The 63461-nt window shown below is 32.7% G+C and overlaps 6 protein-coding genes across 11 annotated transcripts; 3 read left to right on the top strand and 3 right to left on the bottom strand.

Moving 5' to 3' along the window:
* The first annotated feature begins 9896 nt into the window (after window positions 1-9896).
* On the top strand, window positions 9897-20971 carry LOC102589655 (uncharacterized). 6 transcript variants are annotated; one of them, XM_006347543.2, is made up of 12 exons: window positions 9897-9965; window positions 10841-10918; window positions 12081-12249; window positions 12427-12953; window positions 14023-14108; window positions 14195-14667; window positions 14798-15292; window positions 15424-16219; window positions 16352-16582; window positions 16686-16810; window positions 17444-17811; window positions 18980-20971. In XM_006347543.2, the coding sequence occupies exons 2-12, from the start codon at window positions 10871-10873 to the stop codon at window positions 20747-20749; spliced, it is 5088 nt and encodes a 1695-aa protein (XP_006347605.1). In that variant the 5' UTR covers window positions 9897-9965; window positions 10841-10870; the 3' UTR covers window positions 20750-20971. The 6 variants fall into 6 exon arrangements, with proteins under 6 accessions (XP_006347605.1, XP_006347600.1, XP_006347601.1 ...); XM_006347538.2 differs by lacking the exon at window positions 9897-9965 and adding an exon at window positions 10157-10399; XM_006347539.2 differs by lacking the exon at window positions 9897-9965 and adding an exon at window positions 10158-10399 and having other exon boundaries at window positions 12436-12953.
* A 1131-nt stretch (window positions 20972-22102) lies between these two features.
* LOC102589329 (uncharacterized) lies at window positions 22103-27620 on the top strand. The gene is made up of 5 exons (XM_006347537.2): window positions 22103-22208; window positions 23393-23531; window positions 26341-26440; window positions 27010-27093; window positions 27180-27620. The coding sequence occupies exons 1-5, from the start codon at window positions 22175-22177 to the stop codon at window positions 27312-27314; spliced, it is 492 nt and encodes a 163-aa protein (XP_006347599.1). The 5' UTR covers window positions 22103-22174; the 3' UTR covers window positions 27315-27620.
* Window positions 27621-28451: 831 nt separating this feature from the next.
* LOC102589009 (chaperone protein DnaJ) lies at window positions 28452-32402 on the top strand. The gene is made up of 6 exons (XM_006347536.2): window positions 28452-28895; window positions 30122-30199; window positions 30358-30433; window positions 30933-31006; window positions 31099-31169; window positions 31976-32402. The coding sequence occupies exons 1-6, from the start codon at window positions 28860-28862 to the stop codon at window positions 32016-32018; spliced, it is 378 nt and encodes a 125-aa protein (XP_006347598.1). The 5' UTR covers window positions 28452-28859; the 3' UTR covers window positions 32019-32402.
* A 4142-nt stretch (window positions 32403-36544) lies between these two features.
* On the bottom strand, window positions 36545-37487 carry LOC102588681 (putative gamma-glutamylcyclotransferase At3g02910). Its single transcript, XM_006347535.2, has one exon. It carries the CDS (start codon window positions 37382-37384, stop codon window positions 36785-36787), a length of 600 nt encoding a protein of 199 aa, XP_006347597.1. The 5' UTR covers window positions 37385-37487; the 3' UTR covers window positions 36545-36784.
* Window positions 37488-46649: 9162 nt separating this feature from the next.
* LOC102588348 (zinc finger CCCH domain-containing protein 56-like) lies at window positions 46650-50347 on the bottom strand. Its single transcript, XM_006347534.2, has 2 exons — window positions 48982-50347; window positions 46650-47223 (listed from the first exon to the last, which is right to left on the bottom strand). The coding sequence occupies exons 1-2, from the start codon at window positions 49745-49747 to the stop codon at window positions 46940-46942; spliced, it is 1050 nt and encodes a 349-aa protein (XP_006347596.1). The 5' UTR covers window positions 49748-50347; the 3' UTR covers window positions 46650-46939.
* Window positions 50348-51197: 850 nt separating this feature from the next.
* On the bottom strand, window positions 51198-55768 carry LOC102588019 (uncharacterized sugar kinase slr0537). Its single transcript, XM_006347533.2, has 5 exons — window positions 55056-55768; window positions 54055-54317; window positions 53415-53532; window positions 52275-52483; window positions 51198-51924 (listed from the first exon to the last, which is right to left on the bottom strand). Exons 1-5 carry the CDS (start codon window positions 55497-55499, stop codon window positions 51471-51473), a joined length of 1488 nt encoding a protein of 495 aa, XP_006347595.1. The 5' UTR covers window positions 55500-55768; the 3' UTR covers window positions 51198-51470.
* Window positions 55769-63461: the final 7693 nt, after the last annotated feature.

Here is a 63461-nt window from a genome sequence, read left to right as displayed (position 1 = left end):
TGTTAGTGAAAACTTACAAGATAACAAAAATACAAGATTACAATTGAAAATAAATATGAAGAAAATAAATCTCTTCAGGCTGAGGCGCGGATATCTCGCTCTCTTTAAGGAGATTCAAGCCCACTGCAGCAAATGTTTTCACCGGTCCAGCAGTAGTCCTTCTTGACTTGTCCCCTCCAGGATACAACAGCCTATTCACAATATATAACTCAACAACCCTGGACAAGAGTTGAGTTCAAAGCTCCACAAAAAGAACACCTTCCTTCAACTAATAAGAACTCTCTTTTTTGACTAACTCTTTCACTCTATATTTTTCTTGTGTGTAGTCCCCCCCAAACCAAATGAAGACTATCACTATTTATAGTTGAGGAAGTCTTCCTACCAATTGATAGGAAGATAATGGGTAGTAAATAGTGAAGATAAATGGCCTTAGGAGTTACATAGGTTACAAGGTATAATGGAGGAATAAAAGAATGAAATAAAGGAGAGGATAACAAATGCACCAAGTGTTACACTTTGACTATTCTAACGTTCACTGCAACGTTCATCAGAAAGCAGCAAAGTCCATAATACATATGGTCATTAATTGACCACTAAGTAATGAGGAACAAATGCATGTAACTCCCACGTCCTCTATTCCATCTTCATGGCAGAATGGCTATACTAAGTTTTAACAAATTAATATATAAAATATTAATATTAAAATGCTAATAAACCAACACACTTTAATTTCATGGGGATCCTATCACCCCTTGAACTTTTTAAAATTGAAATTTCTATCTTCCTAAACGCCTACTTGGCAAAGTGATTGTATTTCACTCTCTTTGAGAGAGTGAAGACCAAAAACAAATATTAAAATATTATTTCTAATATATTTTTCATAAATATATGTATTTTTATTTATTATTCCTTTTTTCCTTAATTGTTTTTATTCTCTTTTAATTTGTTTTCTTCTTGATACAACATATATGGCAAGCATCAAATTTCATCACCATTTTGAAATCATCGCCAACACTATGTCAATCATACACCACAAATCGTATTAGCAGTTTCACCCACCAGTTTCCACAATCAAGAATTATGTACCAAAATTATTTCAAATCAAAGCAAAATTAAGATTGAATAAGGATACCCAATTGTTTTTCTTCGATAAACTTTGAATATTAAGAATTTTTTTCATCCTATATTCAATACTCAACAGACCATAGAAATTTTCCTCAACTGATTTTAATATCTTGTCATTTTTCTACAAATCTAAAAAAATGTAACACCCGTTCTTTATCTTCTTCGGCCCATTGCTCTGAAAAATTGATGTAAAATCACCTAAATTCTTCTCAAAATCGTCCATAAATTCTGAATATAAGCCTTTCTCGACATTACGATTCCTTTGATATATTACCCACTCAAAATGGAGCTCGTTTGTGGCAAATCGAATTTCGAACTCAAGCTTTGAACTATCTTTAATGGAGGTTTCAAGTTTATGCTTCACATTTTAAACCATGAGCTTCAGTTTTCAGCCATACTGAACTCTTCCAACCATCAACGAAAGCAGCTCCCAAATCAAGAATATAAATTCAATAATTTCATATGGAAGCTCATCGATTTCCATGGAATTTCGGCTATTCTTCAAATCTAAAAATCTTAGCCATAAACTCACTCAAACTAATCATGTTTAGCTTCAAATTATTACCAACCATCTATGTTATCAACAAGTTTCAAATTTGAAGATCCAAAATACATCCATAAATTTTGGCATTGTGACTTTTAACTAGACAATAAAGCAGAAAGGAAAAAGAATAAAAAAAAAGTTTTTAATAAAATTTCCACCTGTCAGCACGTGGGTTTCACCGGCTAGCATAAATGTGGCTGTGACGTTTTAAGGGTGTAATAATATCAAACTTAAATAGTTCAAGGGGGTGATAGAATCCCCGTAAAGTTAAAGTGTAGTTGGAAATCCGAATATAGGTTAGGGGGGTATTTGACCATTTTCTCTATTTTCATTAATCAAGTATAAAATAGCATGAATTTTTTTTAACATACTTTAAATAAAAATTACATATCAAAAAATATTCATAAGTTTTTGTTCTTTCATATGATCTTATGAACTTTCAATCAACAGAATCATAAATTAAAATTGAAATACATAACTAAAGACAAATAATAAATTTATCATCCCATGACCAACAAAAACATTTATCGTATTTCTCTCTAGACAATCCACCTATTTTACAATAAATCTCCTTCAATAATGGAGGAGTAACATATCTTACTTTGATGTAAAAAATAAAAAGGCCATAAAACATACTTTAAAGGGATAAAAAACACAACTATTTTTATTTATTTATAATTATATATAACACAAATAGGAAAAATAAGGTCAAACACGATTTTTTTAAAAAAATAAACAAATATGTATTCCTAAATTTTAGACCTATAAATATTGTAAAAAGAAAAAGATAAATATGAATTGAAGAAGAATTCATCGTGCATAGAGGGAGCAGTTATTTCAGCCACATATTTATAATTAGTTAGTTAATTTATTTATTTTTGTTCCTTTTCTGATTTTATCTTCTTCCTTTTTTAAAAAAATAAAATTGAATAGTACTCTTCTCCTTTTAAAAAAAAAATAGATTTAAAATACTTTGAGTTTTTAATTCCAGATTAAAAAAAAAAAAAACTCCATATGTGGAGTAGTTATTTTAGCCATGTATTAATAAATAGTTAGTTAACATTTTATGTAATTTTTATGATTTTACTTATTCTTTTTTTTTTGTTTAAAATTTTGAATTTTTAATATTTTAAAGGTAATATTTAAGAAAAAAGAGAAAGTTAAATGCTCTTTTTTCATCTGAGATTACCATAAATATTTAAATATATTGAATTAAAAATATTAATTTAAATTCTGAAATTAAAAATTAAAGATATTTTAAAATTTGAAGATCTATTTAAAGGATAAGAATATTTTTTAATTCTATAAAAAAAAAAAAAGAAGATAAAACTAGAAAAGGAACAATGAAATATTATATGTGAACAAAATAACTACTCCTTGCATGATAGACTCTTTTGAAACATAGTTTATATTTAATTAACAAAATGAATTTTAAATATGAAATTAAAAATTAAAAATATTTTAAAAGATAGGGATACTTTTTAATTATATTTTTAATACTTTAATTTTAAAAAAATACTTGTGTGTTGTTTACGGCAATTTATATATAGTTATCTTTTTTAAAATAATATAAAATAATAATTTTAATTTTAATTTAATTTTTTAAAGTTTCCAAGTGGTAAAAGTTAGATTTTGTCCATAATACATATTTATTTTTTAGAAAACGTAGGAAGTTATACTTTTTTTTTAAAATAAAAATTTGAACCGACAAACCGTGTTTTCATTTTTTTTTTATCCATTTGTGTTTGTAATTTACTATTTTTTATCTTTATTTCCGGAATTTAAATTAATTTGGTTAATTTAATAATAAATAATAATAATTATTTTATGCATTTATTTTGCTATAAATAAGGAGGTTTTGAAAAGAAAGTTTAAAATATTTTTCCACAAAAAAAGGAATCACACACGTTTAAATTAAAAAACTATTTTAAAAATAAAATAGTTATTTATTATTTAACCTTATTACATGTAATTAATAATTTTTAATTATTTTAAAATCTTATTTTTTGTGGTATTGACGTATATTAGAGATATAACATACTTTCAATTTTTAAAAAACATTTAATCACAAATCTAAATTAAATCACATCAACATGCTTCAAATTTTCATATAAGACAATATCATATGATCTTATAAAAAAGATTCACATGTTTTTTATTTATAGTATGATAATCTCAAAACAATCTTGAGTAGTAACACAGAATTGTCAAATTTTAAAATTATTATATATGTTTATGTAATAAATACTCACCGTTTTAAAATAAAATAATTAAGACATAACAATTACAAATTAAAGTAAAAATACAAATAACGTAACATTGTTAAAAGGAGTGATAAACTTTTAAAAAGACATATGTATCAAGCATATATTTACTTTGTTCCTATTTACACGCCGTCCTTATTAAAAATAAATGTTCTTTACTTGTCATTTCACAAAATCAATACATAAATAACATCATTTCTTCCTATTTTACTTTTGAGAGTTATCAGCATTGAAAGAATGAATTTAACCAACACAAGAAAACTAAATGGTTAACTCATGTTCATTGGTCAATTTAATTAATCAAAATAAATTGATTTATATTCATTTATTGAAAACCCGATTTCAAGTGATCACTAAATAAGAGTACATTGGTAAAATCATCTAATTTATTAAAGGACGTGAAATCTAAAATGGTGACATATCAGTAGAAACGGAGGGAGTATTTATTTATTTTGTGCAAATTGAGCGCACACGAATTTTGTTGTTGAGGTTTATGTGATGAACCTACATGTATTCTCTTATTTTCTATTTTTAAATCCCAATTGTTGTGGTATTTTTTATTCTTCGAATTCAAATTAGAAATATGATTCTTTTCTGTTCTCCTCATTCAAATTACGTTATTTATCTAAAATAAAAAATCGTTAACAAGTTAATAGTAAACATATATCTTAAAAATAGCACATTTTGAATTTTATAAAGAACATTTAATCACAATTCAAAAGTAATCACATTAATAATGACTCAAAGATATATAAGATAACATTATATATCTTTTAATCGAGATGCACATGTTTTTTTCTTCATAACATGATAATCTCAAAACAATCTCGAATAGTATAACATAAATCATACGATAAAAAAATGATATTACCCCATTTCATATTAATTGTCATTATATATGTTTATGTAATAAATACTCTTCATTTTCAAATATAAGAATCATAAATTAAAGTAAGAATACATATCACATAACATTGATAGTGGAGTGATAAAACTTTAAAAAGAAACATGTGTCGTACATATATTTATTTATTTTGTGTAAATCGAGCAAATCTATCTCTATAATCTTATTTTCTATTTTTTTAACCTCAATTAATATGATGTGTATTTATTCTTCAAATTCAAATTATGTATATGATACTTTAGGTTCTCCACATTCAAATTACGTTAGGTTTATCCAAAAATTTTAGTTAAAAGTTAGTAGTAGAATATATATATATTTAAAAATAATGCACTTTGAATTTTATGAAGAATATTTAATTATATACTTAAATTAAATCACATCATCAACGCTTCAAATCTTCATTTAAGACAACATCATATGATCTTATAAGCAAGGTTCACATGTTCTCTCTTTTCACAATATGATAGCCTCAAAACAATCATGACCAGCATTACATAAATTTTACAATAAGAAAATGCGATATCACTTCATTCCACATATGGTCAATTTTATGATCGACAAATATATTTCTGCAATATATACTTATTGTTTTATAAAAAATAATTAAGATATAACATTTATAAATTAAAGTAAAAATTACATATTGCATAACATTGTTAGGGAGATAAATATTTAAAAAGACACATGTATTGTTCAAGTCAAGCACGTGTGAATTTTGTTCTCAAGGTTCGTGTGATGAACCTACCTACATTCTCTTATTTTATATTTTTTCAGTTTCAATTGATGTGATTTTTTTTATTCTCTATATTCAAATTAGTTTGTGGTCACATTCAAATTACGTAAATTTTATTCACTGCCGACTCAACAAGATTGGGGGCCTAAAGTGAAACTTAAGAGAGGGATCCTAATATTTTATTTTCTTCATCATATATACTTTAATTTAAAATCTACTTTTATAGCTTTTTTAGATGTGAAATCATTAGTTACTATTTTATAATCGATTTGTTTTAATAATTCTTTTTCAATGGATAATATAGCTAATACATTCAATCTCTCTTGAGACATTGTTGATCTTAAATAAGATTCAATCAACATTAGTTTCGAAAAACTTCTTTTGGCTAAGGCAAGTTACATGAACTATTAACACTATACTATAAGCAATGTGTGTATTTTGAAAAGAATCAAGTCTTTTTATTGGGATAAGGGTCTGAAAAATACTTCAACTTTTGGTCGGATTTGCTGTTGCGATACTAAACTTTCATAAGGACCTATTACCTCCCTAGACTATTTAATACCGTATTTTAAATATATATATTTGCCCACGTGGACATAAAAAATAATGCAAAATTATAAATAGTAATGTGTCCACGTGGGCACATATATACCTTTAAATACACTATTAAATAATTCAGGGGGTAAAAATACGGTATTAAATAGTCTAGGGAGGTAATAGGTCCTTATGAAAGTTTAGTATCGCAACAACAAATTCGACCAAAGTTGAGGTATTTTTCAGACCCTTATCCCCTTTTTATTTGATTGAATACTTTCATTAGATCAATATCTTCTACTTGTATTATTTCTATTAACACTTTTAATTCAAAAAATAAATCTAAACCATCAATATCAGGATAACTATTATGGGTCAGAGAAAGTTCAGGGTTAAGACAATATTTTTTTGAATTCTCATCATCTAGTGATCTCAAGTTACCACTAAATAAGAAATCATAAAAAATAAATCATATGCTTCAATTGGTTCAAATTTATTTTGAAGTGAAAAAATAGCTTGATCTACACTATATATTCAACTCATATGCAATTTCCTTAGTAGAAAACATAACACCCATAGTACATATAATTTTTTTCTAAAAAATAGGGACCCACAAAAATATAGGACCCCAAGCGATGACTTTAGTGGGTTAAGACGACCCTGATTTTACCCAATATTTTAATTAACAAGTTAGCCGTAAAACATATATATATATATTAGAAAATAATGCATAGAACATCTATTTATATACTAAAATCAAATCCCACTAACAACACTTCAAATCTTCATAAACAGTAAAATCTTATTAAATTAATATTTGATAAATTAATAATCTCTCTAAGATGATATTTTGCTCTGGTCCCAATTTGGATTAATGAAAATAACCATCTATTTCGATAAGATAATAATATATTTTCAGAAGACCCCTATATAAATATATGGTTAATGGTCCTATTAATATTATAAATTAATAATTCTATAAAAGTACAAATATATCTAAGACAATTTAGTGAAATATAATTCTATTGTGTTTTATTTATTGTTAAATTTTAAATCTAGTTGAATCCTATTTCTAACTTTTCTTATTGCATCCAAAAGTTTTGATGTTGCCACAACTGAAGATCTTTTTTAATGCATGTGGAATGATGTCTTTTGTACTCACATAATGCTTTACGTATTCGATTTGTCATTGTTGATTTTGTGACACCTTTGAAATGAGAAATAATTTATGGATATGGCTTAAAGAGATTTCGCTGTACTTTATGTATAATAAATTTATTTTTATGTGAATTTAATAAATATGATACATAAATTAGTAAGATACAATTACATCAAAATTAACCTTCATTAAATCTCAAAAAAATATTTTAAATTAATTAATATTAATTTATCGATAAAATAATATATTTACGAAATAATAATATTGCATGATCCCACATATATTAATTCAGTGAAATTTTACAGTAAACAATATCATATGATTTTATAAGCAAGATTCGCGTGCTTCTCCTTTTTTCTCAAAATAATATTGAGTTATAAATTATATAAATTTCACAATTAGAAAATAATTGATATCACCTCATTCCCAATTATTTGTCATTTTAAAGATTTTAATTTTAATATAAGTTATGATTTTAATTATTAGACCATCTCCAACCCACCTTTATTTTACTCTTCATTCTCTATATTTGGAGAGTAAAATAGAGAATGAGCACTCCAACCCAACTCTATATCACCCTCTATTCTTCATATTTAGAGAGGTGAATAGTAGTTCTCCAAATTTGGAGAACTACTATTCACCTCTCTAAATATGAAGAATAGAGGGTGATATAGAGTTGGGTTGGAGTGCTCATTCTCTATTTTACTCTCCAAATATAGAGAATGAAGAGTAAAATAAAGGTGGGTTGGAGATGGTCTAATAATTAAAATCATAACTTATATTAAAATTAAAATCTTTAAAATGACAAATAATTGGGAATGAGGTGATATCAATTATTTTCTAATTGTGAAATTTATATAATTTATAACTCAATATTATTTTGAGAAAAAAGGAGAAGCACGCGAATCTTGCTTTATTATTAATTTTCACTATAAAGAATATACAAAATTAAAATGATAAGATGAAAATTTTAATTTAAAAATACAACACATAATATGATAATTAAAATACAAGATAACAATACAATACATAACATAGTAATTTAAATGCAGGATAAAATACAGTACATAACATAATAATTAATTCGCGATGAAACAAGAATCATGCCGAAAAGATGCTGAACATGCATTCGGAGTTTTACAATCACGTTTTGCAATTTTTGCAGGACCGTCACATTTTTGGAGAAAGAAAGTGCTACATGATATAATGACTACATGCATTATACTGCACAACATGATAATTGAGGATCAACGTGATCTTAATGCACCAATTCAAGATGTCGTAGAGGCTCCAACTCCAACGACATAAATGGTGGTAGATGAAAATCTCCGATTTAAACAACTTCTAGCTAGACATAAAAAATTAAGGACAAAAATGCTCATTTTGAACTCCGTAATGCATTAATAGAGAATTTATGGGAGCAATGTAATAATTTTGAAAATTGAGTGTTTATGTAATTGTATTTCACTTTTATTTGAATTTGTCCATTAATTTGTATATTATATAATATTTTCTTGCAATTTATGTTATTTAAAATTTAGAATAAATATAATTTATATTAAATAAAAAAATAAAATTTTATATCACATGTAAAATTATATAAAGTAATTATTGGGAAAAAGAAATAAAGGATTTATACTATGAAATAAGAAAACAAGAATGAAATAGAAATAATAATAAAATATTGAGGAGAGAGAAAAATATTCATTTTTAGAAAGTAAAATAGAGAATTGGGTTGGAGTTGATTGTCTGGAAAAATAGAGAACTCTATATTTAGAGATTAAAATAGAGTGTAGGGTTGGAGATGCCCTTGATAAACAGTTTAAAGTCAAAATTCTAATTATTGTTATTTATTTATTATGAAAAAGTAGACAATGAAGTAACTTTGCATTTTTAAGTTGCTTATATTATCCAAATTTAATAGACTATTGACTCAAATATCAAAAGTTTTTACTTTTTACTCATGCTTACACATAAAAACATGATAACTTTTCCCACTTATAAAAAAAGAAGAAAGTCCAAGTATATATATATATAGAAAAATGGAATAATGATAATAATTTTCCAATAATATACATTCTCCATTTCAATTTTCTTAATTTACTATTTAATCCCTTTTTAAAATTAAAAAAACTGACCATTTTCCTTTTTTACAATTCATTAATTTTAACTTTCCAATGACATATTATGGTCACAAAATCTAGAAATTCATTTTATTTTTTAAGTTTCGCGCTGAATCAAACCAGACAAATAAATTGAAACAAAAAGAAGTTCCATTTTAACGATTCTTTAATTCTAACTTACCGACGACGCGTAACGGTTACAAAATTCAAAAATCCATTTTATTTTTTTAAATTTCGCGCTAAATCAAACCAGACAAATAAATTAAAACAAAAAGAGTACAAAAAGGGAACACGTGGTACCAATAATATTTTATCACATTCTCCATGGCAATAAAAATCTAATCTAATCTAATCTAATCTACCAAACTCAAATAAAAGAAAATGTACTAAAAATCTACAAAAAATACATTTTTTCCCCTATATATATAATATTAGCGTGGTCCATGGTGTGCTCCGCGCTTTTAAAGGAGAAAAATAAACGAGACTCGACAAATCCACTGTGTGTGTTTTTTTTTTCTTTTTTCTGTACGGAGCAAACAAGCGAGATGCCAGTGCGTGTTGTAACTGCTCACTGAACAAGTAACACGTTAAATTTGTTCACTTCCCCTAATCTCCGCCATTGATTTACAGTAAATTTCGGTTATTTGTTATAGCTTAGTTGATTGATTATCTGAGATTTTTACGGTGTATGATTTAATTGCTGAATCGTCCTTTAGAATTATCAAAATTAACATTTGATACCACATATAGAGGGGGGTAAGAGAGAGAGGGGAGGGGAGGGGAGGGGATACAGATAATAAGCATTTTGGAAATTTGGGGTTTTTATTCATTCTGTTTTTGTTGAATTGCATGCTTTGAATTGAATTGTTGAGATAATTAAGCGAATGGTATCTTGGATAAAGGATAAAGTGGATGCTTAATCGATCGGTTTTTCGTTGTCGGCGATGTCTAAGCATAAGGAAAGAAGTTTGAATGAGTTATACAATGTGACTTTCACTCTTTCGAAACCGAAGGCACGTTAATTTTCTGTTGTTTAATCTCTGAAATTCAATTAGGGTTTTTTTTATTCTACCTTCAATTGATGGGCTCTCTTTGAGTTTTGTAAAACTGCTTCTTGAATCGTGCGTCAATCAAAAGTTTCGATTTTTTTGTGTTTTTTCATTTTCAATCGGAATCAGTATGGAACGGCATCGTTTGTGGATAAATTTCAATGTTGATTTGTTCCTGATACTTGTTTGAAGACGATTGTTTACTTCTGTCAAGGTTAGGGTTTCTGATTAATCAAAAATAGATTTTTCTTTAATTTATTAGTACTTTTGCCCAAGGATGTTTTGGGATTTATTCAGTTTTATGCTTTGGCATGCTATACGATCTATTTGCTGTACTGTTGTTTTCCTAGATTTTTAGATGATGTTGTTTGGCTGCAACTGATAGTGTCTTTAATTCATTTTTAGATTACCCCTCTATTGAGAGGAAGCCATCGGATGCAAGGGCCGTTTGTTGAACCTATCTGTAACTTCCAGACGAATACGGTGAGACTACAGGGTAATTACATTCTGTGTGTTCATTCTTCTGACTCATTATTCTTTGTATATTCACCTTCCTATTTGTTGTCCATTAGTTTGTTTAGGAAATATATGTAAACTACGGGTTTAGTTCCTTTTTATCCTGGAGTGGTAACCTGGTTTGATAGTGTATTCTTTCCCTGCTGAAGATTTAAATTTCTATACATAGGAGAAGGGTGGGCAATATTTCTTTTGTTGTTGGATACTACTGACAAGTAGATACTTCCTCTCTACTCGCTTCCAATACTCGCCTGAATCGTCGAAACATTGTTTTGGTGTACTTTGTTGGCTTTCCGGAAATTTTCTTGTTTACAGCAAAAGGGCATTCCCATTTCTTGAGTTATAATGGCATCATTGATATTTTCTAGCTGTTAGCAACTTAGAGAAATGAGTAATGTGGTACAAGTAGATTGTGTTTGTTTTTTTCTAGATTTTGGTGTTATTTTATAATGGAAGGATGTGAGAGCCTTTTTCCTGTCCTTTAACAGAGTATCTATAAGATTTTTAGAATAGGCAATATCTGAGCAGAATGATAATCATAGGGCTTAGTCCTTCTTAGGGAAATAAATGTTTTGGAGGTGGCCAGCATACCCTTAATGCTGAAGAATACATGTTACCAGTTTCAAATAAATAAATAAATGAGGCTAGCATTGTTTTGATAAAGAAATATGAAGGACTATCCAACTGATAAAAAAAAGAACAAGAAAATGTGAAAGGCTATCTTATTAATCTGTTATAATCGGAGAAAAGATGTGTGTTCTTTTTAAAAAAAATACTACTTAAGAGTCTGAGATGTTAGGATTTGTTGACAAGTACTTTCATGATATGATTGACTCAGTTTTTTGCCATCGTCATAGTTGCCTTATTTTTTATTTTATTTTTGAGAATGTAAGTAGTGTGTCTACTGAGAAAAAGGAACAGCCTAGCACCAAGTAGGTGCTGAGGCGTGACAGGAATCCTTCTGTACAATAACAAAAAGGAGTACTGCTGTGGAAGTCCTAAACTTGCAAAGAATCAATAAAGTCTAACAATACTATCTACATTCTTTATATCCTGTAGGTTTCCCTATTATTGATTCCTCTCCTTCATCAAAACTCTTTTTTTTTTCCGAATGTTTTATTGTGTTCAGGTGTCAACTGAAGTCAATAAGGAATCTATCCCGTGTTCTCAGAATCAGAGTGTCGGTGGAAGACTAGTCTCTGGAACGTGTAACGTGTGCTCCACTCCTTGCTCTTCTTGTTTTCCTACTAGTCCAAGTCTCATGGAGTCAAAAGTTGATGAATTATCTGGAGAAACAGGTATAAATAGCTTAAGTTTCTCTGTCAATGATGTTCCGTCTTCTGATAAGACTAGAAAATGTGAAATTAGACAGAGTAGTAAAATAGACAGTGCAATTCGCACTAGTTCAAGTAACTTATCTTTCTCTGCAAACGCTGAAGTTAAAGCAAATGCAAGGACTTCTGATGTTTCATCAGTTACTTCAGATGGTGCAGTGCTTGCGAAGTTAAAGGATCCCAAATCTTTTGAAGGCCTTGATGACAACATGTCATGTATCGGTAGAGGCGATGAAGCTAATAAATTATCCAGCTTCAGTAAGACGAGTGAAGACAAATCAAGTCTTCAGTGTTCTTCTACTTCCAGTGGGAAGACTATAAATAATCAAACTTCTGCTGGATGTGTACACGTGAAAGTTGAGGCTGATGATGGTAGTCCAATTGACCATAGTAGGCAGAATGAAAGCAGTGGGGAAGAAGATAATAAGGCACCTACTGAGGCGACCTCATCAAGAAATGCACATAGTACAGGGGACTGTTTGGAAAATAACCATTCATTATTAAAGAATGATGTGGCATCTGAAGCTTCTGATGATCTACCTGCTGATACTTGTCCTGAGAAGAATGACCAAAAGAATGTTGGATCACCTGTTTCCTCTGATACAAAGGATGCCTTACAATCGCATCAAATGGATGAGAGTGAGGATTCTGACATTGAGGAGCTAGATGTAAGTAAGAGTGCTTTTGCTGTTTGCTCTTGGAACACTTATTTTCTTTCTTTTTGTTTGTTTTGTCCTCTAAGCTTGTCATTTGTCTCATCCAATAGATCAATCCCCAGGCAAGATCACCATGATATGAAACTAATAGTCAGGTTACTACAACCTGACTTTGAAGACTACGAATGATTATCATCTGTAAAAGGAAATCCGAGAAATCTTATGTTTTTATGTCTTCAGACACTGAAGAAGTCAACTAAACTTGTAAACATGTGAACACATTTGCATATATTCTTCCCATTATTAGTCACACTTAAAAATCATTAAGCCCATAACTTATATTTATCTGGTTGGACATGTTTTACCTGTCAAGTCTGAGAACTATTGAATGTCTAAAGCATGACTTATAAGGGGCATCATTCCTACTATGGGGATTAGGCGGTTCTAACTTGTTTACAGAAATTGGAATTTTTGCGCAGCAGAGCTAAATGCCAATATCAAATTCTATGGTACTTTGCTGGAGATGTTGGTACATCACTCACTGGATATCTGTAAGGGGTTATTAGAGCATTACAAAGAAAAAACTGTTGTGCAGAAAGCTAATGAATAGATTCACTTCAAATGTATGGTCAAATTGATCAGCTTCCGTATGAACACTAAAAAACAAGTGGCTTCTAATCTGCAAGAATTGCTGCTATGTCTCTTAGTTTGTTTAGATTAGTCGTGCAGATTCTTTTTGGTCTAAAAAGGCGTGATAAATAAAGGTATCATTGGAAATTCTTTTAGCAGGAAATGTTTTGTTGATAATATTACAGATTGCAATGTATGAATTAGTGCTATGCATGTGAGTTTTTTGCTTCTTTAATTGAGGCACACATTCTCTTTTATTTGTGCATACAAGTGATGCATTTGACATGTCTTGTGTTTCTTGGAGAACTGTGTGTAACTTAGATTAGGAAATCATGCTGCCTTATTATGTTTATTTTGTAGTTGTTCCCTCTAAACTAGTTTGCAAGTTTGAATCGTACCACACACCTTTTTTCCCCTTTGAAATTGACTGTAGTGTCCTTTCCAATTACAGGTGAAAGTTTGTGATATATGTGGAGATGCTGGTCGGGAGGATTTACTTGCCATATGTTGTAAATGTACAGATGGTGCAGAACATACGTAAGCCTCTAATTCATTTCATCTCCACATGGTCATTTTATTCCTCGTCTTGTGGTTGATGTGAATATTCTGTTGTTTTGTCCTAGTTATTGCATGCGAGAAATGTTACAAAAAGTTCCAGAGGGTGATTGGATGTGCGAGGAATGCAAATTTGATGAGGAAATGAAAAATCGGAAAGAAGATAAATCAGTGAAGTTTGATGGAAATGGAAAAAGTTATCCTACTGGTAAAAAAATTGCTCTTGGCAATACAGGCCTTACCATAAAAACGGAATCAAAGCCTCCTGATTTTGACGGTGACATAGCTTCTGACCCTAAAACTCCTGGCAAGAGGTGCATGGATGATACTGAAGTTTCTTCTGCAGCAAAGAAGCAGGCTCTTGAACCAGTTCCGGCATCACCAAAGACACTGAGTCCCAATAAACTTCCTGCCCTTTCTCGTGAAAGTTCATTTAAAAACTCAGATAAGGGGAAGTTGAAATCTGCTAATCTGATTTCTTCTGGAGGTCTTTCTGTTCATGATACTCCAGCTTGGGGGTCACGACTACAAACTTCTAGAGGTAATTTTATCGAAATTGGCTTGGATCTGACCTTCTCGACTCTCTAAGAAATTCTCTTATCTTTTCTGCTGCTTGGTATGTCACATAGTATGCCATAACCAATTAAGCTGGATTCTTTTTGTATCTGCAGGTACCTTTTCGAAGTCTAATTCTTTCAGTTCCCTGGCTGCAAAACGAAAAGTGCTACTTGTAGATGAAAGTTTCCCCCCGAAGCAGAAATTGGTCAGAGAGTCCACTGGTCTTGATGCGAAAGAGAGTTCTACTCGATCAATGAGCAAATCTATGTCATTTAGATCGATAAGCACTAGCCGCAACAATGTCTCTGAATCAAAAGTTAAGATGTTATCCCCTAGGTTTTCCCCTGCTCAGGACAAAGCACAAATGCAGACAAAAGAACGAAATCAATTTGAAAGGAAGAATTCTTTTAGATCAGAGCGTTCTCCCGGTACTTCTGTTCCTTCTAGAACCGATCAAAGATCAGCATTTCGAGGTGACCCTTCACCACTTCCTTCCTCAAGTAATATCCGTGATTCGCGAACAGGTCAGCTTGACAGCAAACCTATGTCACTATTGAAATCTTCTGGTGCTGTTGCTCGTAGGACACAGGATTTATCTGTTCTTTCAGGTAGAGTGGCTTTAAGTTGATATGCCTTCTGTCTCTCATTCTGTCTACTCGTATTCTTTGTTGGGAGGGGGTGGGCGTTAAAGCCTTTTACATATTCATTTTATTATGCATTTTCTGCCTATGTTAATCAGATGAAGCTAAGAAGCAGACATCTCACACATCCATCTCTACAGGAGCTCCTGCTGCCAATAAAATTAGTAGCTCTGATCAGCGACCTGACCAGAGTAGTGCAAGAGATGATTCTTTGCCAAACTCTTATATTGCTGAGAGACCAACATCTAACACTGGTGAAGGTCCGTCGGATGGACTGCCCCAGCCGAGTGAATCAAAAAATGTTGGTGAGAGAATAAAGGAGAGTTCTGGGAGACGCTTAAAACACACTGGAACTGGTACTAAGTCCCTCTTCTGCCAGAAGTGTAAAGGAAGCGGTCACTTGACAGATAGTTGCACTGTTGATGGGTCTGAATTAGTCGCTTCTGATGTTTCTGCTGTAAGAAATTCTAGAGAGGCCCCAAATGGCACCAGCAATCTTAAAGCTGCAATTGAGGCGGCTATGCTAAAGAAGCCTGGAGTATGCTGGAAGAATAGGGTTGTTGATCAATCTGATGATTTAGCTGTGTCAAACACAAATGCTGAAACAACGGCTCCGGATGTATTATGTGGTTCAAGTAGCAGAAGAATGTTGTCTTCCAACGAGGATGGCCATGGGGTGTCATTGAACTCTATGACTGTCTCTCATAAACAGGAAATCGGTAGCTTGAGGCAGCTATCAGTGCTTCCTGCTGAAGCCCTTACCGGAGCAGGAAATCTGGTGCCTATTCTTCTGTCTGATGGAAAATCTTCACTTGTTGATTTACATAGATATTCACAAGCGGCAATGTCAATACTTTCGAAGACAGCATTTCCAGAGCATGAATATATATGGCAGTATGATGTCCAACTTTATCTTATTTTTCTAAAAGAGATTTCACCCCCTAGGATTTTTGAATTTTGATAGGTTGTAGTGGTGAGATTTTATTGCATTTCAGAAGCAATTATTTATGCTTACTTTTTGTTCAGGGGTGCTTTTGAGGTTCAGAAGAGTGGAAGAAGTCTTGACCTATGTGATGGAATTCAGGCTCATTTATCAAGTTGTGCATCACCCAACGTTCTTGACGCAGTACACAAATTTCCTCAAAAGGTCCTCTTTAATGAGGTATCACGATTGAGCACTTGGCCAATACAATTTCAGGAGTATGGTGTTAAAGAAGATAATATTGCACTGTTCTTTTTTGCTCAAGATATTGGAAGGTAACTGTTCCCATTTAAATTTTCTTGCTTTCAGTAAATTGGGTTTCCCGCCAGTATTATTTGTTTTTTCATCTGACATTGATGGTATTATATAATGTCTCAGCTATGAGAGGTGCTACAAAATTTTGCTGGAGAATATGATTAGGAATGACACGGCTCTCAAAGCGAATCTTCAAGGTGTTGAACTTCTGATATTCCCATCTAACCGACTTCCTGAAAAATCTCAACGTAAGGATGACACATATTATGAGATACTTTCTTGAACTTGATATATGTTGTGTTGAAATTTTTAAGCATTATCTAAGTTATATTATGCAAGCATTATCTCACAATTATATGTCAAGCGTGAGGTTCTACAGACTGCGACAAGCTTGGTTCACATTTTTTTTTTTTTTGATGAAGTAAGTAGATTCATTTCAAGGCATCAAGAAGATGCAAGCTTTACAAGGATAGATCAGTTAAGCTTGGTTCACATTTTATTACCTTGCTTTGGCATAAGATGGTACTCGATATGGATGAATCTGGGTTTTGTGAAGTTTTTGATCCTGAACTCTGACACCAAAAATGAAGGAACCCATTGTTTACTTTTATCACATATTTCCTGTTTAATTCCCTTCCTACTATTCTTTAAGCAGATACTGCATGTCTGCTTGGTACATTAGCTACTCTTTACTTGTTTCTTTGCAATGGGGAGTATACTCGTCGGTGCCTTTCGGTTCTCATTCGCATGTAGTGGTGATTGTTATGTAGGGTGTTGAAATGAAGACATGTTCTAATGCAAACTTACTCTCTACTTCATGCAAAATGAGATGGAGAAACTGTCCTTGTTTTTTCCTTGTTCTGATCATGCTGTTTATGCAGGGTGGAATATGATGTTCTTCCTATGGGGTGTCTTTAGAGTAAAGAAGGTGCAGGCAACAACTGGAAAGCCATCTCTTGTACCCCAAGATACTCCAAAATTAATCATGCCTTTTCCAGAGAATATACATTGCCTTGGACCTGTAGACAATGTTACAAGTGGTAATGTTTCCATGGATGGTGAGGTAACTGCTTCAAAGAAGTCTAGCTGTCCATTAGTTAATGGAAATGTTGATTCTAAAGGGGCCCAAGTATGCAAAGGTGACTCTGCAGACACAAAGGTGGAGCATCTGGAGCCTAGGTCCATGTCTTCTGTACCGGCCAGCCACATGGATTTTACCCCAGAGAGGAGACAGTTTGGCATTTTCCAGGTGCTGTTTAACTTTATCATATTTGCATAGGGAGCTTCAACTTTGCTACTTTAATCAAAGATTTGAGTAGTCTGTTTTTGAATCCAAAAATCATATATTCATAGAAGCATTGCACTAGCCACTAGAGTGCCTCTTTCACGCAAAAAAAGGAAAAAGTAGAAAACACACATTGACAGTGCAAGTTCGATGCTGCTTGAGATACTTTTGTGACTTTAATATTTGTCTGCTCAGTTGCTTTACTGACTATTGCTATTTCAGTACTTATAATGATATTAGTTGTTTAGATTTTGCAAATCCGGGTTCTTTGTGTTGAACTGGTGACCTATAAACAAATCCTAGTCAACTTTGAGTCCTTTAGTCTGTATTGAACATGTCAGATATCAACTTAAAGTCCAAATGGGGCCAGTTCTGGCATTGTTGCTTTAAGTGATGAATGGTGTCATATGACATGATTTCAGAGTTTTTATCTTCTTATTTTTGGTTTGCCATTTCTGGCATATCAATTCCTCTCTTTTGGGTGGTGCAAGGATCATCCAAAGCACTTGAGTGATTTGACTTGCAATCTAGACTTATCATGCTGATCCTTAGATGGATCACAACATTTTCTATTGAGACATTCTCATTACATCCCAAGACGGTGTAATTAGCTTTGGGCAGTTAGGTGGTCCTCAATCTTTTATTTCGCTCATGTCTTGCATCATGGGGAGAAAATCTTGGACTTCTATCTGTTTACACTTGGGATATATTGTAATTGTGATATGTTATCAAGTCCATATCATTCATTTGTTGCTCACATCAAATGGCAGGAGTTGGAAAGGTAATTGGCTATTATTTCAGACTCTGCAGTTGTCCTGATTCTCTTAGATCTTGTCATAGCGTATTTATCTATTGCAAATGGTCGACCTGCTGTGCTTTGTAGTGAATATTGTTGTAGGTTTAACTTGTTATTCACAAATGTTTCTTTTATTTCTTCTTTGTAGCGAGTGTGTCAGCTCAGATTTCTTGTTATCAAAATAACGTCTAATATATCCTTCATGTTGCAGTTGTATGGGTGTACCTAATGCTTGATTGTCTTCAGGAGATTTCCCCTTGCTCTCTTTTGCTTATACACTAGTTCATTTACATTGCTGCAGCATTTACTTAATGAACATCATTAATACTCTTTTAGGTGGTTGGAGATGCTGGACGTGAATGCAAAGTGGAAGTGCTAAGTAGTTCTGCACCAGCTGCCAATTCTCAGCCATCCCGCTCTGTTGATGAAGCTGCAGGTCATATGCAGGATAAAACTTCTGTGGGCAGCATGGAGAAAGGCTTCTGTAGCACAAATGGTAGGAAATTTGAGATAAATCTGGAAGATGAGTATAAAGATGAAGAGGCATCTGAAACGAGTGGAAGTGCAGCTACGGAACCGACATGGAAGGTGCTCAATAGTGATGTGTCAAACCACCTGAAACGTCCCCGTTCAGTGGAGACCGTGATGCAATCTGCTGACTCTGGAGTTAATCGAGCAACTCGACTTTTTAATGATAATGACCTTCTAGTTGAAGAGGCACACCATGACAAAAAATTGAAGACTAATATTGGTGGATCTTATGGTAATAGCGAGCAAACTAGTTGTTCCAGTGATGATTTTTTGTCACGGATGCGTGGTTCCTCTTATGGACCCTACCTTCCGGATACTGGGTATGATGAAGCTCTGAGTAAAGCACCTGTTCCGGAGTGCTCAGAGAGTGCTGAAAGATATTTCTTCCCTGTTGATCCAAATCCTGTTAAGGCTAGCTCGATGCCTTGGCAAATGCATCATCCAGACAATGATCGGCTTAGTGATAGAGTCCCGAATCTTGAGCTAGCATTAGGTGGTGAGTCAAATTCACAGACTCGGGGAATCCCACCCTTTTTAGTTGGGAAAGTAGACAAGAAAATCATTCAGCTCCAAGGTGGTGAGACACAATCGCTGACTCAGGGCATCCCACCCTTTTTAGTTGGGAAAGTAGACAAGAAAATCATTCAGCTCCAAGGTGGTGAGACACAATCGCTGACTCAGGGCATCCCACCCTTTTTAGTTGGGAAAGTAGACAAGAAAATCATTCAGCTCCAAGGTGGTGAGACACAATCGCTGACTCAGGGCATCCCACCCTTTTTAGTTGGGAAAGTAGACAAGAAAATCATTCAGGACCAGGGTGGTGAGACACATCCGCCAACTCCAGGAATCCCATCCTTTTTAGTTGGGAAAGTAGACAAGAAAATCATTCAGGACCAGGGTGGTGAGACACATCCGCCAACTCCAGGAATCCCATCCTTTTTAGTTGGGAAAGTAGACAAGAAAATCATTCAGGACCAGGGTGGTGAGACACATCCGCCAACTCCAGGAATCCCATCCTTTTTAGTTGGGAAAGTAGACAAGAAAATCATTCAGGACCAGGGTGGTGAGACACATCCGCCAACTCCAGGAATCCCATCCTTTTTAGTTGGGAAAGTAGACAAGAAAATCATTCAGGACCAGGGTGGTGAGACACATCCGCCAACTCCAGGAATCCCATCCTTTTTAGTTGGGAAAGTAGACAAGAAAATCATTCAGGACCAGGGTGGTGAGACACATCCGCCAACTCCAGGAATCCCATCCTTTTTAGTTGGGAAAGTAGACAAGAAAATCATTCAGGACCAGGGTGGTGAGACACATCCGCCAACTCCAGGAATCCCATCCTTTTTAGTTGGGAAAGTAGACAAGAAAGTCAGTCAGGACCATTCTTCAGCTAAGGAAGCAGTTGGAGTGAAGGAGGTAGAGGATGTCTCTGCTTCTCTCTCCCTTTCTCTTTCATTTCCTTTCCCGGAAAAGGAACAACAGAAAGGTTCTGTTTCACAAACTGAGCAGGCAATACCTGAAACAAGACGCAGTAATACACCTCTCCTCTTCTTTGGGGGACTCGGCAACAAGTAGGGCGATCTTGCCAATAATGGTGTACATTTTAGTTTATTCACATGGATGCGGTAGGTTTACAGCATGTTCATAAGGATACAGGGGTTATAATTTTGTTAGGTGTTTGCAGTCAATTTCTCTTTTAGTTTGCAAGTGCAGAGTGACGGCCCTTTTGTATATATAAAGAGAATATTAGCCGTTGTGGGCTCTGATACCATAGAAAAAATTAACATTTATGCGTCAGTTTTTTCTCCTTTTAAATATTAGTTATTCCTCAGTGATCTCCCTTTATCTTTTTATGAATAAACGCATTTCTGGATGTTGGAAGGGTGGTGGCGGAGTGGTAAGTACCCCTTCATTTTTAATCAAGAGGTCTTGGGTTTGAGTCCCCTTGGGTATGAAGTCGTTTTTGTCAGGGAGCGCTTAACCACTTTCTGGCGCAAATTCGCATTTGGTCAGATTTCAGTGTGGGTACCGTGTAATGAGCATAATGCATAGTAATAACTTCATCTACTAATGTGGTTTCTTGAGGATAAACATTCCAGGGGACTTTTTGGCGTGAATTCACATTTAGTCGGGCTTTAATGTAGAATTATGTAACGAGCTAATTATAACTTCGGCTACTAATGTGGTTTCTTGAGGATAAACATCTTCAAACTTTATTTGCATCATATATTTACGTTGAGCAATTTACACAGTTCATTATACAATTATAAAATATAATTTTGTGACACTTGAATATGATAAAAAATAATTTTGTGACTATAATTTTTGGTGGAAAAAACTCACTTATTTTAATGAGATGAGAATTATCATACTGAGGAAGTTATACAGCTACAACTACAGAAGTAGCCAGCTCTGTTCTAGCTTTGTTTTTATCACCATACTTTGAAAGATACATGAGACCTCTACGAGGTAGTGTTAAGTCTGCCTACACAATTTTATTGAACATGTTATTGTTATCGTACAGTGAAAATTTATATCACATGGACCATGATCAATTGTTCATTTTTTTTTCCTTGAGAAAAACAATTTCTCATATTTGGTGTACCTATAAAAATAAGGATATTAGTAGTTTTACAAGAAACCAACAATTTTTTTTCTAAAAAAAGTAAAAATGAATTATTAGGGATTAAATATTTAAAAATGAAAAAAAATAATCCAATTCCTCTATTTTTGTTCCCCCTCCTATTAATTATTTTATTTCTAATGGACACAATTCCTTAAACATTTATCTGTTCCGTTGAAAATGTCTTATGGTTTGCTTTGCATCATATAATTCAAAATTGAAAAAATAGCTTTGATTTTTTAATTAATTATTTTTAAAAAATAGGAGTATTTGTTATTGAATTCCTATCCCTCTAAATAGAAATAGAAAAAAACAAAATCCTCAATTTCTTCACTCTTTGTATCTACTGCTCAGCCTCGTCTCTCTTGCTTCCTCTCATGGCGACCGGTGCTGCCCCCTTTTCTTTGTCAGGTACCATCGCCGGCGATTATTTTCTACTTCCACTTTTCCATTGATAAGAGTATTCTAGGAGATTGATTATATATATATCTTTTGTGGTTTTTTTCGGATAAAATCTCGGAAATGAGTTATAGCTGCTCGAAACAAACATCGGAGGAGTGAATCTATAAATTATGAACGTTTCATTTCTTTATGTTATCTACTTTTGTTGTGTGGATCTTCGCTGTGATTATGAACTGTCAATAGTTAGGTAGGATTTATAGGAACATTGATATCGGCTTTGATGAAATTAGATTTTTTGTTTTTTGATAACCGGGCCAGAACCTCGACTAATTATATATGATACCTGTCACCTCCCACCAGCAATAGGTGCCAAGTAACTCTGTCCACTAAAGCTAGAACAGATGCAAAGAAATCGCCTAGTGTTTTGTTTTTGCTGGGATTTGAATAAGAGATTTCATGGTTCTCAATTCACTTTATTGACCACTAGGACACCCTTAAAATTTTGCTCATCTATATATTTGTTTTTAATGTTATTTCTGTTTCTTGCAATTCGATTTGCTCGCCTTCATGTAACTTGCTTGGCGGAGTTTAATGCAACCCTAAATTCATTCACAGTACTGAAAATTGAAAAATACTTGACGTGCATGTTGTGCAGTGCATTAGAAATACTGCAGCTGACCAGTGACTTTCTGTATTGGATTATTTCTAACTTTCTCTGTCTTTTGGTCTCGTTTTTGGAGTTTTAAAAGTTTAATTAGAGCTAATCTGATTGGAAGTATAACTCTCAAGGTTCAGAATGATAGATATGGGGTTTCTGTTTATGACATATAGAGATGCCCACTTGTTGTTTGTCATGAGAATATGATGATTCTCATCCTTATAAGCTATGTCTCTCTCGGTGTCGTGTCCTCGCCTTGTAGTTTTAAATTGCATCTTTGGAGTTTCCTGAAGTGGTTCATCACGTACGTACTTTACTGGGAAAAGAGTTTTAAAAAATGGCATTCTTTTTTATGTCCTTTTCTGGTAGTATTGTATGATTGAAGAGAATGCCAAGCATCTCTGGCCATATTTGGTGAAGTGACAGTGTATTAATGTGGTAATGTATCTCTGTGAACTAGGGATTGTGTTTACTTTTGGCTTGATATTGGGAGTTCCCATTTGAGATGCTTCCCTTTTCTCCCCTTCTAAATTAGGTGCAACTCATGTCAAAGCATGCGAACCTTGGTCTGCAAAGTCCTCCTCGTTTGTCAAGACACCTATGGTGACTATTCAGAGGAAATCAAACTCTCAAGGAACAAAAACCTCCAAGTTGTCTATTCGTGCAAACTACAGGTATTCCATTTTTGTATGCTTATATCCTACTCACTACTTATTAAGAAACAAATCTGTTGATGATTATTTTAATGAATTGAGACCACTTGCCGTTAATCTGGTTTGTGCTTAGTTTTTGGCTTGATGATGATTGATAAGCCCAAATATTACTAATGGCCGTTACTAGCGTAATAAAGAAGAGGAGTGACTGACTAGCAAGGTTTCTTCAATTCTTCCTCTAATTTTTTCTTAAGAGTATGGTGGAGTCTCTAGAGCTGGATGAACTTTTAATACAAGTGTAATGGATGTCTTGTTCCTTCCCTTTATGATATTTATATAACTTTGCATATTCTTTGGTGCCCTGAGTTACAACCATACATATTTATTCTTAAACTTTTTAAGTTGAGTCTCTTCTCCTGTGTCCTCCTTAATTTTCAGTTCCGTAAATATGTTGGGCAGCATCTGGTGCCGTTGGTTTGATTTGTAGTTACAGTTCGGCAATTTAGGGAGTAAGAGGAAAGTAAGCAACAGATTTATATTTGCAAAGTGACAAAGTATGATGTAACTCTTTTTGTTCGATATATTACGAACTTCTTTTTCTGTTCCCATCTGGCATAGTTGGTAGAGCTTTTTGTGTCTTAAAATTTTTGGTGTCGTCTCTACCTTGCACGTCTTTTCCTCAGCTATCTATTTTGTTGCTACTATATTCAACTATCGGTTTAATGTTCTCATCAGTCCTTCTGATTCCTCTTTACTGAAAAGTCATGATACTTGTGGATTTAATTTCTGCCACTCTGTAATTCTTCCTCATTATTTGCTATTAACTGTTCGTGTCAGCAGACGTGATAAGATCTTTGGAGATTTGCAAGTACCAAATGGCTTACATTCTAGACAAGATCAGTCCTTTCTTTTTTATCCTCACAGGTTCTAGTTCCTAAAGGAATAGTCTATATTATCAGCATTTGATACATCCATGAACTGCTCTCCCTAGTCGGGAATCAGAACAGATTCCTAACTGGAAAGTTGCAGCTCTCTTCTTCTCCCAACACTTCACTGCATTCTGCAGAGGTCACTTTCCATCGCTCCGTGTTTGCAAATATCTGATTAAATGTTTCCCTCTTATATCTGCTTTGATGAACCAACTTGATAGAAATCAGTAGGTGCCCCTGAGAATATATAGGTGGTCGGTGGTCTACGTTAAAAGATTGCCAATTTAGAATTGTCTCAAGACTCTTGAATCATTGGTTGCTTTCTGTGCTTCAAATGGTTAATGGAGAAAAGATTTTTTCAAGCACATAATGTGGATAAGCCTCTCCTCGTTGGGCCTCCCTGGCACCTTAAGAAGTCGAATGGAGTTAGGGTCTTTTTTTGTCTGCTTACTTAAATTAAAGTAACCAACTGATGAATTAATTGCAGAGGTCCAATGGACAACCAAATCCTTTTTAGCTGGAGAGTGAAATGATGATGTCCCTTTAATGTTTACTGCACTACAATTTGAAATCTTCCCTCAGAAAATTAAAATTTGTAATCTGGTCCTCTCAGCTTTTTGGAAAATCGGATGGTCCTTATAGAAACCACTTTTTCTGGCACCATAGTTTGATGCATGCATTGTTCCAAGCACCTGAAGTAAATGCTATGGCTAACCCATCTTTCTGGATCAGGGAACTCATCTCTGTGGAACCAAGAGAAACTTGCAGCTTATGAATCACTTAATCAATCACAAAGATCATTGAGAAGTACTTTTAGTGCAGATTAGCAGATCTGCATTAGTGTCTTATTTTGCGCTTTTTAATTGTTTTTCTTAACAGGATTAGTTATCGTCATCATGGTTGTTGTTGTTATCGTTTTTTGCATTAGAAAGCAAATGAAACTCTTTTTCAACTTTGGTATAACTCCAATAACTTCATGGAGCTTTTTTAAGCTAGCATTCTGGTTCTTGATGAAAGGATGCTAAGCTTGTTACTTTTTAAATCCACAAGTTTCCAACAATCATTGGTTGTGATATTTAATACATGTGTCCATCAAAGTGATTTCCCCATAATCGTTGGGCTACTGCAAGTGTCGGTCATTTTCTTCAACGGAGGCTTTTCCCGGGTGCTCTCATTTTTATATTAACTACCAAAGAGGGAACACTAGATTCATTTGCATTATATATAATATCATAGAGGATGATGACCGATGCATTGGGAGAAATAAGAGCTCTTGAAAGTGCAATGTGAGACAGAGTGCAGTAGGAAGAAGCTGATGATTGTGAAACTTCTGTTGGTGGCTGAACTTCAACTCGTCTTTTTTTTAAATGGTCTGAACTTCAACTCGTCTTTTGAGTAGGATTCTCCAAATTTATGCCCCGTGAGGCCGTGACTTTTGTTAAGTGAGGAAAGCTTGAAGGTAATTTCGGCTTTAGAAATTAGGAGACACCAAGGATGTCACTCTTGTTGCTGGGCTCTATTAAATTTAGAAGCTTTCTCACTTTCTTTTTGTTGGTAAGTATCAAGTTTCTACTTATTCTCAGTTGAATTAGAGGAAGTTGTTTCATCTCTATCCTTAATTTTATTTGTAGTTCTTCTAAATTATTTGTAGCCTATTAAATTGTGAAGGTTTTATGATCCCGGATATGAAATTAATATGATGTTTCCTGTCTAACTTGGTAAGTGAGGGTACACTTGCTGAATGTGGCTCCTTTCAGCATATGATATTGCTGAGTCATTTTCCTCCATGCGTTTTAATTAGTTATCCAATCATATGAAAGGATTACAATTTCTGAAGTTGTTTTCACTGATCTGTCCATGTGTGCTCAACTGGTATGTTCAATTTTGCCTGTTGAATGCAGTGATCAAAGAGGTGGAGGTGGCCATGGTGGTGATTTTGTTGCCGGTTTCCTTTTAGGAGGTGCAATATTTGGAACACTTGGCTATATTTTTGCTCCACAGGTAATTTTGGTATTGTCTCTTGGTATCAACTTGATTTCTGATTCCACAACACTGATTTGCTTGTTAGGTATGGTAAACATTGTTGCCTACTTTTTCTTACTCTCGGGGTCAAAGAATTCCTGCTGAGTATGTGTGCGCCCATACTAGGATGATCCCTGTGTTTTTTTTCCCATAATGAAGCAGCTTTCTGTAATGGGTACCAATATTCTCAAGACCAACTTATTTCCTATTCAGTAAAGAAATTCTTGCTAATTCAAAGAGTTCTCTAGTTAAAGCTACTATTTTGTTGATACAATATTGGGTTTTGGAACTTAGTTTACTCTATTTGGAAAGCTAATTTTCAACTTTACTAAACAACTTATTTGGAAATGAGTTTTCTGAATGGATTATGGCTTACATACATAGTACTATATATATGATTAATGCTTGTTCATCTCTCATCACACTTTCTTTATCACCTTAAAGATGCAACTGTATGAAATTAATATTGGTGGGTTTCCCTCAAGTGTTTTAGGATTTTGTTTGCTAACATAGTTTTCTGTTATTTTTTCACTGCCATCTGTCATTAGATACGGAGGTCATTGCTCAATGAAGATGAATATGGTTTCCGGAAAGCCAAGCGACCAATGTACTATTATGATGAAGGTTTAGAGGTGATAATAATTTTTTATTTTTTTTGCTTTATAGTTCTGTATCCGAATAACACTTATAAATTTGTTCCATCACTTGTTGTATGCAGAAAACTAGACAGACTTTGAACAATAAGCTAGATCAACTGAACAGCGCCATTGACAAAGTATCTTCAGGGTTGAGAGGTGGAAACAAAATGCCTTCAGTGCCTGTTGAGAGTGATGCAGAAGAAGCTACTATGTGAGAACTGGTCTTGTTCCTCTTTATGATCAATCATAGGACTCTACACAAAAGGAGGAAATTTGGGGATATTGAAACAGTATAAGGATCATAAAGTTTCTAGTCTTACCAGTTATTTTATTGTCTTCTGAATCTTTTGGAGATGTTTCATCATGGAACTTTAAAGAAAAAAAGAACAAAAATATGATTTCCAGGAAGTCGAAGACTTATGAGTGAAAAATAGTTATTCACTTGATTAGTCCTCGAATTTGAATTTTAATTCTTCAAGCAGCATTTGCAGATATTGAAGTTCAGTATTTAAAATGTTGAAATAGCATTTTGGTGTCCAGAAGCAAATATTTCAGTACTTGAAATGTTGAATTGATATTTGATGTCCAAGCTGTCAGGGAGCTTTTACGCCCATGTGGGGACTTCTCAGTGCGAATTTGAATTTAGTCGGACTTCAATGTGTGTTCTGGACACCAGATGAAAATTTAAAAAAAAAGATATTTGATGTCCAAAAGTATTCGTGGAGGTTACAGCCTTTGGGTGTTGCCCTTCAAAGCCAAAGATGAGGGATTTGGTTGTATTTGACATTAACACATAAATAGCCAAAATATTTACAATGTGATTTGGGACCATAATGATCCCCTGCATTGTGGACGATTACATATCACGAGTCAAAATTTTAATAGTTCAATTTTCAAGAACTAGAAAAAAATGTTCGACTAGTAATGTTATTATTATGATAAATATCACATTGATTAAAATTTTGAAGTTAAAGATGATTCGGTTTGAGATTGAAATTTTAAAAATATCAAAAAGGATAAATTGAGGCAAAAAACTTCTAAATTTATCAATGATCATATTAGTTCATGAATGATAATGTTTCCGCCTAACCCGTGTTGACACTCGACTAATCAGAGCTATAAAACATTCTCACAGATATCATTTGTGTTGAGACTCGACTAATTGAATTTTTATCGAAAATAACTATAGGAGCTGACTCCCCCTTCCTATCCATAAAGGATAGTTATTTGCTTGACTATTTTGTTACTATCCAAACTGAAGGTTATTTCTTTGTAGAAAAAGAAATAGGAAAATTAGGGATTGTAAATTGAGAAAAAAGAAATTGAAATTGAATTTCTTTCTCTCTCTATTATTTATGAATTAGGATACTCTATTCAGAGGTATAATTTTTGATCTTTCAACTCTTAGGAGCCCTAATTTACCCTAATCTTCCTATCAATTTGATTGAATTCTAGTAACAAAATTTAACAGAGAATAATCATAAAGTTAATAACTTTAAGGAGGAAAAAAAAGTGAATTCTCCTCTTAATTGTGTGTCTCTGTCATCAGTTTGTCTGTTTCTCATTTTCTTTTCTTTTTTTCTCAGAGGCCTTCAAATTTGAACCATGTTTTTCATGGGGTGAAAATCTCAGATACTCAAAAAAGATAATTGAGCCATTTGCATTTTGTCCTCTTTTTTTTTTTGTGAAAAATGTTTTGCTATATCTCCTAGATGTGCATTATACTGAAGTAGAAGTGAAGAGCTAATTTTGGCAGCCATATGGAGGATGATAATAAAACCACCTACAAACACAAGGTAATCTTCTTCTTCAATTTGGTTTTCCTTTTTCTTTTTCTTCTTTTTCATTTGTGTTTAATTCATATTTTTCTTTCTTGGGTTTTCTCTATTTATTGAGCAAAATTTCTCTAGGTTCATAGTAGTTTTTGCACCATTTCATTTTCTAAGACCACAATCAAGAAATTGCTTCATTGTTAGTAAAGTTGCAATCCTTTTATGTTGGAAGACTAATTCAAAATTGGAGTAGAGAAACCCAAGTTGTTTAGCACTTGGTACTTGCTAATTTATTCAGTTTAGGTCTATATAGGAATTGTAGCCTAATTGATATATTAGAATATGTTTTCTGGTTTCTAGTCAAAGTAGGTCTGATATTATTATAAATAGAGGGTGTTGCTAGCTATTTTCATGTGTAGAGAATTGTAAAAGTTCATCCAGGGATGTATTGAGATTCATGAATAAGTAAATTATTTTCCATCATTTTAGAACTGATTCATTTCCTTCAGACCACTGCAGAAAAAGAAGCAACAAAATGCTTTAAACAATAAACCAGTGTTCTCATTGGAGAAGGCTCTATATTTTTCAGTTTTAAGTTTTCTCTGTGTTGAATATTTTCGGGTTTGCTCTACTCATTTTATTACAATCAACCATTGGTGTTATATACAATGATCTTCGCAAGGGACTTGGAAAAAGGTTAATAACTTTCCCACTTCCAGGGGTGGCGCTAGTAAGGGGGTTCAATTGAATCCTGTTTGATGAAAAATTACTCTGTGCAATAGGGTAAAACTGATTTCTTTTGTTTTTGGTTATATATAGATTGTTGAACCCCTGTCATATAAGAAAATTCTAATGTAGGTAAAGGGGGTTCAAAAGTTGTTTAGGTAGCAAGTTCAAGTCTCAGCTATGTCATTCTAATGTTTTCTGAATCCTATTGTATAAATTTCTGACTTTGCGCCTGCATTCTTACTCTTAACCAAAAAGGAAATGTATGGTAGTATTAATATGATAAGGTTTCCTCTAAGGAATCATTGCCAGTTCTATTGCTGGCTAAGATTTGAGTAGCGTCAGGTTTTTCTTGTTCATCCTTAATATGACTGGCATATAGGAACTAACATATGTTTTCTGTCGTAATGAAATTCTTTTCCTTCTAATACTTTCTTTTATCTGTAAAGGATTATAGATTGTCATATGTTATCCTAATTTTACTTGATGATCTTCTGATGATATGTTCTTTTGCTTGTTTTAAGGATTATTACAAGGTTCTTGAAGTAGAATATGATGCATCAGATGAGAAGATCAGATTAAACTATAGGAAACTTGCACTGGTTAGTCATCCATATTTCATCTAGCAGCACCTGCTACAGCTCCTTTCTTTTTGAGTTCTCTCTATGTCTCGTCCTCTCTCTTTGTGCAAGCTCGCATTTATTTAAGGGAGCGTGTTCCTGACTGCAGTCATATCATTCACGTTGATTGAAATGCGCAGAAGTGGCATCCTGACAAACACAAGTGTAATGATGCAGCAACCACTAAATTTCAAGAGATTAATGAAGCTTATTCGGGTAGTTATTTTAATTTTGGGCATAATAACTTCATATATCTCCTTGCCACGTGATGCTGATTATTGCTACTTGTCCTGTATGATTTAGCTAGAACTTAATTTGATCTCTCGATATTTTTACCATTGACAGTTTGACACCATGTGATGTCTTATTTCACTTAAATGTTGAGAGAAAAAATGGCTTGTATGTTGTTTGCTTGAAGTAGCTTTATATGGAATGTGCCAACATCAAATTCTCCCTACAAATTTTTCATTGTCCATCAATCTTTATATTGAGTTCTGATCCTGAAATCTATCTGCGTTCTATTTTAAAATTAGAAACTCGCTAGTTTTGGATGCCTACATCCTTTTCTTTATTCTTGTTGCACAATGTTCTTTAAAATTTAGACAGAAAGTATCCTGGACCCCTATGTGGAGCATAACAATGTATAGTTAATGGGATATTATCCGCCACTTACATTATGCAGTCACTAATAGCTACCAATTTACATCCATTGCAGTGTTAAGTGATCCTGATAAGAGACTTGACTATGATCTAAATGGAAACTATGAGATAAATAATTATACCTTGCCAGTAAGTACCTCCACACTTCCATCATGTTAAATTCCTTTGTTTGAGTTCTGATGCTTGACACTGCATTCTGACTACTTGGTGTTCGAATACAGGAATATCTAGCCAGATTCAAAGGGATGATACTTACCTGTAATGGGCTTGGTATGAGTCAGGATTCAGTCTGGTGAGTGTTTAGTTCAGATTACTTAATTGAATTGATCAATTGGCTCTAAACAATCTGCCGACCCTGAAGGAAAAGAAACTTGGCCAGATTTTTGAAGGACATCACTTATTTATACTGTGATAATTTTGTTCTCTCCTTATAAAGAAGCAATATTACCATTTTCCTTAGGGGACTGGAGGAAGGGTATTAGATGAATTTTGTTAGTGTGAAATTTAGCAGTTCTCCTAATTTATTATCTTGTTATGCTGCTTTCCAATTTTCATTATGTGTTGAGGTGTTCTGGTATATCCTAGAATTTCTCTGACAGATTTGGTGAAACTTCCGAGGGTGTAACAACTCACACACACATTTTCAGACAAATTCTTCCTCGTCTTCCTGTGTGTGTTCCTTTTTTTAATGAATGGGAAGTGTTTATATATGTGAAACAGATTTGTTAGCTCAGTAGATCCATGTGGAGACTGCAGTCTCTCCGACTTATTAGATATATCTGCTGGTGGTCTTTAACATAGTAATAGTGTTTCCAAAATAAGAACTTGGAAAGAGTTGGCCATGACTCCAACAAAAACCTGAACATTTGACTGACTTCTGATGCTCTTTTGTTTGGATAAAAGTGCTTACTTCTTGGATTTCCAAAAAGATTTACTTATTGTATGTTTACTGTACCACATTTAGTGTTGATTCACGATGTAGCATATCAAGCGGCAACTTTGTTGTAGCTTTGCTAATCCACTAAAATGAAATGAGAATCGATTCTAATCCTTTAGTACTTTCATGTCTACACTCTTAACAGTGAATTAACCATGCAGGTCAGAGCAATTAACAGAATTTAACAAGTTGACGGACAAATGAAAGTTGGTGGTCATCTTTTTTATCGTCTTCACATTCATCGTCTTTCCTATGGTACCTTGCTTACCCCTCCCAGGTGTTTATGGTAGTAACCTTCTGTTATCAATGAGATTCATGTCCTAAACTTGAACACATTCATCATCTCGCTCGAAGGTTATCCAGAGCAACCATGTTGTATGTTAACTGAACAGGATATCTGTTACCAAATATGTCTATGCAACTCAGACAATTTTACAGTGATCATGATTTTGGTATTTACTGAGACCTCTTGTAAAATGTAGTTTCTGAAACAAGGTTGTATCAATTCACTTGTAATATTGAAGATTGAATCTCACAGAAGTTGACATATTAACAAAAATTGATGTCAGAAGCTACTACTTTTTAGTATATAGAAAGTTTCATCTTTATTCTTCTTTCCTCAAGAGTCACAGATAAAATGCAGTCTTTAATAGTATGTTACTTCTTCGAAAGGAGTTGTGTTAGCTTCAGTCACTTGAATTTTCGATACTCTTTTTTATTTCTCATAAATGAATGACATTTTCTTCTGGAAAATTTACCTCACCTCTAAGGTAAAGGCAGTATGCGTACACTCTATACTTCCTAGACCACTACACTGAGTATGTTGTTATTGATATTGTACTTCTCATTAAATGAACGACATTTTCTTCTGGAACAAGATATTGAGAAATCTCAATGTTATTATTCGTCTATAGTTCAAATCGAATACGTAGTTATTGAAATAATTGTTGGAGACTCAAATAATGGATATGTAAGCATAATAATTTGATAATATAACTTACAGGTCAAATAGAATATGTAGTTATTGAAATAATTGTTGGAGACTCGAATAATGGATATGTAAACATGATAATTTAATAACATAACTTATAGACCTCTTCTAATTCTCCCCCACCCCTAGCACCCCCCTCACAACTCACCCTCTCCACCATCTTTCTAAATTATATATAAATGTTTTTTGACAATATTTTTTTTTTACTTACCATTTAATAAATTAAAAAAAAATCATTTCATCTTCTGAAAAAACATATTCCTCCCCACCAAACTTGATCTTACCTTTTACCATCTTAATTTTTGAAATTTCCATTCAGTTATGCTAGAAACTTTTACTCTGTCAAACTCAATATAATAATTTATTCAAACATTTGCTCATAATTAAAATCAGCCGCCAAAGCCAAATTGCTTCTACTTTATTTTAGGATATACAGTAATGTTATTTTTGGAAGATAGCAGTGAGATTCAGATTTCCTCCATATCAAATAATCAACTTATATTGCATGATAGAAGGTAGTAGACCAATAAAATAGTCGAGGTGTGCACAAGAGCTGAGGTAGAAGTCTGGCAGGTTATCGTTATGAGTTTGATCAAATTCCATAACTTTTGTTCAAATAATTTATCCATTTATATCGAAATTTTCTATTAAATACGTACACATATTAAAGTTAGAACTCAAATTTCATATAGCGCACAAGCTAGTCTGAACACAAAACTGATTCTTGTTACAAATTAGTGTACACATCAGCTTGGTAAATAGGACAACACATTCCAAAAATAGAGATAACGTACCGTACATATCCTTTGCTCTTTTATTAAGTTGCCATTTTACAGACATTGCTGACCAAACTTTTGAGTGTTTTAAACAATTTTATTACTTTAAGTTAGGATGACTTAATTAATGTCTAATTTACTAGATTAAGTAACAAACTCCCCTCCCCTAGTATATTAACTTGGGCTACCCTTTTTTTTAATTATAAATTCAATAGTTGGTGAAAAAAAAAGTAGTTGCAAAATTTGACCCAATATTGTATTTACGATACATAGCGCTATAATTTTTAAATGTTATGAAACGTAGATGCATTTTGGATTTTGTAGCAAATACATAATAGACATACATATTAATACAATATGTTTTGGTACAACTATTTTGCGCGATTTCAACTAATACAATTGATATTTGTTTTAATACAACTTTTTTGCTAATACAATTGATACAATTCTTTTGCTTGATATAATAATTATAGCTATATTTTGTAAATATAGAAATTAAAACTATATTTCGTAATCAAGCTCTAAACTATAGCTATTTATCATTTTTTGTTCTTTAATTACTTTATCCCTTTTACATTTTCAAAGCATCAACCTATTAAGGATAAGTTGGGGTATTTAACAAATGAAAATAGTTCCAATCATCACTAGCAATATTGTCAATGATGATTCATTTAATTAATCTCAATTTACTTTATAACAAGACAATTATTATTATTGTTGTTGTTATTCTTGTGTCAGCTATGCAAATTGCGTGGATTGCACCCAGACATGACATCATTGTATTATTTTTGCTGTGTTTATTTTAATTTAAACCAAATTAAGTATTCTTTATTTATTTTTTATATTACCAACAATAACATATATATAGATACCAAAAATGTCATTATTAGTTAAGGGTCAAGCCTAAACTGAAAAGCATCTAACAAATATATTGATTTGGCCTTTTGCTACAATTTGATTCTTTTTGAATCTTTTACACTGTGTGTGATGCAACACCATATAATTTGTCCCCTCTTGTGCACGCTATCATGTCATTGGTCTGATATTAGACGAATCTAGCTTGTAATCTATAAATTCACGTCAATTTAATAAATTTTAAGTATATTTCAATATATATTAAGAAATTTATTAGATATGAGTGTAATTATTGAGATCATTATAAGAATACATAAATAAATATTAAATTTTGTATTCGTCTGTGATATTAATGATTCTCAAACAAACTATGGCATATAAATTTGTTTTTCGTGTGATATTTGCCACTTTTATTTGATAATATTGTTCTCGATTAGAATATCAGTCTGATCATTCAATTAATAGTCTTGTAGCTATGACTTTGTCCCTTCTCCTTAAATAAAATCGAAACCAAGTGTTATATTAATTATGTCAAACATAGACTTAGAGGTTTTTACTAGGCAGGGGACAGAATAAAAGTCTCACTACTAATTTTTAATTTTAAGTAGGTAGCCGTGATTAAGAATAAATGTTATATTATAGATTTGCATCATCTCATAATGAGAATTAATTACACACTAATTATTTACTTAAAGAATAGTGATTGACTCACAAAAAAATAATCATTGTCAGTAAACAACAAAAATATATAAGATTAAGGTAATGAAGGTTTAGCATTTTTGTATATTTGATTATTAATTGTCTCTTGAGAGGGTTTAAGAGTCACTCGAGTGTTAATTTCCCACATCAAATTAAGATACATCATCAATAATATATTTAGGTAATTCGATAAATGGGATTTAAAAAAAGTGATGGATATGTTGTCTTATTCTTACCTCTAAAGATAAAGAAGTTATTTTCGATAAATATCAATCAAGATACAAACATTAAAAAATGACAGATTTCAAACTTCAATAAAGAGAGTTAAAACTAGGTTTACAAAGCCAAATATAAATGTAATGATTTGTTTTAATCATAAACTTACTTGAGTTACTAATTTGGATTCAATACTAATTTACTAGACTAATTTGAATTCAATACCAATTAACTTGACTAATTCGAATTCAATACTAATTTAACTTTGATATATTTGGATTCAATATTTATTTGATCCTACTAATTTGAATTCAACCCCGAGAAAGCTCATTTAAAGGTAAAAGTTTTCCACCACGTGTTTGATGACTTCTAATGAATCAATGATAGAATGAATATTTTTTAAATTTGTATCATCTTTTACGGCTTAGAATAAATTTTCTATTTTTTATTAGCTTGACAAGTACAATAAGATTTTTGAGACATTGTAGTACTATTTGGTTGTATAACAATGAATTATAGAAATTTGAACAGAGCAACATGATTAATTTCTGATTAATGGATAGATTTAATTCCAACATTGTGTACCTTAAATAGTGTATTAGATCCAATATTATTGGAAGCTATTTTACCTTCTCATTCAAAGAAAGATTAAGTTAGTATTTGATCATAAATTAAGGATCAAATGTTTTATCATAAAATTTGACCGGTTTATAAAATTATAATTTTCAAATATTTTCAAATTCCTAAAAATGAGTATTTTCAGATTATTTTTTTTACTTTCACTCACATTAAAAGCTATTTCAGCTTCTCATTCATAGAGATATTTACTAAACTAACATTTAGCCATAAACTTTGAAGATCTATCTATAAATAAATGTTTGACCATTAAATTTGACTAGATTTGGTCTTCAAATATTTTCACATTCCAAAAAACTAATCTGAAAAAACTCGGAAATTTCACAACTTTAAACTTTTTCCAAATAAAATACATATCCGAGTAAGGAGTGTGCAAAAATCGAACCGAAAAAAATGTTATTGGCTTACTATTAAGTTATTGGGTTAACGGATTTTTAATGGTTTTATAAAAAAAATATTGGGTTATCGATTTGGTATTGATATTTAATATTGAGTAAACTGAAAATCAATATGTTACATAAAATCGAATCGAACCGAAAAATCCAACACCAAATCCATAAACATAAAAATTGTAGTTTCATATGCAGCAAATGAAGTCAATAATTACAAATCAGATCAAATCATTTGCTTTTGCAATTTTGCAGAAAGACAGAAAAACAATCTGTCAAACATTCAGCATCAACATCTATGATCTAATAATAACAAACTTATTTTCAGCAGCAGATCATTTAACCCTTAATTAATCATCATAACTTCTTCCTAATTAATTATAAACTTCAAAAATCAAACCCAAATTTTCAATGGTTAACAACATTGACTGGAAGAGCTGAAGGAACAGGAAGATTTTTGTTGCAACAACAAGAATTAGGGTTAGAAGAAATGAAAATCCCAATTTGCTCCAAAAATGTTAAATGTTGTGGCCTATCTTTACGCTTCACATACCCTTTTGCCTCTTTCTCTGTATAACATCTGAAACCCTTCTCCCCGTTTCTCTTCCACAGCGCCTCCGCGTAGTTTCTGTGTGCATAATACGCTTCCACCTCCATTGTCTTCCCCGATTCTGATTCTTCATCTTCATCGGCCCGGATTTTGATTGGAAGCCTCTCGTAATGGGCCCGGGTAATTCCTTCTAATTCATCCATACGGATCAATCCGCGAGCGGAAACGGCGTAAAGCTCGCCGCGGACGTGCTCGCCGGAGCCGGGAAAATTGAGGAGGAAGGGAACACGGTAAGGACCACAGACGAGAGGGAGACGATCGACGGTTTGGTAAACGCCGAGGAAAGAAGCATCGCCGGCGGCTATCATGTCTTGTAAGAGAACGTGATTTGAAAATCCTCTTTTGAGTGTTCCATAGGTGAAAATAATGGTGGGTTTCTCTGTACCTTCAGTCACCATTGTTACTAAAAGTTCAGAGAAATATCAAAAATTGAAAATTGAAAGCCAAAAAAAAAAACAGAGGAAGAAGAAGATGAAGAGGAAATTGAGGAGAAGAGTTGTTTGGTTTAGGAGAATAAAAAGAGCAGAGGAAAGGGGCCCACTAAAAGTAAAAAAATAATAAAAATTAATTAATTAATATGTGAAGAATAATAAAAGAAAAAAAATGTGAACTATGAAATTTTGACCATCTATAGTGAGTAGTGACCACCACCATCCAATATTCATAAAAAAAGAAAAAAAAATTGGATGGTTGTGAGAGAAACAATGGGGAATTGAAAATTTTGAGGGTGGAGAAGAGTCCTAACAATATCAAATTCTACACCATCAATCATTTATTTATTTATTTATTTATCTACAATAATTTTATGTATTTATTTATACTCCACGATTGTTTTTTGATTGTTATAATTTTCTTTTTAAAAGTATTTTTCATCATATTTCTACATAGTTTTTGAATAAATGAAATTTTATTTTAAAATATTGAGTTAATGTAATCTAATTTAGCTTTGAAAATTAGTCAAATTGATGTCGAAAAATACAACATGACAACTAAAAAGGAATGGATGAAGTATTTCATATATGATGCATGTGACGAGTGTTACTTGTTCAGTTTTATATAAGTTTAAATATTTATTTGTGTATATCCAAAATTTAAGGTCATAAATATCAAATAAAATTAAGTTAAAGTGCATATTTATATATTTTATCGCTTAAATATATGTAGCAAGTTTAGGCTTAAGTTTGTCATGATATTTACTTTAGATACTTGAATTAAATTTTGTTTTAATTGAACACACCTCAATTGTTAATAAAGTATTTTAATTATATACTTTTGATTCAAATTTTAAAGAACATATTAATTGTATTTTCATTAAATAGTTAACTTAATCACATAAACTATGTCATTTTCGTAATTATACCGTATCAACCTTACTGACCACTAAATCACATTCTTGAATACATAAATAAACCTTAAAACACGCGAATTCAAATTTAACTCTTACCCCAAAGTATTTATTAATCATCTCACAATGTGATATACTAGGAGTTAACGAATAATAAAATATATGATAAGGACCTAGTCTTTTTTTTGTTTTAAGATTGATTTTCCCTATGTGTTTTTGGACCTTGGAATTCGGAGATTTTTAATGGCTAAAATTCAGGTAAAATAGACAAATTATTCATGTTCACATCTTTAAATCTTAATTATTCATCTGATTTTACAGATTTTCAGGATCTTAATAAACAATTCGATTTAGGAAAAATCCAAGTAAGTTACAAAAGTTAACTTTTATTAAAATGTTTTTGTAGGTTCGAATTATCGCGCTTTTGATTCAGTCGATTTTGAAAAGACCAATTAATTTTGAATGCTTTTTAATATTAGTTGATCGGATCTTCATTTACTCTTGTCTAAGTTTTATTCTGATCAAATTTTAATTTTAATTTTTGTGATATTTCGTTGAGTATGCTAAAATTTTAATTAATTAAAATGTGTATTTTAAATCTTTTTAACATAAGAAATATATTATATTTACTCCTACGTACAAAAATTCATGATAAAATTACGTGTACTAGATCTTTATAGTTCAATCCTTCTACGAGACACACGCATAGCAAGGGCTTAGTATATCAACCTTCATATTTTTTCTCTAAAATTATATTACTCTAAAATATATTATAATAATACAAATTTAATATTTAAGTCCTAAATTATTTTTAAAAGATGATTTAATTTGCACATATTAGTTATTCCTTTATTTCACTTTTATTTGACTCATTTCGTTTTACGAGAACTAATTTGGCTAATTCTTACTTCCTCCATTTCAAATTAATTAAATTATTAAGGTATTTCACACCCTTTAAGAAAAGAAAATTAAGACATAAATTAAGCATAACTTTCCATTTTTACCTTATTTTAATTAATGTTTAACATTATTGTCAATTTTATGATTTAAATAACTAAACATTAATTAATAACTAATTCCAATACTAACTAATGAAGGGTAAAATTGGAAGACATTCTAAAAATAGTCTTGAAAATTGAACAATTAAGCTAATTTGAAAATGAAAAATGTCTCAACAATTCAATTAATATGAAATGGAGAGAGTAAAACTTAATTAAATTAGATTAAATTCAATATTTCAAATGTAGATGTTCAAAAACTATACTAAAATAATTATAATTTGATTTTTTCATATTAATATGTTGAAAATATTTTTTATAATATTATTCAAAGTTCATGTAATTTAACTAATGAAAAACTTAACATGACAAGTAAAACTAAATGGAAGCAGTAATTAATTGTTAAATCAAATAGATCAAAATAAAATTTATGTCCCTTCGATGATATCCAATAAAATCAACAATATTTGTTAAAGTTTGATGAAATACCCATCATTAGAGGTAAGCCCTCGATTTGCAAACTTAATCCTCCCTCTCTAGTATAATCATAAGTATAAGTAGTAGTACAAGTTATTTCCTAGAAAATACAAAACTTTATTAAAGAAAAGGACAAATGTGAAAAAAATAAAATTATTTTAAACTTTGAAAAATTAAATTATTTTGAACGATGAAAAAAACATAAAAATTCACTTAGGGCATCTCCAACCCAAACACTAAATTTGGTGTCAGCACTATTTGAGTGTAAATCAACTCCAATCCACTGCACCAAATTTTACATCAAAAAGAAATATTTTTCTCTTTCTTTATTATATTATTATTATTTCTTATATCATTGATATTCTCTTATTCATAAAACAAATTCTTTCTAAAACATTCACCATATATAATTCATATTATTTTCTTTTATAGTCGTTTAATTTATGTCCAATTATAGTTTATAGTAGAACTAACATAAATTTAACTTTTAAAAAAAAGTCATATATAGAAAAATTAATTTATAAAAAAGCTAACTTTTATATCTAAAATTAATATTATAAAATTAATTAAATATACAAGAGATTTAATTAAAACATACCATTTATATAATATTTAATTAAAAGTTTTTATAATAAAATAATATTAAAATATTCAATAAAGTGAATTGGTGTGATAAAATATTCCATATTGCCCGCTATATCCACCTACTATATGTAAAGTTGGAAGATTTGCTTTCTGAAACATGTGCTCACAACATTATTATTATATTTTTTTATACATATATATATATATATTTTTTTTTTAAAAACAAGGAATCTTGTGAGGGGCAGCTGTCTCTGCCGAGAATGGGCTGTTGGGGTACGGCAATAAAAAAAAATCATTCTGTCAGTCATATTTTGGTTATTCATACTCGCACGGCTTTTGTACTTTTAGTAGTACCCTATTCTTTTGCCTCTTTTTACTTTTTCCCCTACCTTTTTCGAACACACAAATTATTAGTTTTATTTTTAAATTGTTGAAAGTCTTAAAAATATTTTTATATTTGACTATATATTTCACTCATGTTATAAGATTGATGGTGTATTTAATTTTAGTTAGTCAAGTAAGGCTGTCATAGTTCAGAAATGAAACTAATAATTCATGCCGAATTTATGAGTGTTTTCAATACTTATCTCATATTTAATTCTTAAAATTAAATTTAGTATAATATTATTTTTTAAAGTGGAATAATTAATATAAATATTATAATTTTAGAATAATTTAATTCGCGTATGAAAGTTTTCTTTGTGGAGGATAATAATTTTAAAATATTTTATAAAATTATTTATTAAAGATTAGTATTATTTAGTTCCTAAATTATTTTATTCAAATATTTTAATATAAATAATTTCATAAAATATTTCAACTGCATTATCTATCCATCTCCCCTTGCTACTTTTTTTCTGTCACCCACCATTATTGCTTTTCAAACCTCAAAAGTGTGTGAAAAGATAGTGAGCTTATCAAATTGGACAACTCAATATATTCCTTCTATGTTTTTGTTTTTTTTTATTACTTTTATTTATTTATTTTACTCCCGTCACTTTAAATTTTGCATGCTTTTAAAAAAAAAAAAATACCCTTTCTATTAGTATCTGAATTTGTGAGAGAATACACACTTATTAAGAAAAACATTTAAGGATATAATTTAAATCATATTTTTCACTATTGTCATTTGTGAAATCATAAAGGTAACTATATAAGTAATGCAATTTGTCTCCTACAAAATATCAAACTTCATTAAAAGAAAAGACAAATATAAAAAAATAAATTCAAACGTTCATATGAAACTTTGAACAATTCAATTATTTGAACAACGAAAAAAATTTCAAAAATTGAATTAATATGAAACCGAGGGAATAATCAATATGAATATTTTAGTATAAATAACTAACACAAACTAAATTAGGAAAAAAGTTTATTTTTAAAATATATTAAGAAGTGATAAATAAAAGTGAGCGGAAGGAGTAGCTTCCTAAATTAAGCAAAACAGTTGCACTAAAGATTGGTGTCTCATATTGATACTTGTACCAATATTTACGTTTTAGATAAAAAAATAATAATATATTTTCCTCTTTTTTAAACTATGTATTTAAAACTATATATTCAGTTAAATAGGAGCACATGAAAAGATATGAAGCGAGTCCTATTTAAATATTAATAATATAAAAGATTAAATCGTACAAGTAGATTTTGGAGATCCCATTACTACTACAATCTGTAAAGATAATTGATACACTAAAGCTTTGATAGAAAGTATGAGATATGAGATAATATCTCAAAAGATCACTCAATTTTGAGAATTTTTCTAGCAAAGTCATTAAACTTTGTTTGAGAAAATGGCCAAAAATCCCCCTAATCTATATCCGGATTTTGAACTACACACTTTAACTTTGCGGGAGTCCTATCACTCACCTGAACTGTTTAAAATTGAAATAATTACACCCTTAAAAAGCCACAACCCCATCTATGTTGAACTGTGAACTTCACGTGTTTGACATGTGGAAATTTGATTAATTTATTATTTTTTCAATTTTTTTATAATTCCTTTCCACTTTCTCCTATACTTTTTCAAAGAGATTTATCTCTATGATGCCGGCCAGTCAAGAAATACTAAAATAAGAACACATAAGTGACTTAAAACGATCATAAATTAATTCAAAACCATTGATACTCAACAATCATTCATAACTACAACCCCAGAATAAGGGAATTTAGCCACTCATAATATTCAAAAACTCAAAATAGTATTGTTCATGTGATTCGCAATTAAAGAGAGAGTTAGAGAATTGAAACCTAATACAATGTGTTAATCTTTGCTCTTGCACACCAAAAAGAAGTCGAACCCCCAAAAAATAACCCTAGGGTCCCTATTTATAGAGTATAGGAAAATAATTTTCAATTCTAGCCCAAGGAGGAATCCTAATTAAATCAAATTTCACCAGGCACGTTGGTCAGGGGCAGGCGCATCGCGCCAAGCTTTTTCTGGGCGTCGCTTTGTCGTCCTTGCTTCCTTTGCTCTCCTTACTCAATCACTTCTTTTAGGAACCCTGCAAAATAGTTAATCATGTACATTAGTATGCAATCATCGCAATCCTAAGTTAAAACATGTCAATTAGACCAGTGAATGTTCTTAAACTCACGTTAAAGACGGGTAATTCGCAATAATTGGGCATATAAATATGCCCAAGATTAGTATTCTCGCAAATAATTATGTAACACTGCACAAGCTATGACAATTTTCACTTGTGTGTTAATATCATAATGGTTCATGCCTTGTTTCACTTGTGTGCAAGTACACATTTTTAGTGCATTAATTTGGTGCTAAATTCAAACATATTGAAAGTAGTGATTATCAAACATACATCACCTAATTTTTTCTTTTTCATAATAAATTGCTTTAAACATTTTCATATATATGTAGCAGAAACAAAAGTTTTTTTATTATTATGAAAAGCCATCCCTCCGTTCTTATTTATATTCACCAAATCAATTCCTACTTTATCATTTATATTTACCAAATTTAAAGTAATAATAAATTTTATGTTGGTGAGAATAATAAATTTTAAAAAGTAATGATATGGTTATAATTTTATTTACATATGAAATAAATGGTTAGTAGATATAAATGTGGGGTTGTTTTAACAAAATATAAACTTGTGGGTCATTTTTGCATTTAAAAAATCTCACATCATGATATGAAATTCTCAAATCATGATTTCTTAAAAAAAATATGGGATTCCATTTTATGATATGAAATCATGAGATGGAATCAGCATGAAATCGCATGTCCAAACGTTGATTCCATCTCACAATTTCATATCGTAATATGGTATAGCCAAACACCTACTTACACAAAGAATGGTGTCCCATTTCGTTAGGAAGAAAAAAAAATATTTTTATAAATAAATGGATACTTTTAATATGTAAATTAAAAATATTTATATATAATTTAATTAAATACTGTTAGAGTTAGGGATAAGAGATAGGGGTGTGGCCGTCTAGGGTGGTGAGAATGGGAGTTAAGGGAGTAGGGGTAAAATTACCTAAAATTTTAAGGGAAAAAGGACAAATATACCCCTAAACTATCGTAAATGATATGCAGATACCCTCTATCATACTTTTGGGACATTGGTGTCCCTGCCGTCCAAAAAACTAGAGCACATATACCCTTTATACTAACAGATATATACGTGTCATAATCTTATCCACTAACCCGACAATTATTCGGGTCAGTGGATAAGATTATGACACGTATATATCTGTTAGTATAAAGGGTATATGTGCTCTAGTTTTTGGACGGCAGGGGCACCAATGTCCCAAAAATATGACGGAGGGTACCTGCATACCATTTACAATAGTTCGGAGGTATATTTGTCCTTTTTCCCAAATTTTAAATATGTGCGTTAGAAATTTTTTGCTAAAAATAATAATTTTATTTTTTTGAATTTCAAATCCATTATAAATAAGTTCAAATTAAAATATAACTTTCATGTATCATAAAGAACAACATTCAAATAAATTTAACAGATTCCTTTAACACTTATATATGTCTACACTTAACTATACATGATTGAAACACTTGTTAAAAATGAGCAAAATTTCAATCATATATAACTAAATATGAAGAAGAAAAAGAAATTGTTAAAATTATTTAGGCTTAAGTCATCTACAACCACTTAAAGTTGTCCTCATATTTCACTTAAACACCTCAATTAAGGGGTGTACCTATTGAACACCTCTCTTGTTCAAAACATGTACATATTACATACTTTTTAATGATGTGGCATCGTAGGTGTAATACATGCCTCAGAAGCGCGTGAAACCAATACAATTTACTTACAAGCCAATCAAAAATTACATGTCAACATTTCAAAAGTGGAGCAAAAGTCTGAGCATGAAAAAAATATTTCCAACAATATCTTCTTCCCCAATTCCAAACCACCGTCTTTTGCATTTTCCTCACCGGCTAAATCCTTTAGCCAACGTCTCCGCCACACCCCTTTCTGTATTCATCTTTATTTTTCCTTTCTACTGTCATCCGTCATCACCAATATCGTCGTCTTTATCTTAATCGGAAAAGTGTCCATTAAACAAATGACCGTCAAAATCAAAAAATTCAAAAGAGAGTTAAATGATACAAAAAAAATAAAAATTTAACCTTATAAACAGTAGAAAAATTCAAGAGAGTTAAAGCTACAGAAGGAAATATAATAATAATAATAATAATAATAATAATAATAAAAATCTGATTGAGTCAAAATAATCCGGTGAGCATCCATTTTTTTCAACAAGACTAATACAAATCTAAATTTATTTTCTTTGAAATTGTTAAAGAATTCAAATCCTAAAAAATCCACAGCACAAAAAAATATCAACAAATCTTAAATGATGTATGTAGAAGAGAGTGAGATCAGAGAAATGGCAGCTATGGTATTGATAAAAAAATTGCCAAATGGGAATAAAAGGAAGAGGGTAGGTAGCAGCTATGGTGTTGATGAGAGAAATATGGGGAAGATACTTGCCGCTCGTTATCGGGCTATGGTGTTCCGGCGGACTAGTTCTGCCGAAAAGGGATATGGGTAGATAGGGTTGATTTTTGTTTTTATATTATTTTTTACCTTAAAATACTTTTTATAAGATATTTTTAAATAATTTTTTGAAACTAAATGACATGTCAAAGTTTAATTTGTCATTGTGCCACGTCACTGCGAGTGAATCTCACACATTTTAAATTTTTGGCTGATTGTCAAAAAAATGCCAAATAGGTATCAATTCAACGTGGTAAAGGTATTCAATAGGTACAAGCCTTAGTTGAGGTGTTCAAATGAATTATGCGGACAACTTTAAGTGGGTGGATGACTTAAGCCAATTATTTAATACTGAATATTCATAAATAAAAAAATATAAAACAGTTTTTTTTTTTAAAATGAAGCAACCAAAATGAAAATTTTACATAACAAAAAGTAGAAGCCCCACATAGTTACGTCAAGAAGCCCAACTTGTTGAAGTAGCAATCACACACATCAGCTTCAAGGCACCGTTTGATGACGACGAAAAGCGAAACATGATAACTAATTTAAGATACAGAGTAACTATTCTATTACAATTATAATATTTTTTTCTAGTTTGTAAAAATATAATTTATTTTTATATTTAAAAATAATTTTATTTAATTTTTAAATTTTACTATTAATAAGATGATTTATATTTGTACCAATATTTATGTTTTAGATCAAAATTTTCAAAAGTATTTCTCATTTTTAAAATCGTTTATTCAGTCAAACACCACCACACATGATTAGTTACATATACAAAGTTCAGTATTTGAGAATAGTAGGACTAATAAATGATTGAATCATACAAGTAGATGTTGTAATTGATTTTAAATTAAGGTTACAACACTAAAAGGCTCGTTTGGTTTGAGAACAAGTTATTCCACGATTGTTATTCCGTAATTTATTCCAAACAAATATAGAATGAACTATCAATATCCCTCATTCCTCCTACCAAACGAACGATATAAACTCCTGTTCATTTCTTGGTAGATAGATTTACCATGCACTTGTGCTTGTTGTAGTAGATACTTCCATTGAATTACTCGAAATGGATGTAAAATGATCCAAATACTACCATAAACTAAAAGGATAGTCTGGTGTACTAAAGCTCCCGATATGCACAAAATCCGAGGAAGGACTGAACCACATTACTGCAATCTGAAAAGGGGAAAAATATACAGATACAGATTATCTTGGAGCATTGGACAAGATTTGCCTCATCTCTTCTACACTTGCATTGTACAGATTTTTCACTTGGCAATGCATATCACATAATTAAATTCAAGAGGCTGGACTACAACAAAGATTTTCGCGTTTTCGCTCCTTTTCTTCCAAACAAGGATGGTAGAATACATAGAGCAACACATGCTAACAAGCAGGTGTTTTATTTGTAGCTCGAAAACAACAGTAGGTGTGGCTCCATTGCAGTTCAAAGCAATATAAAAGAACTCAAATTCCTTTTGATGCCTATATATACCTGCCTCGAGAACAAGATTATCTTTATAAACGGATAATAGTCAGCAAACACGACTTCTTTCACTCGATGTCATCAATCCAGTCACCATATATCTTACTAATCTTTTCTGGCCCTTTCCATTTCTGAATGACCCTTTTGCCAGTCCTCTGGACTATGCCAGAGGGCCTTTGCACTTGAACGCCCGGCCCCAAATGGTAAACATCTGTATGAGGTGCTGAAATGGTCGAGGGTACCGTACTTTCTGCTGTTTTAAAAGGACCCCCTCCCTGCTTTAAGTCTGGAGGAGTCGATAGAGAATCTGTGCCCTCCATATCCACAAGTCCTCCCCCATATTTGTGCAATTCTGCCAGATAAATAGCTGATATTAGCACCAGATCAAATATACAAATAGAATTAGGGAAAAACAAATCGATAGGGTGAGTGGAATATCGAGGACATCTTTAGAAATGAATATGAAGTTGAAAATCCAAATAATTTTGAGAAACAATATCTAAAATTGGCAAAGCATCAAGTCATCTACAAGTATTACGCTCTGGTGATGTAAGGTTATATTGATGCAGAATTTCCGGCTATAAACAATTAGTTTATACAGGTCTCCCTACACTAAAATCAAAGACAGTTCCAAGTATACAAAGTCAAGTCAACATTCGATTGCCTCCCCGTGCTTCATAACTCATATGATTCCTTCAGCACTGCTAGTCCAATGACAGATTATTTTATAATGACATACTCTCCCTGTTACACAAAACACAACCATACTATCTTCAGTATGAAAACTTTGACACCATATATATACATCTGATTACAGTACCTCTTTTGTTTAAATTGGAATCTAATTTAGTAAATGCAAAGCTACATTCTCTCTAGTTTAGTTCTGCAATCCAAAATACCTTCAAGACTTAAACTGTGAGTTGGAGTAACAACTTTGAGAACCAAGCTAATTCCAGCAAAGACACTGCTAGTAAATTTTTCACAACCGTTAAGACAATAAATTAAATGAGCAAGTTTAGTTATAAACTGAAGTAATCAAGAATTAGCAAAGCTATAGCCAGTTGATATGGCAACAGGAGCTTGAAAGATGACTGAGAGCAAAATAACTAAATCATAATAGCTACTTATTGCAAATAACAAAATGGCAACAGTGATGTACACAAAAAAGATTGCTCAGGCGGCATGCTATGCATCCACATCAAGTACGAGTCAGTTTTGCTGTGTGCCGTTCATATCTCCTTTCAGCCCCCCTGCCCTTCTTTGCTCTCTCCATAGGACCATAACAGAACATTCATATTTTCCATTTAGTTAATATCACATAGTTGGAGGTGGATCTTTCCCCAGGTTGCAGAGGGATTTTTAAGACAAATTAAGAATTATCTAAAACTGAAGATTCTCTAATCTCACATTTGTTTGCTAGACTGACATATGAATTCTCGAAACAAACCAAATAAATTTTCTCAGCAAAAGCTGAACCTAATGTAAATATACCAGCATGACTTAAAGTGTTAATCCATAATTTCAAATAGATGGTATCGCCTGCCAGGATATTTCATATATCACTTCTGGTGTGCTAATTGCTATGTCTTTCATTATATCAGAATGGAAACAATTTACGAAGTACTGTAGGTTTCTTTAGACAACTTCTCTCCATGCGAGTATAGATCTTTGTCCACCTTTTGTTTATGAGTAAAGATAGACCTTTATCCTCTTTTAACACCTACAATCATCATAGTGTAATGTTACACCTGATCAATGCAATTGGAGGTCTACGTAGAACATGACTAAACCATGCCAACCGATTCTCTCATATTTTTATATTTCAATAAATCAAGAACAGTCATCCCTCGATTTATAATCTATATGTACTACATGTACCTTTTGTCAGATGTGATTATTTCTGATCTTGTACAAAGCACGTCCATCTTAACATTTGTATGCTTATGACACTCAAATAGTGTGATGCGCATTTTTACCTAAACCAAAATTTAACCAAGTATATATATGCAGAGAAAAATAGATATAAAATGCACTAACTAGCAACACTCACTATAAACAGTAAAATCACATCTCCTATACCAACAACAATAAGCAAAAACCACATTCATACCTGCCGCTCCATGTGCAAAATGACACTTGCTGCCGAAAGGGCAATAACCAGTGGTTTCCCACTTATTACAAATTCTTGTTTTCCAGTTTGAAGGCTTCAGGTTTGCTCCAGCAGCATTATTACCGAATCCACCTATAGTGGGAGTCACACTTATTGCAACACTCTCTCTAGCTCGATATTGTTCATCGTGAAGGAAAGTGCAAGTATCTCCATAAGGACATCCTTCTTCCGTATAAAACTTCTTGCAATGCCTCCCTTTATAGGACCTTTGGGACTCCGCACACAGCTCAGGAGAACTAGCAGTTGGTATCTGATGTTCTTCTCTCGGTTCCAGCATCACTCCTCCAGCACACTCACTCTCATGTGCAGCCACTATATCTTGCCAATTAGGAGGCGGCTTGCGCAGCTCCTCTATTCCATGAGCAAAGTTACAATTAGTAATATAAGGGCAAACCCCAGCGCGGAACTTGCAACACAATTTAGTTTTGAAGAACATCTTTCCAATTGCTTTAGCGCGATTATTAACTGATTCTACCCCCTGCAAGTTCCGTAATTTCTTGTGTGGAGGCTCACTCTCGGATCGGTCTAGGGAATGTCTACCATCCTGATTCGAATTCGAAGGGGTCTCGGAGGAGAGCCCAGCATTCCAGGCTCTATAATCATCCTCAGTAGCCCAAACTTCCTGATCAGGAAAACCAGAACCCCAATTGTCAAAGCCACTAACATCACTCCCTCCAGCAAAACTGACTTCTCCCATGAAATCCATGAAGAACCAAAGCTCCCAGACAAATATTCTCAAAACCACCAAAACAAATATACTATAGAGTGATTCAACATACAAAAACAAGCAACCCCAGATCACGAGCAACAAGATTTAACTCTCCCAACCAAAAAATAAAAGAACTAAAAGATCAAGATAAGAATAACAACTTAAAAGTAGGAACTTTTTTGCTTGAAAGCAAGATAGGATAACATTAAAAATCCAATCTTTAAACTTAATTAAACTCTAAACCCATCATAATACATGTTCAAATGAAAGAACATCTTCAGTAGAATTCAACTTTTCAACCTAATTCCAATTACTCAAAAGGAAAAAGGGAGAACCCCAAAAATCAAACAACAGAAACACAACCAGCAAATCAAGAAAGCAAAGACTAGTAAAATCCAAAAAAAATACCCGTTAAAGGAAAAGAAATAGTTGAAGCAACTTCAGATCAGGAAAAATCTCAAACTATATAGAGATCGAACTCGCCAGCTATTTGGAAAATCGTTAATCTCCTCGAAGAGCAATGTTGTTATTATCACTCTGAAAATATCTCTTTCTCCACCGATTCACTTCAGTTGTGTTTTCCGGTCCGAATAAGAATTTTTGAACAATTAATTAATTATTGTAAAAGCTCTTCGTCATATTTATTTTTCTTATTTACACAAGTTTCCCCCATAGTTGAAAGAGTTACAATGTTCTCCCACACTTTTTTTTTTTAATTTGGTGCTTAATATCCATATTGAAACTCGACTAATTCAAATTCGTTTCAAGAGGACTCTATTTCCATAACTTGAAATCTTTCCTTAAAGATGAAATTACTGCCTAGTGATAGTAGGTCATCACTCTTTTTCTATTTTGTTATTTATGCACAATTATTTTGAAATTCAACTATTCCAAATTCGCGTCCAAAGTCTCACTTAAAAGTTAAAGGCATGATATATAAATGTGCCCCTTAACTTGGCTTCATTTCAGATTTATGCCCTTCATCTTTAAATGTACACAAGTAGACACTTAAATTTATATATTTGTCTCTATTTTCAAAATTTGAATTCGAAATTTCTGATTAACAATGAAAGTATCATTGCACCTACTACGCACTCTTTTTCTATTTCTTTATTTATGCATATTAATTTGAAAGTCAACTAATCCAAATTGACATTAGAAAATCTCACTTAAAAGTTTAAAACTACAGATAAGAGACAACTCCATGTCCAAAACTTGAATTCTAAATTTTCGATTAACGATTAAAGTATCATTACACAATCACTCTTTTTTCTATTTATTTGTGCACATTGATTAATTGTCCAAAAAGAAAACATCTTGTGTTCTTTTCTAGTTATATAAAAATCCTACCTTATGCTTGAGAGTGAATAACTTATATGATCACCAAATTATAGAAAATAATCCACTAAAATAGGATCTAAATCTAGATTTCGAGCTTTCCCCAATATACAACAAAACCTTTTGAAATTTATGTAAAAAGAAGTAAATTCAATGTCCTTAAATCTTCTGCTGAATCCATTACGTGAATAATTACAATTGAATGTCAATGTACACAACTCAATATCTATGAATGTGAAGAAGGAACTAATGCTATAACCACTAAACTGATGTTCAGGCCAGCTTGCGTGCATCTTGACTAATTTCACAAGGCATCTACTACCTCCCGTCAACATACTTACCGGGTAACTAGAATACCAAAACTTTGCTAACCTTCCGAGTATTACAAGCTGGAGATCTGATCGGAACCTATGTCTGACCAAAAAGTTGAGTTCCTGCAGTGGACTGAAAATGACTCCGCCAACCCAATAGCGTCTTGTACCCTAAGCCTAGTACCTTGTTGTCCTACAACTACGGATGCAACTTTGGACGCTATGGAACCCATGTTTTTCAAATCGGACACACCCCTCAATATTCCATACAAAATACCTGATGCGTAAGCATCCCCTGCGCCACAGGTATCCACGGGGGTGCATGGTGACGGAGGAATATAGATAGCTTCCCCTTTCACACCAATGTAAGAACCTTTTGGCCCATCTGTGACGGAAACTAAAGGGACGAAATGGCTCAGGTACCTTGTAGCAGAAAGGGGACTTTCATTTGATGAAAAATGACAGAAAGCTTTTGCTTCTTCGCTGTTCGCAAATACTATATCTGCATAATTTGCCATGATTTCCCTGGACGAAAAATGTGGAAAATAGTAAGGATAAATAACGCTGTAATAGTAAAAGAAACAAATTCATGTTCACTCTGTACATGTCTAAGCAACAAAATTTGGTTTTCTGACTCAAGCGTTTATGACAATTTCAATTTACTGCTAGCCACTAGTAGACTTTAGCCTGATCAAAACAGTTCTGTTCAAATCGAGGATCCGAACGCCAAAGTCCAAGTTAAACTAGTCATCCAACCTTTTCTCTTTCTTTCTACTTTTGCTTTATTAGAGTGGGTTTTTTCCCATTTTGTTAGAGGGGGTGGGGGGCATTTTCAGCTTTATTATGCAGAAGCAAGATGGAAAATAAGGTTTTACCAGTAATCATCATAATGTCTCTCAATGCAGGACACATCTGATGCTGTGATGGCAACTAATGCTCCATTCTTGCGGGCTTCCTCGCAGACTTTCGAAATTGTTCGGACTGTATCAGGAAGTTCAAACAAGTATCCTTCCACAACCAATATATTTGTTTTAGTAATTGCCTCTGCCAAGCATGGGTCATAGTTTATCCTTGATGACGTACCCTGATGTCACAACAGGAGCAGAGAAAAACAGTTAAAAAGACATGCTGCAGAAGCGACACCCAAGGTTTTTTGTCCTTGTGGAAAGCAGTAGGTTGCATTTCTTACTGTTACAATAAATTTCTCAGGTACGATTAAAAAGAGATGTTCTATACTATGTTGCTCAGACTCTCCAAAATTGTTGCCACACCCGAGTCAAATTCCAAAATGCAATATTTTTGGAGTATACAACACGCTCGTCAATATTTTTAAAGAGTCTGATATTAGGCCTATGAACTCTATCTTGTTCATATTAGGCTCATAACACCGTATCGTGGCAAAAGTAAAGGCAGCTAAAACAGATGATCTTCGCTGACTTGCAGTAAGAGAACAATGTATATTGCATACAAATCTTCGCTGAGCCACAATAACCCACTATTTATCCCACCAAGGAGAAGACCATGAGAAGAGGGAATTTTCTATTCAGTTTATCTTTTCTTCTCCATTAAAAGAGAATATCACACCTTTTTCTGGCTCCTCTAGTTTGCTTCTTTTCATAAAATGTGTACACTAGCTCAGAGCCAGGCAAAAGGCTTGTTAAACCATTGCTTAAAGTGGTCTACTTACATAACATAGTATCAGCCGAAGTAGTAATGTTAAGGTTCTTCTGAGGTAAAGTCATTACAGGTCAAAAAAGGTTCAATGGGTGAATTGATCAAGAACTATTTCCTTTAAACCATGGATCATCATCTCAAAAAACCAATTGAGCATACTGCAAGTAGATATCCATAGATGATAATAGGGTGACAGGTTTGGAACTCTGGATCGTATGCTATAAGGTCTACAATTATGTCTGGGATAGGGTTACTCTAATCCACTCACACTCAGCACCAAGCTAGTTTTCATTTCAATCCATAAAAGAATAAGCGTGAGTTACTACAGAACATTTACTGACCTGGTATGCTAGCATTGTTCGCTGAGCATCTGAAGTTGTGAGGACTATCACAGTTCCTGTCGTCCCATCCTTCACTGGTGCTGATAAAAAATTCACATTTGCTCGTCGAAGTTTGGATCTATATACAAAGTGATGCAGCTCCTGTCAGAGGTCAGTCTAATTGACGCACTAGGATTAAAACCAATCATTGGACAGTATACAACAAACTCTCTCAAGCTCCCCATTTATTTGTTGGAAGGTTTTAATATTTTTCATATATAAATCATGAGAGTGGACATTCATTCAAAAATCTAGGATGCATAATACCAAAAGACTCTGTTCTCCCGTCAGCTGGTGAAATCTCAGAGAGCCATGTACAACTTCTAGTGAGAATTTTTGCAGTGATCCTACCCCCCACCCGAAGACTGCAGCACCTTCACAATGACACATGGAAAAAAAGAGTGGGAGTGGGGAGATATTTGACTAGTGGGAATCAGCCTAGTGGCAAGGGTCCTCTGCTTCCAATCATACAATTGAGTGTTCCATACACCAATGGAGTAGAAGTAGGAAAAGTTCGAGGGGAAGACTTCACAATATCAATCCCCCCCACCCACCCCCAAAAAACAAAGAATGGGATAAGACTAAAAGAGTTGAACTTTACCTGTAAAATCCACCCAACGGATCACTTCCAATACTACCAGCCAAAGCTACATTCAGAGCAGGACCAGCTATTGACTGACCACCAAGCCTGGCCAAGGCAACCAGACTATTAGAAAGTGATCCACCCGCAGCGGCCTTGTAACTGCATCCGTCCATTGCACTCAGAACTTTACCCCTTTCCTCATGATTGACGACCTTTCTAGTACCCTTCTCTAATCCAAGCCTTTCCAGAAACTCATTGTCAACCATTCCAGAAAAATCAACCTGCATAATCACCAAAGAACATCACCACATGAAAGAAGCTAGTACTATAACAAAGAAATATCTGACTATTGTCTAAACAATGTGAAACTTCGGTAAGAACGATGACAAACCAAATAAAGCAAAACAGGAAAGTTAATGCCAGATAGGACAGTGTGATGCATCCTTCCATAATGTAATTCATGAAAGAGAAGATTTGGAAAAACATAAGATAAGAAGACAAAAGGATTATACATAAATCTCACTTATTCTGTATTAGAAATACATCTAAATATAGCTTTAAGGTATTTCAACAACTAAGTGAAAGCAAAACACTATCTATAAGGGAGTAAAAAGCACAGCAATCCTTCAACGTCCTAAAAAGACCCATATGAACTTATATACAAACTTGTTTTCCGGATTCTCCCTTACAATGTAAGAACACCTTAATATGGGATTAATCAATCCCCCCATCATTCACTGTTTGTCATAAAGGGATTACAGAACTGCTCCATTTCATGTATAAGTATAAAACAACACATTCCCTCCGTTATTCGTCTTACTTTGCTTTTCAGTCCATTTAAAAAAGAATGGTTCTTTACTCTCTTTTGGCAATTCTGGTACATTCCACAAGATGTGCTAACTCAAAACTAGACAATCAAATTAAAAACGGAGGGAGTACATTCTAACAGTTGAGCATCCTCTAAAACATTCCTACTAACAATAAGTACAAAATGAAAAAGGGGGTGCAAGGGAATTTACCATAGCTTGGCCAAGACCCAAAACATCCCATCTTTGAGGAAGATCAGAATTCGAATAACCCACATCTTCCTCATCAACAATCAACACTTGGTCTTCATCGTCAGTCTCAGCCCCTTGTTCATCATTTTCACCTGACCCAACCTCCGAGCTTTCCCCATCAGAATTTCTACCAGAAGCGGAAAATTCAGATTCAAAGGAAGACGAAAAAGCCCTCGGAACCACATAATCGGCAGCCGACATAGAACAACCCGAAGAAACGAAAGAACACGAACTGGAACCGAAATTTCTATAGATTGACGCAACATGACTAAAATTAGACTGATTCCTCAAAAGGGTTAGTAGAGAAGACGGCGGAGATGAAGTTTCGGAAGAGAAAAAGGAAGGAAAAGTTCTGGAAACTATAGAAGATGAAGAAGAAGATAAGGAGATGAGAGAAAAAGACATGTTTTTTTTGTTCAAGAAGGAGTACTATTTAGGGATGAAATCAATAATAGAAAAAACGGTATTTATGGGTTTTTAATGTGCTGATTACAATGAAAAACGAAGCTCCGTTCGAATCTGGTGTCCGCCGTCTTCTTCGCAGGGAGTAGAGAGCTTACTTTGCCTGCGTGCTGAGGGCCTCAGGCTCCGGTCACCGTGAACGTGGGACGAAGTGTATCGCTACTTTATCATCAACTACCTAGACGACGATATTATATTAGTATTTGTTTTGGATAAAGTTTTTATTACTATTTACTATTATTATTATAGCCTACGTTATTTCTTTCCTTTCACCTTTTTTCTTCTATTTTTGAAATTCTTCTCTAATTTTATTTGTCCAATTTTATTATTTTTTAAAATTTTATTATATCAAGAATATAAGAAAAAATGAGGAAGAAAACCGCACAAAATCAATAAATAAAACATACTTCTAAAATAATTACACAATCATGCATTATTTCTTGATTTTCTTAGCAGATCGCATAATTCTTTTTCATTCTCATTCTCACTTTCACTCTCACTCTTTCATCTCTCTCAAATTTCCCTTTTTCTTGGTCGCCTCTTGCCTCTCTTTTTACATCTTTTTGTCCTTTTTCAATGATAGTTACATTGATCGATTAAGATTGATCGTATTACCAATCAATTGCAAGTCAAAATTTGAAGGATAAAGTTGAAAATTATATTCGAATACTTGATGTTGCAAGTCAAAAAGGATGATATTGTTATTCCATTTTATGTAACGAATGTAATCGATATTGTTGTAGTGAATCTTGGTGGTTTCTAGTATATCTTCTTCTTCTTTAAAATATATATTTACATACAAATACACTTGATACATTAGTGTACATTTGATGAACGTATCCGGGCATCTTTAATATCATATGCGTGTTTTATGCATTTGGTACATCAAATCGATATTAGATACACTAAATGAAATAAACATTGGTAATTGTGAGACTGATATTGGATGCACAGTTACATTCGTAGAAATTGATTCAAGCTTATGCATATATGTCAAAGACATATTTTCAAAACTGATATGGGATATACATGCACACTTGTAGAAATTGATACAAACTTTTGCATATATAGCCAAGGGAAAAATGACAAATATATCCCTAAATTATCATAAATGGTATGCAAATACCCTGCGTCATATTTTTGGGACATTGGTGCCCTTGCTGTCCAAAAACTAAAGCATATATGCCCTTCACTCTAATGGAAGACTAAATAGGGACACGTGGCGCAATCTTATCCGCCGATAAATGTCGGATCGGTGGATAAGATTATGACACGTGTATGTTCATTAGTATAAAGGGTATATACGTTCTAGTTTTTGGACGGCAGGGGCATCAATGTCCCAAAAGTATGAAGGAGGGTATTTGCATACCATTTACGATAGTTCGGGGATATATTTGTCCTTTTTCCCTATAGCCAAATACATGCTTTAACATTCTTTTGAATACACCTGTATAAATTGATATTAGATACACAAATACATGATATTGTATAACACAAATACTTTAAAATAAAATACATCGAAAGAGGGGAACAAGAGAGAGGAGCAAGAAAGACATGCAAATGCATCCCTGGTGCATGTGAATCACGCTTCAGTTATAATGTATCCAAATCGAAACTCAAATAAAATATGTAGTTTTTGAAATTATCGTTTCGCTGATTAATTAACATATATACTAGAGTATTTTATAAAAGGAAAAATTATGCGAAATGACAAACATCTAGAGTATATTATGTAATATAACTATAGTTTCGATTATTTTTAATCCATGGCTATAGTTTCGCGAAATTTTGCTATTCGGTTTTTTAATTGTATAAATTTAGAATCTGTATAATTTGATCCCTGATTGTATAAATCTGGAATTTGTATATGCTAACCCTAGGTATTTGTATACAATTTATGAAAAAATCATAATAAATTACCTTGTTTGTAAATTGGCAAGCGAAATATACAACGGTGTTCTAAAAAATTCCTAAATGTATAAATACATAATTTGTATATGCTTACCTTATTTATATATTCACAAGCGAAATATACAAACGGACAAGTAGAATATACAAATTGTAGCCTCCATTTGTATATACTTACCCTGCTTGTATATTTGCAAACGAAATTTATAAACAGTCAAGAGAAATATACAAACCGCAGCTTCCATAGCAAACAAAACTATAACTATGGAACACAATTATTGAATCTATAGCTATAAATCCTTATTATATCTATTGTCTTTGTTATTTCTGAAATTTTTTGTTTATAAAATTTGTTCAAATACAATTGGATAGATCCTCTAGCAGGCCCATAGAAATCCATGTCTATTTTGATTTCTAAACTTTGTTTTGTTTGAACTACAACACAAATGTTTTTATGTTATAAAACTAAAGCAAAATAAGACAAGAAATATAGAAGATGAAAGCAATAGAAATAGGGAGACAAGAGATGAGAGCTTTTCTTATTATTTCAAGTCTTCAAGTGTATACAATATGAACCTTTATGCTCCTATTTATATTGTAGCATAGAGTCATACACAAAGTTAGTCATAAACATGACATTAACATGAATATAATGGAGGAGGTTATGGAAGTGAAAGGTTACAAGAATAATGGTTATAAAGTTGGAGTTTATGGAGATTATGATTATCTTCATAATGGAAGAAAGTAATGGAGATAATGGGTGAGACTTGAGAGTAACTTCTTGGTGTAGTAGACATCCACACTATAATATTTTATAACATTTTAAACTTTTTTATATTTAATTAAATTATTTTTTCTTATAATTAACAACTTAATATTTAATCAAATAAAGAGTCCAAATTAGTGTTGCATATCGGTCGGTTCAATTCGGTTTTGAAGTATATTGGTTTGACTTATTGGTTATCGGTTTCTAGAGATGCAAAATCGTTATAGAAAACATTAAGATATTGGCTTATCGGGTACTGGTTTATCGGTTATTGATAGTTATCAATTCGGTTATCGATTTAACTGTTAAAATTTGACACAAAAATAAATTAATAAAAAATCACTTAGAAACAAGGGTGACAAATTGAATGAATCATGTACATGAGTTTACAAGTTGCATCTTGCTCAAAAGCAAACACTTTTACATTGTATAATAACCAAGATTATGACATAACCAAAAATAAAAGTAAGAAACTAAACTTTAAGTTGAGGACTTTTATATACAAAATGGTATAAATAAAATTATTTAATTTACTAATCGGTTAACCCATTAAGAAAAAACCTTAAACCATTAAGAATCGATAACTCGATAACAAAAAAAATCAAAACCGTTATCTGAACCACTAAACCAATAACCCATTATTGATAGACCAAAAACATTTTTTGGTTCAGATCATGGATTTCGATTCGTTTTTGAACCGGCATAAATTGGGTTAGATCAGAATTGTGCGCGATAAATGGTGAAGTTGGGACATGGCGGAAAAAGCAGGAAAAACAGCGGGAGTGGAAGCAGAAGGGAATCGGAGCAGAGAGAAAGTATGCAAGAGATGCAAACAGATATATGATTCAGCTTCTAACAACTCTAATTCATGTCGATTTCATCCTTCTTTCTTTGTGTGTCGCCGTCACGACGATCAGAAAAGGTATCACTTGTCTGTTTTAGCTCTCTATTTTTTGTTTTTCTGCCTAATCGTTTCTTTCACGGATCAAAATCTTATCAGTTTCATATATTAGTTGAGTGCTGTTTATTAGGACAGTCGGCAGATATATCAAATTGATTAATTTAGTTGGGGTCTGGTGAATTGTTTTGATATATTCAGATCCATTTCGTTCAAATCAGGAATAATTTGTCTTCTTAACGAAAATTAGGGGTGTCAACGGGTTATTACTGCAACTGCTTGTGTGCTTTGTGATTTCACAATTGTATCACAAAGGCATGGGGTTATTTATGAGGGTGAAGTTCTAATTGGACATGCCTTTAGTTGGACTATGCCAGTAATTTTTGTTTGTATTACTTTTAAGAATATTATCAATTAGGGATATGCTTAGCTTGTTTAAATTGTTTTAGATATGATAGGTGTAATTTATGCTTGTTTTTTAGCTATGTTGCTTGGATTCTTCAAAAGTAGTGCATTTTGGAGAATCAGACACGGCCGCAACAACAATTTTGGAGAGTCCGAGCAACATGGGTATTAGAGATCCAGAGAGAACTCTAGCGTTGTCCGGCTACTCTTTGATAGGAACACAAAAATAATGCAGTCTCTAGTGCACCCAACAGAAAGAAAAACATGTTTTTCCCCATTTTCATTGACCCCCGTCTTGAAAAGATATTACTGTCGTAGGTTCGTTTGTAGTGCCCCTTTATTATATGGTGAGATACTAGAGTAGAGATTTTGTATGAGCTAACTTTTGTGCCAAATAACATGAGCCAGCTAAATTTACCTCCTTAGTTAGGTTGCTCTAGGATTTATTGCCAAAGACATTGAATCTTGATGCTGCCAATACGTAGCATGGAACGTTTTAAATTTTAATAGAAGAAGTGAAGATCTCTTAGGGGGTGTGGAAAAATAGTACTTATTGATTATAGATAATTAGGTTTTTTCATATACTTTGTGTTTTGCAATGTCAAATGAATTAAGAGTCGACATCAAGTGATGCACGGATGTAGCTTGTGTAAATCTGATTGTGATGCATACCAAACATCTGCTATCCAATGACCTTACCTTTAATATTTCTTAGACTTCACCGTGTCATATAAAGATCAACAACAACGACATACCTAGTGTAATCAAATAAAGATCATTGCACTAATATACTTGAATTCAATTGATGCCACTCCCAATATTGGGGGAGTCCTGCCGGAAAATCTTTGTTAGAACTTAAAAGACATGATCAATACCAGTCTTTACGTACTTAAGTTTTATCTACCTGCTCACAATGAATAGGAATGAATTTCACTCAGAACTTCCCAAAAGAATACTTTAAGGTACATCAAGTACAACTATTCCTTTTAACTGGAAGTTCATGTTGCCTGCCACCTGGTACCACTATCGGCCATCTAGATCAAGAAGTTCTTTTTTCCCTCTTCTGGAAGGAGTCAGAACACCTACTTATCTAATCTCATTTATGATAATCATGGTATGTATATCTATCATGTGACAACCATAACTTTTTCTGCACATCGTACATAGTATACAGAAACAAGCTTTTCAATTATATTGAGTGAAAGAACGAAGGAGAAGTGATGTGAAATAGTAAGTGCAATGAGATTCAGTCCCATTTTCCACTGAGTTCCTAACCATGCGTCCTCAAGGATTTCTCGGTATAAAAGAAGTTCCATTATGAAACAGTAATTTTGTGGCCAAAGATTAATGATATCTTCAGGATGAAGAGACCCGACATTTCCATCTTCCAAGGGGCTGCTATCCTTTACCAATCAACTCATCCTAATTCCTAGGTGCCCCGTTTTAATCTTCTTAGTGGCTTCTAGCCCCCCCTGTTTTATCTTCTTAGTGGTTGCTAACCCCTACCAATCAACTCATGTTAAATCAATCTCTTCATCTCATTAAGTATTGACTACGGCAAAGTTCCCTGCAAACACTCATATACATTGCTAGGGAAGGACTCATCTGGACACTATAGGATGGCAGTTTCATACTAGTTTACCGCTTCTCATAGATCCACTGGTTTATATGTTTGCAGTTTACAAAGTCTAGAACAAGAGTGTACGTTTTAAAATTAACCTGGGAAGGTTATTGCAACATAGATTTCAAGATGATCACGTTTATAGAGCCGAGGAAGTAGGGACGACTCTAATAACCTAAATATCTGATTTGTGTGCTCAGTTTTTAAATGAAATTGTATACAATTTATTTCCAAAATATGCTGGGTTAATGGTTCCCCATTGATGTGCATAAGACTTGTAATTATTGTCAGCAAGTTAGGTTGAGCACAATAGTTTACTTATGAATGCTTCAATGAAGGTGCTGCAGATTTTCCTTTTATGTTCAGGGAGTAAGATCCTTTTGTTTGTTTTAGAAACTTGAGCACCCATAATGATTTCACTTGTAGAATTGGAAACTGCTGAAGTCCATAGACACGACTCTTGTGACATGAGTTTCCGTGCTAACTACTTGACACTGCATCCCGCTAGGTACAAGAAGAACAAGCCACACAACAACTTATCTTAAGCCCACATAGATTCACTCTGTATCATAATTAGTCTGGGTGTTACATCAGTGAATAACAAAAACAAAAGAAAAATGCTAGTCTGATATTTTTGAATTTAATTCCTTCTCATATCCTTGCTTGTTAATCTTTTGGCACTTTGCACCTTACTTCTTGCTCCCTTTTGACAAATTCCACCCGACTGACAAGAAAAAATAAATGTGCATACATGATTTTGTGTGTGAAAAGGTGTGTTTCTTCTAGAGGTGCAGCTCTAAGTTGTTATTCTCTTTCAGCAGTGAACTTAGACCAGTTTCAGTGAAACTGAGACAGCCTACTGATATTTTCTTCTTATAAGAAATGAGAACATCTGTAAACCTTTGGATCTACTGGATTGATGCACCATTACATAACTTGATAGAGGCTTATAGGCGCGCCATTACTCATACAGTGTCAACATTGCTCATATGAATTTATGTAGCCCGTCCAACCCTTCAAACTTTGACGGGTGGAATTAGAAATATTTATTGGGCCAATTTAAAGAAAACTCAAATTAACTCATTTAAAAGTTTGGTAGTTCAAAATGACCCTCCGGAGACTTCGTCAAACAATAGAAAAAGGTTTCTCCAATATCATCCACTTTTTCTCTCTATATATAATTAACAAAAAAGTTGTTTCAATTTGTGGTAATTAAACTAATTATAAACCAAAACAGAGGTCAAACAAATGACAAAATGGTTTAAGTTGGGTGTGATGGTTATGAGTTATGACCCATTATTTAGCCCAAAATTGACCCCAATCATCTTCACCCGAACAACCTAATTTAACTGGTTTTACTTGATAAGGTGGCATTCCTTTGTCTAGGGAGGCTCAAAAGGAAATCTTGGCTGGGTCTGGCTTAAAACAGTAAGGGAATTACGGGCAAATCCTAGACCCCTTTTAATTTGTTCAAAGCAAGGTCCACCATCCTGATCAATCAATCAACTACACTTCAATCCCAAACTAGTTCGGCATAGCTTCAAATGTTCAAATCTCATTAAAATTTTAAAATGGAAAAGAAGATGGGAAATGGGAAAAGGAAAAAAAACTGGTGCAGGAACGTATGCAGAATTGCAGTTGGCTTACTTGTTCTGTCTACTCTAGTGAGATTGATAATCTACCCCTGGGCTGCAGTATACTCTAGTAACAGTTTTACTTGGTTGTATTGATTGCAAAAATGACAAGAATCTCATAGTTTTGAGGAAAACGAGAATATGAGGATGGCATTACTTTCATGCTAGAAAGATAACATTAGCTATTAACCTGTAAATTCTACCACTTCACTTTCTTGTATTAGTATATCCATGGCTGGTTTTCCTCCATATCTATTCACTATGCGGGAGTGGTATTTCTATATTTATATCATGCAAGATAGTTTCTGAAGGATGGTTGGCTAGTTGATAGTCTCTGCCTTCTTTTCTCTTTGTAGGTATTACGAACTAGGACCAGACGATCCTCCTTATGCTGCCAAGTTTTATGATTGCTGCGGAGCTGAAGATCCTCAAGCAAGTGGCTGTACCACCAATTTCCATGTTTCATATGATGATGAGTAGGAAGATTCTCATGGTTTGTTATGTAACCTTTCTGTAAATTAGAAACTGTCTGTACCTGAAAGAATTTTGCCCTTTGATCTGAAATAGACAGTCTCCACATGGTTTACGTAATTATATACAGAAAAATAATGTTCGACGTTTCTGGGGAATAGGTAATGCTCAGCCTTACTGATAATCGAAAAGATATAGTAAT

This window comes from Solanum tuberosum, unplaced genomic scaffold, assembly GCF_000226075.1.
Source record: "Solanum tuberosum cultivar DM 1-3 516 R44 unplaced genomic scaffold, SolTub_3.0 scf00093, whole genome shotgun sequence".
Lineage (NCBI taxonomy): Eukaryota > Viridiplantae > Streptophyta > Magnoliopsida > Solanales > Solanaceae > Solanum > Solanum tuberosum.
The sequence above is the reverse complement of the archived record's forward strand: the minus strand, read 5'-3'. Positions and strand labels throughout refer to the sequence as shown.

Excerpts from the sequence above, each read along its gene's own strand:
- LOC102589655 (XM_006347538.2), top strand. The coding sequence starts at position 10,331 with ATGTCTAAGCATAAGGAAAGAAGTTTGAATGAGTTATACAATGTGACT. Across the intron at positions 16,583-16,685 it reads TTTGCTCAAGATATTGGAAG|CTATGAGAGGTGCTACAAAA; the intron begins GTAACTGTTCCC and ends ATAATGTCTCAG. Across the intron at positions 16,811-17,443 it reads ACTTCCTGAAAAATCTCAAC|GGTGGAATATGATGTTCTTC; the intron begins GTAAGGATGACA and ends CTGTTTATGCAG.
- LOC102589329 (XM_006347537.2), top strand. The coding sequence starts at position 22,175 with ATGGCGACCGGTGCTGCCCCCTTTTCTTTGTCAG. Across the intron at positions 22,209-23,392 it reads TGCCCCCTTTTCTTTGTCAG|GTGCAACTCATGTCAAAGCA; the intron begins GTACCATCGCCG and ends CTTCTAAATTAG. Across the intron at positions 27,094-27,179 it reads ATTATGATGAAGGTTTAGAG|AAAACTAGACAGACTTTGAA; the intron begins GTGATAATAATT and ends TGTTGTATGCAG.
- LOC102589009 (XM_006347536.2), top strand. The coding sequence starts at position 28,860 with ATGGAGGATGATAATAAAACCACCTACAAACACAAG. Across the intron at positions 28,896-30,121 it reads AAACCACCTACAAACACAAG|GATTATTACAAGGTTCTTGA; the intron begins GTAATCTTCTTC and ends GCTTGTTTTAAG. Across the intron at positions 31,170-31,975 it reads ATGAGTCAGGATTCAGTCTG|GTCAGAGCAATTAACAGAAT; the intron begins GTGAGTGTTTAG and ends TTAACCATGCAG.
- LOC102588681 (XM_006347535.2), bottom strand. The coding sequence starts at position 37,384 with ATGGTGACTGAAGGTACAGAGAAACCCACCATTATTTTCACCTATGGA.
- LOC102588348 (XM_006347534.2), bottom strand. The coding sequence starts at position 49,747 with ATGGATTTCATGGGAGAAGTCAGTTTTGCTGGAGGGAGTGATGTTAGT. Across the intron at positions 47,224-48,981 it reads TTTTGCACATGGAGCGGCAG|AATTGCACAAATATGGGGGA; the intron begins GTATGAATGTGG and ends TTTATCTGGCAG.
- LOC102588019 (XM_006347533.2), bottom strand. The coding sequence starts at position 55,499 with ATGTCTTTTTCTCTCATCTCCTTATCTTCTTCTTCATCTTCTATAGTT. Across the intron at positions 54,318-55,055 it reads TGGGTCTTGGCCAAGCTATG|GTTGATTTTTCTGGAATGGT; the intron begins GTAAATTCCCTT and ends GTGATTATGCAG. Across the intron at positions 51,925-52,274 it reads AGACATTATGATGATTACTG|GGAAATCATGGCAAATTATG; the intron begins GTAAAACCTTAT and ends TTTTTCGTCCAG.